This window comes from Sorex fumeus, unplaced genomic scaffold (genome assembly GCF_029834395.1).
Source record: "Sorex fumeus unplaced genomic scaffold, SorFum_2.1 ptg000063l, whole genome shotgun sequence".
NCBI classification, from domain to species: Eukaryota; Metazoa; Chordata; class Mammalia; order Eulipotyphla; family Soricidae; genus Sorex; species Sorex fumeus.
The window spans coordinates 53409359-53480961 of NW_026606120.1; the positions used below are offsets into that span (position 1 = coordinate 53409359).

Sequence of the window (71603 nt, forward strand, 5' to 3'; positions counted from 1 at the left end):
AAGATAGATATCACATAAATGGGTAGAGGGATCATAGAACAAGAATAGGAGACCAACCAGGAGGACAGGAGCAACATGCTTGGGGAAAATACTGAGAAAAACTGATCTAGACAATGTAGTACTTGGCATTAGGCTGTAGGCAATGAGGAAACTGGTCTTTCAGGCTGAAAAATGGACATTCATGTCAGAAAGTGTCAAAACTGTGAGGTGCTATCTGCCAAGTTGTAGCTCTAAGGAGAATGTTTGAAAAATATACATTCATTTGAAAGATATAAGTAATGTGAAAAATGAATATTAAGTTGTTCCTGTCTGCTTTCATTAATATATTACAAGAGAGAAGCTCAGGGAAGAATGGTCTGTGTTTAAGAGTCTTGAGAGATAGTTCAGTGGGTAGAGCACGTGCTAGGAGTATGGTTCAATTTCAGGTACCACGTGGTCATTCCAGCATTCCAGGTGCATTCCTGGAGGCCTCTAGCACTGCTGGGGAGGCCCAGCTAATTTCTAGCACTTCAGGGTCTGAAGAACACCACATTCTCAGCCCCTTGTATTAAACCTCAAGCCTGGTTAGCTAATAATCGGTGATATATTGCCTCCTGAGCACCCATTTGGGGGACCCCTCTCCCTGCACAAAAATAATTTTCTGGGTTTAAGTATAAATGAAACAGAATAAAGTTCACATAAATGAGTACCTTACTTCGTTGGAAAAACCATCTGTTTTCAGGCCTCAAACATTAAAAGGATGTATTTTTAAGTATTTAAAAAAAGTTAAAAGATCTCTACAATGAAAATTCAGGGAGGGTCTCATGAATGGGATGAGAAAACATTAGTTTGAAGTTATAAGCCTGACATTTCAAGTTTCATTAAGAAAAGAGTTGGGGGAGAGATCCTTTTAGAAGTATATGTAGAAAAAAATTGAACTGTGGGTTCACGCAAATGGAATTAACTAGGTGGAGAGATAGGAAGTTGACTAAGTCATCAACAGAACTATGTCATGCTGCCAGCAAAATCATGAATGAGGGCCACTGGGAAAGAAGAAAGGCTATTGACAGTTCACAATTGAAAGTAAACACATTTTGTGCATCAGGCAGTCTTCCAAGATTGCAAAACCCGCAGGCAAAACATGCCTCTTCCACACTCACTTCTGACATGGTCCATCGGGAGAAGGGAGAATGTAAAAGGACCTGACAAGAGCAAAGATCCCAAAACAAAATGATGAAGGTGGAACATTAGTAGTGTCCTGAAGTTGTCTTGCAGGTGGCCAATCTGGTATAGATCCCTGGCACCCATATGGTCTCCTGAGCAAGGCCAAGAGTAATCCCTGAACATAAAGCCAGGAGAAAGTCCTGAGCATCACTGGGTGTATTTCAAATACCAAAACATTAAAAACAAAAACAAGTGCTTTTCCAACAAGCGGATGGCCAAGTTTAGCAACATGAGCCTGTAAGACTTCAGGGGTGCTTCCAACTCACCCAAGGATACCTATATGAATGGGGGTGTTGGTGCCAAGCTGATTCCCTGTCTTTCCAAAGACATTGGCTCATTAAACAAATGACTTTTTCATTTTTAATTCACACATCACTGGGTCAAATAAATCCTTGTCCTCACCTGACAGAGAGGATCACACATATAGGAGTTCTACATATGTAGGATCTACCATGGCTATAGGGGCTTTGGAGTTGTTTTCCTTGGAGATGGGCTAATGCTGTTAACCTACGTTGAAAAAATGATGATGGAAACTACTAGCTTTCACTAAATATCCATTTATCAACCTCCTTTGCAATTAGGGTCATACAAAAGAGTTAAAGTCAAGAGCATTATAGACATGTGAGACATAATTTGTTTCCATACCTGGTTCTTTCAAATATCCTATAAGGTCTTTCAAACTACTCTTCCTCTGCCTCAGTGAACTCTAAGACTATACATTCCAGATGATGACTATAATTTCCAAGCATCTGGCATTTCTGAGTCACTCCTCAAAACAATGAACCTTTGACAAGCTACCCGACCAACATCAGGCTCTACAATAAACACAAATTAAATATCTTCTGCAATTCTTCGCTGAGATATTCATGTTAGTCATTATTATCTAAGCATTTTTAGCTCTACCCGGACCAGCTGGTTTAAGAAATTACTTGTAGTATCCTGTGTCTCAGTTTTTCATCTTTGTGTCAAGGAGTAAAGTTTAGCAATCAAAGACGAGTGTAAGAGATAATGCCACCAGAAGATTTTAAATGAAAGAATTTTGCTTTTTCTCATCTCAGAGAAACTGAGGGGTGGCTTTCGCTTTTATAAATAACAACATGTTTATGAAATGCTAAGGGACAGAAGGGGTCAAGGCACTGCTTTGTATTCTGGCTGATCCCAGTTTAATCTCTGACCCCACATGGTCTCTGGAGCACCACTGGATGCCATTCTTAAGACCCCAAGCACCCCTGAATGTGGTCCTGGAAGCCCCCAAGCACTGCTGAGGTGTTCATGTAAACCTCGATATCACAAAGTCTGAGTAGCACTGCATCCTTAGGTTTTTGAACAGAAAAACTGACCAGCTGTCTGAGAATTACAGCTGGGGCTCTCAGGTCTCCTGAGCATCACTTTGGGGTCACATGCCAAATGTGAAGGAGTTCCTAAATTTTCTTCTAAAATAAACTTAGAATTCCTACATGAAGCTTTGTTGTGAGAATTAAGCAAACTGATGAGTGGATGTGAAATGAAATAAGATAGATGGCCTGGCCTGGTCCATGCTGTTATTGAGAACTTGCTATCTGCCAGACATGCTAGTAGAACGTTTACACTAACTGTATTTCAGGGCAAATATTCTTCTCCTAAATAACAGGAAGCTGCAGATGGTTTCAGTAACATTTAAAAACAAGGCAATTGACCCTCCTAAACTGAACTCAAGGACAACTAAGTGGCAAAGTTTCACAAGCAGGAGGGCAGGGGAGTGGAAGGAGATAAGAGTTCTACAGTCAGCTCAACCTAAACCCATTGCATTGCCTTAATGATTTTGCAATGGTCCCCAAACCATGTGTGCATGCTTTAAAGAGGGCTAGAATGAAAGTAATGTTAATGTCTCTTTGGATTCTAAGTGTAACTTTGCAATATGAGGGAGAATCTGGAGCAGAGTTGAGGAAGGGAACTAAGACTCCTGGTTCCCGGGAGTCTTTCCTACGATCCTCTTTCTACTCTGCATTCAGTATTCCTTGGACAGCACTGAGTAAGCTAAGATTCTGCTTTGACACTGAGGGACTCATTTATGTCCACCACAATGTCATTTCTAACCAAAACCCTACATTTATCCAGCGTCGATCTAGAAGTAAGCAGTACATCTAAATTAGGGATCTGTTCAGTGAGAGCAAGTGAGAGATAATGAGAACGGGACTTGGTCTCTCAACCATCTAGAACTTGTTCTGAGGCCAAATACTGCCCAGCCTACAAATGCTTCAGGGAAACCTAACAGACAATTAATCACAAACTTCCTCCCCACCCAGTAATGCAGGGAAAGATCCTAGCAGTCTTAAACTAACAGTCCACTCCTGAGTTGGCAGTAATAGCAACTCGGTTCTCTTCAGCCATGTGCCCTTAATCTCCACTAAGCACTCCTCACTGTAGTGACAGTGCTCCAGGAGACCATGGTAGATGGTCTCACATAGATCACTGGACCATTCACAGTTCCTAGAGCCAAATGTAACTTTTCCTAAGAACCAACCAGGGAATTCCAGGGTTGACTGATGATTCTGAATCCAATTCAAGAGAACTGAATATGCTTCCTTCTTTATTTCAGCCATGACATGGTGTCCTATGATGCCTTCCTTGCGTTCAGGGAAAAGCTCTGTCTCCTATCTTTCTTTGTTTTTGAAGGACAAATGGAGTAAAAAAAAAGGAGGAGGTAGAATACAAGAGACACACACAGAGGCAGAGAGAGAGACAGAGAGAGAGAGAGAGAGAGAGAGAGAGAAAGGGATGGAGAGATACCACATTCCTGCCTGACTCCTCACCATGTTGCAGTAAAGTAAGTGCCGGCGATAGACATATGCACTGATGAAATTCAGATGATACAGTGAGTTGGGCATTTGCCTTGCATGTAGCTGACCTGTGTTCGATCCCTGGTTTATGTCCCCAGAGCACTGCCAGGAGTAATTCCTGAATGCAGAGCCAGGAGTAACCCCTTGCATCCAGGTGTGGCCCAAAAACCTAAAAAAAAAGTCATCTTCATGGTGAGGAGCTGGAGGCCCTGCAGTCTGACTAAGACAATTGTCAGACTGCACCTGAGACCCACCTGATCTTCATGGCATGAGAGCTTGTTCCTACCCCCCCCCCCCCGCCCCTGAAACTTCAGTGGGCTGTGTCTCGGACTGAGGGGAATACTCTTTGCAAAAAAAAAAAAAAGAAGAAGTAGAAGTCAGTTCTGACCTCTGCCCATATTTATCTGTCTCACAGAAATAAAATTCAGGAGAAGGTAAGTAATTAAGTCAAGAAGTTTTATTAAAGAGGATAGACCATGGATCCAGAGAGGTAGCATAGTGGGGGGGGGCGCATTTGCTTTGCAACTGGACACCCAGATTTGATCCCCAGAATCCCATATGGTCTACTGAGCTCTTCTAGAGTTGATTCCTGAGTGCAGAACCAGCAGTAACCCCTGAGTATCACCAGGTGTGCAAAAAAAAAAAAAAAATGAAAAGGAATGGCTAGAGATAGTACAGCATGCCTTGCATGCACTTGACCCGAGTTCCATCCCTGGCACTTTATATGTTTCCCCAAACTCTGGCAGGAATGATCCTCAGGCACAGAGCCAGGAATAAGTTCTGAACAATTTGGGGTATGCCCCCACCAACAAAAAATTATTGAAGAGAAACTCAGAAAAAAAATAACCAATTCGAGCCTTTTCCAGACTGAGAGTAAATCGTAATAAATTAAATTAGCTTCTAATAAATGTGGGCAGTTATTTTGCATAAACATAATAAAAGCAGATGATTATTCAAATTTAGATTAGGTTGAATGGCTTCTCATGTCACTTTTCTTTCAGTCTTCACTAATCAAGACTGTCTAGACAGGAGTTTGATGTCCTTGTTAGTACACAGGAACCAAATCAGAGTAAGGGGTTCTCTGAATAAGATTATCATAGTTCCCAAACTCCAGATCATCAGCCAGTCTTTTTTTTTATTATTCATTAACCCCCAGAGAGTCCTTCTAGTTTTGGAGGAAAGGAGGAGCCTCGTATTCCCCATCTGGCTAGATTCTGCCTCATTAGAGACCCATCTTCTACCAACTGCTATTTTAACCTTCAGATTCTCCCACACTGTAGCCAAGGCATTATAGCAATCTGGTCCAAATGTATCTAGGCCCAGGGTGGGACTCATGTATGGATATTAAGGTTTAAGACCCAAAACTTAGGGCAACACAGAACTTAAGTTAAGCAATTATGACCAAAGCTCATGGTTGTACAAGAAAACAGTATTTACCATCAGATCTACCTGTAACACTTACATTTGGATGTTGATTACTCTATCCTCAAGGTTCTAAAATATCTAAGAGGTGACTCTGACACCCAACAAGCAGACTGGAAACCCTTTAAACAAGGTTGAATACTATTTATCTTTGTTGAGGTTAATCTTAAATTCAAAAAAGGCATAATCTCTGACTTTTAAGAATAAATATCAGTAATATAACCAGTTCCCAAGGACATGATTACAAAGCATCATCTGTCTTGCTATATTTATGCAAACATATTGCCACAAAGCATTGGAAAAATACTGTCACTGTCACTGTCCTCCCGCTGTTCATCGATTTGCTCGAGCGGACCCAGTAACATTGTGAGACTTGTTGTTACTGCGTTTGGCATATCGAATATGCCACGGGGAGCTTGCCAGGCTCTGCCTTGGGCAAGATACTCTAGGTAGCGTGCCAGGCTCCCGCTACCAGGCTCCCTGAGAGGGGCGGAAGAGTCGAACTCAGGTTGGCCATGTTGGCTGGGTACAAGGCAAATGCCCTACCTGCTGTGCTTTTGCTCCAGCCAGGAAAAATACTAACAGTGTTAATAAGAGAGAAAGGCAGATACTTTCATTCTTACAAAAAGATACAATTCACTGGGTTTCTGTAGACCAGAATTCATCCTCATAGTGTTTTCCATCCCATGTAAAGTCTCAATCTCCTAAATTTTTTTTGTCTATTTTTCCCATGAGGTCTACAATTTTATCTTCAGTCCCAAGACAAATTGTACTTTGGAGTTTATATCAAAGACTTTTCCCTATGGATTTCGCTGAACAAGGCATTCGAAAAACTTTACAAATGAAACACAATTGGCAAGGCAGTTTATTCAACTTTGTCACGTAAAATCTCTGAAAATATCCAGTGTTTATTAGAATCATCAATCTTTAGCGTTTCCAAATAATTTTAGAATACTCACATAATTATTCACATTTATATCATGAAAATTAAATGTTTCTTTTTATGGTTTCCATGAAATCATGTAAAACTAAAACAGCAACAAAAAAGCCCCACACCAGATTTATATTTATTTTTCTTTCCAGGAGAGAAATTATTATGGGAAACCTTGAGATTTTTGACCAAGAAAAAAAATGGTTGTTTTTTTTTTTAATTTTAGAGTTTTTATTTCTGGGAAGTATTTTATCTTAGGTATTAAAAGGTTCAAAACACTGTTAACCATGAAACAATACTCAATTACTCATTAGGAGACAGTAATAAAAAGATTTCAAAAGTGCAATTAAAATTTAGGTATTCTTAAGGATAGTAGATTAACGGGACAGGAAGATTGCTCCATAGCTGGAAGCCTGCCATGGGGAGAAGGCAGTTGGAATAGAGAAGGGATCACTAAGAAAATGATGGATTGAGGAACTGGTCAGGATGGGAGATAATGTGCTGAAAATAGATAATAGAACAAACATGTTAACCTCTCAGTGTCTGAATTGCAAATTATAATGCCCAAAAGTAGAGAGAGACTATGAGGAATATTGTCTGCCATGGAGGCAGGGGGAAGGTGGGAAAGGGTGGATATACCGGGGATATTGGTGGTGGGAAATGTGCACTGGTGGAGGGATGGGTGTTTAATCATTGTGTGATCATAACCCAAACATGACAGCGTGTAACTATCTCATGGTGATTCAATAAAATTTAAAAAAAAAAAAACTTAGGTTTTCTAAAACCCAAAAGTTTACTTAAAGGCTTGATGGTAAACCTGACATGGATAGAATGATAGTATAGTAGGTAGGGTACTCGTCTTGCATGGTTTGATCCATAGAACCCCAATGATTTCTGGTGATCCCTGAATGTTGAGCCAGGAGTAAACCCTGAGCATCACCACGTATGGCCAAAAACAAAACCAAAAAAGTGACATGAAATGATTTTGTTTGAGAGCCACCTGGTGGTCAGGTCTCCATTCTGGCTCTTTGCAGTGCTTAGGGGACCATATGGAGTGCTAGGGACCGAATCCAGGTTGACTGCATGCAATCAATATAGCTCCCTGACTTGTACTAATTTTAATAATAAATTCATTTTATAGGCAGACCAATTCACAGTCCTAAAAAATGTAACAGTCTTTACAATACTTTTTCTCTTTTTAGTAAAGGAAAGTTAAAATGATTTACTTAAATGAACTCCAGATGTTAAAACTTAATTTTAAGAGTGTTTTTACAATTTACCATAACCAAAGCTTCTTTTCCTAAATCACAATTTTAAACCTTTTATACTCTCAGTTACATTCATTCTTTTTATGCTTTTTCTCAATCCATTGCACAATTAGTTTCTTTTTAAATTAATTTTTTCCATTTTACTGTAAGGCAGAATTGCTTCCTTTATGCCAACGAAAATATCTCCACCCATTATCTTTCATACTTAAAGTACACAACATGTTTTTTATAGGTTTAAACTGTAGCACTGTCCTCCCGTTGTTCATTGATTTGCTCGAGTGGGCACCAGTAACGTCTTACAACAATTGTGAGTCTTCTTGTTACTGTTTTTGGCATACTGAATACATCACGGGGAGCTTACCAGGCTTTGCTGTGCAGGCGAGATACTGTCACTAGCTTGCCGGGCTCTCTGAGAGGGGTGGAGAAATCGAACCTGGGTTGGCCATGTCAGCCTCAGGCAAGGCAAATGCCTTACCCGCTGTGCTATCGCACAACACACTGCTAATAAAAAACAAAAACAAAACAAAAACAAAAACAAAAAACCAACAAATTAAGGGCACTCGTGGTCCCAAAAAGCACGAGAATGAAATGGTTCATTTCTCGAAGGAGACACAAAGTGAGTTTTCTAATTGCATGTGCAATCTTAAGGAAATGAGGGGGACCATGAACTGGGGGTCTTGTGGAGTCTCAGTTTCAATCTGGAGGTTCTCAGTGAAACTCCATCACTAAACTCAGTACAAGTTGATTTTCCCAAGGGATGGTAAACTATTTCAGACACACCTTCAACATTGTCATGAATATTCAGAGTATGGCTTCAACTATATCAGGGTGGAGTCTTTATTTTCTATTCACTTTTTAATTTAGATACTGCTGTGAGTTACAGTATATATCATCAAAAATAAAACTTCAGGTTTACAGTATACCAACATCATACCCACCACCAGAATGGCATTGTCCCTCACAGTGGGGCGTTAATTTGGTCAACCTGGAATCATGCTGCCTGAAATAACTATTATTTATTCTAAGTAGCTGTCAAAGTTTGCGTAACCAAAATTCTCACAGACCAAATATACCCAGAGATTTCTATCTTTTGCTTGAATCTTTTACCTTTTAAGCAAATTGACCTGATTTGGAAATTTCACTAATATTAGTACAAGCTAATTGTCTCCATTTGTGTCCATACTAGTCAAAAATATTCCAAGACCTAGTCAATTACTTTCCCTGTTCAGAGAACAGGAGCTAATTCTGATTGATAAACACAAGAAAGGAAAAAAGTTTGCATCTAATTTTATGACTTCAGAGGCCCGCATGTTTCAAACTAAACCACTACATTTCTAACCAATTTATTTTCACCAAAATTATCTTATAACCTACTGTGTTGGGCCAGATAGTCTAATACTTCCATATAGAAGCAAAACAAAAAATAGGGGAGACAACCGTAAATTGAGACACAAAAATATGTCTTTCAATTTTCATTAAGTTTTCAGATACCCGTAAAAGAAGATATTTGAACTTAACTGATGTTTATTTTTAAAAACATGAGAATTTTTATTTAAAGTAATAGCTCTGTACTTCTGCTTCAAATTTTCTTCTAAAAGTTTTTAAAAATTATATCTTCATTTGTAAGACAAAGATACTCTAATTCCTAATTAAACCTGGTTCTTGGCCGTAAGATAAACCCTATAGCCATTCAGTCATATTTGAGATCAGGGTATCAAACCCCTTTCTGGTCAACCAAGAAAAAATCCTTTAATTCAATCTCATGATTTTCTTTTCCTGCAGGTCACAGAAGACAGATATAAGGTACACAGGAGTGAAATATGTCTCTTCTCTTACTGTAACCAGCCCATTTCAATTCTTTTTCATTTAGGCTCAGGGATTTAAACTTAGCACAATTATTAACTCTCAAGAGACTTTCTTGTGGCCACTGAAACCTTGATGTGCAATCTGTTCTCGGGCATTTAAATGTCTCTTGGCTAGACATGGTATACTTACTTATTTCCATATTTTCCCAGTAAAAATAATAGATTAATATCCCCAAGTAAATCAATAAACACGTTTCATGTGGCTGGAGCGATAGCACAGAGGATAGGGCGTTTGCCTTGCACACGGCCGACTTGGGTTCCATTCCTCTGCCCTCTCAGAGAGCCCGGCAAGCTACTGAGAGTATCCCGTTGGCACAGCAGAGCCTTGCAAGCTACCTATGACGTATTTGATATGCCAAAAACAGTAACAACAAGTCTCACAATGGAGATGTTACTGGTGCCCTCTTGAGCAAATTGATGAATGGGAGAACAGTGCTACAGTGACAGTATATGCAGTTTACTTATCAGAATACAGGACAAAAGGAAACAATCAACATATTTATAGTTTTAGCTAAGCCTGAATTTCTTGGAATCTAGAACTACTATGAGATCTGCTTTTGGCTTTTCTTCTTAATGAAAACAAAATACAAAACATAGATACCACAACACATAAAACTAAAAGATAAACATGGAAAGAACTCTCTCTACTGATTCAAAACTGTAGTACATAACATATAACACAAATGAAACTTGAACCTTGAATAAAGTTAATTGGATACTTTTATATGAATAAACTCTGCCTCTCCCGAAGGTATGGAAAAGTAGTTAAAAGAAATTCTTATTGTTTAGCTAGTAGGCATCCCTGTCTCTAAATTTGCTAGTTTTGATATCCATCATGTGTTGTTTATTAACTAGTTAATCCAGATCTGAACATGATAGTTTCACTCCAATCTGGCTTCAACATTTCAGAGTTCTCACAGAGTCATAGAGAACCTTCTAGATCTGAATTTTCCTTCCCCTCATGCTCTTTGCCCTATGAGGTAACAAACATAAGTGGCCACAAAGTCTCTGGGATGAATGAATTCACAGATCTGGATACAAGCCCACGATTATTCTCACTCACAGTGAGCACTCACAAAATTTCCCCAAATCCACAGGAAAATGGGACCCAGAGAGAGAGTGTTTTGGCCATGCACCCCAAGATATCTTTACCCATTTGCACACAGAAAGGGTCATGCACACCCAACTGAAGATTCAGCCCCAGCTGTTTCTTAGACCCATTCTGAGTGTTTTAAAAGTCAGCTGATCAGGGTCTAGAAAAGAGAAAACACTCTCTAGCAGAGAGCCCTGTGTTGGCTGAGGACCTGATTGAACATTTTCTGACCTGAGGTCAGTTCTCTGCATCATGCTCTATTTCTGGCTGTTTGATTATTAACAGGAAGGTTCAGCTCCACTGCCACTACTAAGGGGATCAAACCAAGAAGAGAGCAGCACCAGGTCAAGAAAGAGCTTATTGGCAATACACCAGTAGGCTGGAAGATTATGGATTCTTGTCCTCACAGGAACCATATTGTCTACATGTCAAGAGAAGAAGTTTTAATAGGGAATGATGTGGGGAGAAAGGGTGGACCGCAGCAGCTGCCAGAACTAACAGGAAAATTCCCTGGTGAGTTATCAGAGGTGGGCTCCATCTTATGTACAAGCTTAAACAAAGTAAAGTGAAACTTTAAGAGGAGGGTTACCTGAAGACAAGTTCTCCTTGTCTTGGCTTTGGGAAAGGACAGTTGTCCTTGTCTAATATTAATTTTTGACCCAGTTTCCAAAAGACATTTAGTTAACACACTCAGAGAAGAATGATATGGAAAACTCTAGAATCCAGTCCCTGAGTGGCTTCAGGAAGGTGAATACAGAATATTTTGCCTCAGCGTGATGCACTGTGCAGATGAGAGTCCTTGCCAGGGAGGCATTGTCAAGGCCAAAGAACTATGAGCTCTGGTATTCGCCTTCCTTCCGAGTCTTACAGGGTCTATGTTCCTGTTGAATGGTCTCCTCTGGGGGGTGGGGGGTCTCGTCTTTGAGTTTGGGTTGGAGAAGAAATGACTTCTTTTAGATAATATCTTAGATTTGTGAATTCCCCAAAGTTCATTGTCAAAGGGGTGTGGGGTTTCCTCCCTGTCTGCTTACTACTTCACTTCCACAAGATCCTTCCTTCTGTAAATGTCAGGCAAAAAAAGAGTTTTGGTCTCCTGTTAACTTCACTTCCACAAGATCCTTCCCTCTATAAATGTCAGGGAAAAAAAGAGTTTTGGTCTCCTGTTAATTATTATTTTTTGAGAGCCACAGAACCTGGGTATATGTAACACAAGCCGGCTTTGAGGGTGCTCCCACTCAGAGACAGCTGGAGGGAGCAGCTGCTGAATGTGGATGTGTCCAGATCATCAACTTTTATTTATTTTCACTGAGAATTATCTGATCTGGATTAAACCAAAGCTTAGGGAAGAAAACACAAAGCTGAGAATTCATTGAAAAATACCCAGCAGAGTTATGAAATCCTTTCTACTAATGAAAATAATCACTTGATGACATCAGCCAAACACCTCTGAAGTCAAGAACATTCCATAGCTTATGAGACCCCCCACTTCTCCCAGATGTGCAGAAGTTCATGCATTCCTGGAAACCAGCCCTGGTGCAATTCTTCTTGGCAGAAGGGGGGAAGTTTGGAGAAGTCATCTGCCTAAATTCTGGATCCTTCGTCACAGACCCCTGGTCCACGAAATTGACTACTTTTCACATTTATAATAAATAGGAGCAACTATTTCCTGAGCATCTGCTGGGATCTCATCACTCTTCTATGTATTTTTGTGATAATAATATATTGTATTGATTTTGTAGAAACAAATTTTATATATGGTTTACTGTATAAGAGTTTATACTTTTATTTTATTTGTTTGTTTTGTTTTAGGGTCACACTCAGTGGTGCTCAGGGTTTACTCCTGGCTCTGTTCTCAGGAATCACTCCTGGAAGATTCGAGAGACTGCATGTGGTACTGATGATTGAACCTGGGTTAGCTGTTAGCTGCATGGAAGGCAAGCACCCTACAGGCTATACTATCTTTCTGGTCCCCAGAAGTTTATATATTTTATCCTTAAGAATGTTAGATCATTTAGTGGACACAAACACTCCTTTAAAGTAGGCATGATTATTATCCCCAATTATTGTAAATTCACAAAGTGACTTCATTAGTGCAAGTATGTGAAACCAAAATATTTATATCCAAAAGGCATCTATTTCAAAGAGGGCTAGCCAGGCCATCTTTTTCCATACTCCTCTTATTTGCAAATCCTGGGAGAATTCACTAACTAGTGTATTGAACATAATTCTTTCTTTCCTTTGTTCTTCTTTTCTCTTTTTCTACTCTTTAAATTCCTCTACTTTTATTATTTGAATGCACCTATAAAGAACATGCCCTTAAACCCCTACCCCTACCCCTTGACCTCAGTTAAAGATTTCCTGTTCTCTCTCTTCATCTACTCAAGACCTCTTTATAAAACTTCCAGATCTTGATAGAAGTTACATAGAGAGGTAACTTCTATATCTTATTAGTAATAAATTTGTGTTTTTAAAAATTTCCTGAAGGTTATTGTTAAAGGGCTAGAGTGATAGCACAGCGGTAGGGCGTTCGCCTAGGAGCGGCCAACATGGCCGACCCGAGTTCGATTCCTCTGCCCCTCTCGGAGAGCCCGGCAAGCTACCGAGAGTATCTCGCCCACATGGCAGAGCCTGGCAAGCCACCCGTGATGTATTCGATATGCCAAACACAGTAACAACAAAGTCTCCAATGGAGACGTTACTGGGCCCGCTCGAGCAAATCGACGATCAACGGGAGGGCCTTTACCTTTACCTTTACCTTGGATAGAGAAGGGAGCAGTATGACAATAATAGTTGGAAATGATCACTCACTCTGGACAAGAACTGAGTGTTGAAAGTAGGCAAAGGGGATAACCTTTCAGTACTGTATTGCAAACCACAATGGAGGAAGAGAGAGAGAGAGAGAGAGAGAGAGAGAGAGAGAGAGAGAGAGAGAGAAGAGAAGTGCCTGCCACAGAGGCAGGCTGGGGGGGGGGCAAGGGGTGATGAAACCTTAATATAAGATTAAGATATGGTTGTGCCATCCCTCTAATCAGTAGACTGAAATCAACATACACAAATTAACCCAGAAGAGTGATTAGTGAGATGTCCATGATTTCAAAGCTAACTAGTAGTAGAACCATCATCCAAACTCAGTATCCTAACTTCAGAGGCCACACTATGTTACCTCCCCTAGGTCTGAGTAGAAAAACAAAGAAGTTTCAGTTTTCCTGTTCTCTATGTGACCCTCATATGGGGTTTTGGGTGGTGTTTGGTCCTTATCCAATGCTATTCAGGGGATATTTCAGATTCCGTGACTTCTGGATATTCTCAGGGGGCCATATGTGCTGCTGGGAATTCAAAATAGTATCACCCTGATGCAAGGTGAGCACAATATCCCCTGTACTATCTTTTACCCCCGAATTTTAGTCTGGGAACTAGACTGAAACGATTTTACCCTTGACAGACCAACTTTCAAGTGCAACATCACCTTCTACTGAGCCAAGGTAATTAACCCCAGAATTCCTCAACACACAACCCACACCAAACAATCAGTGTGATATATCCGTGTGCATAAAATGCCCAGGAAATAGACTGTAGAGTTTTCATGTGAGTGCTCATTTTTTTTATTTACCACCAAGATCTAATTAAACGTCTCATTAATGACTTCATAATGATGGCATGCCCTGGCATTTTCTCCAGCTTGTGTTATGCACAAAGAGTATACAGGTCAGTTACTGTCTCTTCTTACTCTTTGACCAATTAGCTACCAGTCTCCTTGTCTGCAGTGGTTGTTGAAGGTATAGTTGAGGGACAATTCCATCGCTGATCTTCCAAATATATGCCTTGAATCCTTGGGGTGGAGAGAGGAGGGTGAACATAAGGACCACCATTTTTCTTCAGAAAGATCCACTTCACTGTATTGTGCTTGATAGGATCAAGTTTGCTACTTGATTCCATAGCTGGAGGGTGTGGTGGGAGGATGAGGGGAGCTTTTGCAGATAATAACATAGTCTAGAAATGCAGGACCACCATACTATTTTCCATAGGGGCTGCACCAATCTACTCTTTCAACAAAAGAGCATTCGAGTGCCTATTTCTCCACATTCTCACTGACACGTGTTCTTTTTCTTTTCTTTATCTTTGTTTAGTTTTGGAAGCCAGACATATCTATACTCTGCACTCAGGGGTCTATCCTTGTAGGGCTCGGAGAATTACATGTGATGTTGGGGACCACACCTGGTTTGGGTGCATGAAAGGTAAGCATCTTGCCTGCTGTACTATCTTTGTGGTTTGCATTTGTATTTCTAAATGGATCTTAATCAAAGGACATAAGCTTTGGTTATAAAAGGTAAAGGCCCTCCCGTTGTTCGTCGATTTGCTCGAGCGGGCCCAGTAACGTCTCCATTGGAGACTTTGTTGTTACTGTGTTTGGCATATCGAATACGTCACGGGGAGCTTGCCAGGCTCTGCCGTGCGGGTGAGATACTCTCGGTAGCTTGCCGGGCTCTCCGAGAGGGGCAGAGGAATCTAACTCGGGTCGGCCATGTTGGCTGCGTGCAAGGCAAACGCCTTACCGCTGTGCTATCGCTCCAGCCCCCAGCTTTGGTTATAAGATGAGTTAATTTGGGAGATTTAAGTAGATCAAGGTGGCTATGGTTGGTAATAATGTAGGCTATAATTTCAATTTTCTAGATCACATCTTTAGTGTTCTCATTCCCACCCCCATCCTCCCTGAAAAAGGTGATGGCCATGTGAGTTAACTTGACTGTGGCAATCATTTTATAATGTATTATGAACATCAAGAACACTGTGTGTACCTTTAGTAAAGGAGTCTGAGGGTCTCTTCCTGGTCTCCAAAGTCCTAAAGATCCATCTTGTGCGCACTGAGGTCAGGGGAGGACTTTAAGATCCTCTCTTCATGCTTCCTTGGTTTCCTTGCTTCTTTCCCAGACTTCAGATGTTTCACAGCTGAGAAAATAGCGTTTTCAATAAAGACTTTCTCAAATTACTCCCCCACCCCCCACCCCCATCCCATCCCAGTACTCAGTCATTTCACAAGCACAACATTCCCTTCCACCCTCACTCGAAGCCTCAGGATGGAAGAAACAGGGGCCAAGTCCCCACCCATGAGACTTAGGATGACATGTTAGCCTGCCAGGAATCATGACTTGATTTTTGACTTCCAACTTCATCATCCTTTGACTGTGATGATAACCCTGCCCAGACTGAGATTTCCTCGGAAGCCCTCCCTCTCTCTGCTATCTTTATAAAGCAGGCAGAGCTGCCAGAACTGCAGAGCACCCAAGACAAACCCAGACCCTCGGACTCTTGGGCTGAAGCTTGTCTTCTCCTCTCTACGATGAAGGTCTCTTCTGTTCTTCTGTGCCTGATGCTCACAGTTGCAGTCCTCAGCACCCAGCTGCTTGCTCAGCCAGGTAAGCCCCCTCTCTTACAAGAAAATCCATCGCCTTCCCAGTCTTCCTTCTGTGCTATCAATGCTGCAAATGTCTGCAGGGGCTTTTTATTATTCCTGCATTTCCAAGGAGGGAAAATTGGTCCTGGAAACGGACAAGAAGGGCTCAATATCACCGTCAGTGGAATGACCAGGACTACTAAAGCCCGGGTCACCTTGGCCAGCCCCAATTTCAATCTTGACATGATTACTGAGAGAGATGCTGTGTGCATCGGTGGGTAGCTCCCTCTGCAGTGTTAGGGGTTGGGGAACACCTGGGAAAGACCTTCTCTGACTATAGGATCCTTGGTAGTTGTAAAAGGAAAAAAATAATCACTAGATTGGAGTCTCAGAATTTTTACTGGATTCCAAAAGATATTAGAGGAAGGGAATGAGGTTCCAGAAGAATGTCTGGAAGTGACATATTTTGCCTCTGATAGCTAATTTGATTGAGTGTATTAGTCCAGATAGTTTAGATAATCTGAAAGTGTTTGGTGCAACAATAAATAATCCCAAATTAGCAGCGGCATCAGACAAGTCAATAGAGGGTGGACTGCTCCTTCATGCTGAATGTCTTTAATGCATAGATTAGGGATCTCCTGCCTTAGGCACTTGGAATTCAGGCAAATTGGGCAGCAATGGGTGGGGAGATGGACAGGAGAAGTTGCTGCTCCCTCTGACAGTGGAAAAGGAAGGTTTTATGAGACATGGACTGGGTATCACAAAGTGGCTCAGATATGTCACTTGTCACTATGTCTTTCCACTTATTGGTCAAAACTAGCTCATGTTATAAGCAAAGATTGTAAGTCTACTATGGGTCCCTCGATGGGTAGAGTAGTAGAGAATGGGGACTATTTGGTGAATGGTACTTTGACTATCACACAACCATATACTACGCCTTTTCTTATACCCTTGCCTGCAGGGATGGGCCCCCTCTTTCTGGGCTTGGCCCTTCCGAATCAAAGACAAGGTCCTCAGCACAGATCAATTCTCTTTCTGCATATTGAATTGCTTCGTCTTGTCCTAAATTTTCTTCCTTCATCTCAATCTCAGGCTTTAAAATTTCTACACATTCTTAGTGGCTCGTCGTTACTATTCATTTCTCCCTGCTATTCAGGGTCTCTTCCAGCCACCTGCTGCTTTAGTATGGTCAATAAGAAGGTCCCTAATCAGCGGCTACAGAGTTATAGAAGAATCACCAACAGCAGATGTCCTCGGAAAGCTGTTATGTAAGTGGACAAAGATCTCTCAATCCGAAGGTTCAATTCTAAGGGGCCGAAGTCAAGAACTGTATTAGTCTCTCAGAACACAGATGCAGAGAGTCTACCTTTCTAATGCAACCCAGGAATTCTCACAACAGAAAACTTTCCTTCCCAGATCCCTACCAGTTTCTTTGCGTCAAGAGCAAGGATCATTTTCCTGGGCCAACAGAACAGCATCTAACTTTAAGCACTGTTCTGCCCTCCTTGCCATCACTGCCCTTTGTTGCATGGCAGATAGTCTTAGAAGGTTTAGGGTTAAAGAGCGTGGTTTTAAAAAGAGGACCCTTCTGATTTCTTGTCTTCTCTCCCACAGCTTCAAGACCAAAATGGACAAGAGTATCTGTGCTGATCCCAAAGACAAGTGGGTCCAAGATGCCATCAGATATCTGGACCAGAAATCTCAGACCCCTAGAAAAGCCTGAGAAGGATTTGGCTCCTTTTTCCTGGTCTCTGTGGATGCATTCTCAAATAAACTTATCATCATTCCAAAAGGGATAGATTAATTTAATTATTTATAACCTTTCCCATTTGTGTTATATACATTTTAGAAGATCTTTCATCAATATGTGTTTGCACAGTGTGAAGTTTCATGTTTTATTTCATGCACTTGGTCACTCTGGTTTATGTACCCCACGCTGCCCATTTGTGCTCCCAAATAACATTCATCTTACCTCTTCTCCCCACTTCTATTCCCTGGCAGCCACCGTATTACTCTCTGTTTTTCTGTGTTTTATTTTTCATTTGATTCCATCATAAGTATTATCGCATAGTGCTCTAAGCAGGTAATGTGACAGGGCTGCAGAAGCAATCATTGTATAATATGTAATGCATCAGAACATGCTGTATATCTTAAATGTATGTGATGTCATATGTCATATGAATAAAAAAGAAGGAGGATCCATAAATAAGTGAAATACAAATATATAGTGGAAAGGTTCTGTCAACCTCCTTTTCCTCTGTGAGTCCAGTTCAATCCCCTGAAAAGTGAATCATGTTCCTCTTCTTCCCCTCCCTTCCTGGAAGCCTGTGAGGGTCTTTCCAGAAGCATTGATATGAAAACGGTTTGTATTTTTATTTATATGCTGTTCTTGCAACTTGTGCTATTAAATGGAATATATTAGTGATATTCATATTGCAATCACATTGTGTTTTTTGGGGTGGGTGGATTTGTTTACAGTGGAGCAGGAAGGACCATGGAGGGGGGATGAGAGGAATGGTCTTGAGGGTGGGAATGTGTTCCTGAGAAATGGGCTTTGCGGGACAGAAGGGATAATACAGCAGGTAGGGTGTTTTTCTTGCACGCAGCCAACCCAGATTTGATCCCTGGCATCCCACATGGTCCGCTTAACACTGCCATGAGTAATTCCTGAGTATAGAGCCAGGAGTAACCCCCGAGAATTATCCAGTGTGACCACAAATCACAAATCATCCTGTTATTTGTTAATTGCCTCAAGCAGGCCCCAGTAACTTCTCCTTCATCCTGGCCTTGAGGTAATATTCAAGGCTCTTTAGGAGAATGAGACCCATCATTGTTACTGGTGTGACCAAAAAAGCCAAAAAAAATTGACTTTGACTCAGCTGGTCTTTGGTGAGATTTGGGGTGAAACTCATAGAACTGTATTCTCCTAATTCTGAAACTTAAGAGTGGTGTCCCAGCTGCCAAGAAATTTACTCATGTTTTTATCTGTGACCTCATCAATATTCCTTTCCTTGCTAATTTTATGTTGTCATGTCAAAGATCTCTCATAGCTTCATATTTTCCCCAAATCCCTTAAGACCTGTTACTCCACACTTGTATATTCTCCCTTGAGATGATCACCCTCTAACCCAGAATATGTAGGTAATGCAGGCATTGGGAAGTGGGCGAAAGACTGACACAAAGCTTATTTAGATTAAGACATCATGGGCTTAGAAAGAGGCTTCAGATGGGAACTTTTTAAAAAAATTTTATTAGTGAAACACCATGAAGTACAGTTGTAGACTTACAAATTTTTGTGCTTGGGTTTTGATTATACAATGATCGAGTACCCATCCCTCCACCCCTAACCATTTTCCACCACCACTGATCCCAGTATCTCTCCCACCCTCCATCCCTCCCATTCCACCCTGCCTCTGTGGCAGGGCATTCCCCTTTGTTCTCTCTCTCCTTTTGGGTGCTGTGGTTTGCACTGAGTGGCAATCATATTTGATCTATAGTCCACTTTCACCATGCATCTCTCATCCTGCGAGGATCCTCCCAACACCTTTATTTGGTGCTCTCCTCTCTATCTGAGCTGCCTTTTCCCCTAGTATGTGAGGCTGACCTCCAAGCCATGGGGTGAACCTCCTGGTACTTATCTCAGCTATTCTTGGGTATTAGTCTCCTATTTTTGTTACTTTATATTCCTTAGATGATCACCGTAGTTCACGGTCCTCCCGTTGTTCATCGATTTGCTAGAGCGGGCCCAGTAACGTCTCCATCATGATACTTGTTGTTACTGTGTTTGGCATATCGAATACATCACGGGTAGCTTGCCAGGCTCTGCTGCGTGGGCAAGATACTCTCGGTAGCTTACCGGGCTCTCTGAGAGGGGTGGAGGAATCAAACTCGGGTCGGCCATGTTGGCTGCTTGTAAGGCAAATGCCCTACCGCTGTGCTATCTCCCCAGCCCATGATGAATGCAATCTTTCTATGTCTATCTCTCTCTTTCTGACTCATGTTGCTTAGCATGATACTTTCCATGTAGTACCACTTGTATGTAAATTTTATGATTTCATCTTTTCTAACAGCTACATAGTACACCATTGTGTAGGTGTACCAAACTTTCTTTAACCAGTATCTGTTCTCGGGCACTCAGTTTTTTCCAGATTCTGGCTATTGTAAACAGTGCTGCAATGAACAAACAAGTGCAGATGTTACTATGGCTATACTTTTTTTTGCCTCTCTGGGATATATTCCCAGGAGTGGTATAGCTGGGTCAAGTGGGAGCTCAATTTCTAATTTTTTGAGAATTGACCATACTGTTTTCCAAAAGGGCTGAACCAGTTGGCATTCTCACCAGCAGTGAAAGAGGGTCCCTTTCTTGCCACATCCGCACCAAGACCAGTTGCTTTTGTTCTTTTGGATGTAGGCCGGTTTCTGTGGTGTGAAATAATATCTCATTGTTGTTTTGATCTAATATCCCTGATGATTAATGATGTAAAGCATTTTTTCATATGCCTTTTAGCCATTCGGATTTCTTCTTTGAGAAAGTTTCTGTTAATTTCATCGCCCCACTTTTTGATGGGGTTGGATGTTTTCTTCTTGTGGAGTTCAGCCAATACTTTTTATATTCTTGTGATATCAACCCCTTGTCGGATGTTTATTGGGTGAATATCCTTTTCATTCTATAGCCTGTCTTTGTATTTTGGTCACTGTCTTTTGAGGTGCAGAAGCTTCTTAGTTTAAGATAGTCCTATTTGTCTATCTCTGTTTTCACTTGCTTGGCTAGTGACATCAGATGGGAACTTAATCTAGGTTTTGATGAATTGACAAGTTCAGGGATTCTTAGAGGTATTTTGGGCTAGGTGTTAAAAAAAGAGACATGGCTGAAGTCTAGATATTCCAATGAGGAGACGTTTAGCACAATAGCTGGAAATCTCTTGGAAAGATCTTTGGATTAAGGGTTTGTGTGAAGTAGAGGGTATATTTAGAAAGGTAGATTGAGATCAGCAGGTTTGTGCCTAATTCAGATTGGTAATGATGATAAATGTGTGATTTTTAGTTCCCATACAAGGATACTTCTGAAGATAGAAGAAGGTACACTTGATAATATGCTGGGAATGCTGATATGAATATTGTCCCCACAAACTGGAACATCAGTAACAGTTATTCCAGTAACAGTAGCTAATGTTTTTATTTTTGTTTGTTTTGTTTTTATTTTGTTTGGAGGGATCACATTCAAAATGTTCAACTATTACTTCTGGCTCTGTGCTCAGGGATCACTCCTGGCAGCACTCAGAGAACCATATAGGGTGCCAGGGAATCAAACCCAGGTTGGCCATGTGCAAGGCAAGCTCCCGACCTGCAGTACTGTTGTTGCTCAGGTCCCAGCAATAGATAGTATTGATTTAGTGAGGGGGAGAACAGATGACCAAGGACTCTGGAAGTTTCACCAGCACTTATGGACTGAATGGAGAGTGATGGGAGGTGTTGACACATTCTCAATATGTAAGATGTGTGGGGAAGTAGAAAGAGGACTCTATTAGGTGGGGCAGGAAGAGGACAGTTGTGCAGAACCCACAGCACCCCACTTCGTGGGATGGAGTGTTGAATGTTAAGGACGGAGAGGCAGGCCTCATGATAAGGAAACACCCTGAACATCACAAAGCAGCACATGCAGGGATACTGCTGGGCTCAGACAGTACATCTCTTTCCAACACTTTTCTGCTCTCGTTTGCCTCAAGAACAAATGAACAAGATCTTCACCTCAGGATCTCGATCCACTGAAGACCCCCAAGATCTCTTACTCTGAGAACATTTTCTTTTGTAGAACATTCACTCTCTCCTTGTGGTGGAGAAGAACAGTTAAGCAAGGGTTCTAGATTCACGCTCCCAAATGAGATGGGAGTTAAGAAGCTTCTTAGCTTCTCTAAGTCAGAGAAACACTGTCTGGAAAGCTTTGCCATGAGAGTCCCCAGAAGCTTGGAGCCATAGTGGACTGGAGTCCCAAAGGATGGGTCCCATTCAGTCCAGTCATAGGACCTTGCTCCTTTAAGCCCTAAATGTTAATTCAGGATGCACCTCCAAACACCAGCATGTCTAGGAGGCAGGCACCAAAAGTGGGGTGGCCACAGGACAGCTCCTGGAGATCCAAACACCCTCTATTGCCAGGCAGCTCCTCTTTTGTGAGGGAAATTTGGCCATACCAGCAATGCTCAGGTCTTACTCCTGGCTCTGTGCTTCTTAGATATCACTTTCCTCTTTGGCCTGGACCCTGGCTTTCATCCTGGAAAAGGAAGAGGTAAGAGACAGGAGTCCTCAGGTCCTGTTCAGTTCTTTAGCAGAGCCATCTCACAGATGATCTCAGTTCAGAGTATCAAACTGCTGGGGTTCCTAGGAACCAACATCTGTTCCTGACCTCAGCCCCTCTCTGGAATTCCTCAAGCATTCCCAGAGAACCTCTTCCTCTGCAAAAGGCCTGCAGCTCTGTTTGAAGGCCTGAGTCACTTCCAGTCCTTTCCATTGCACCTGGATTCCTTGCTCCTTTGATCCCTTCCCAGGGTCATTGGTCACATTTCCAATGCTTCTAAAACTAGCCACAGCTAAGCTCTGAGCCCTTGCTCTGCGCCCTCCATCCTATTAAAAACACCTTCACTTGGAGACATTCCACTGCATGAATGCTGTTTCCAAGTCTGGGTCCCCATTCCTCACCTTTTACTATATCCAGGGCACTGAGCATAAAGCTACTCTTAAAAGTCATTATTCATGGGACTCAAGCAATAGCACAGCGGGTAGAGCATTTGTCTTGCACATAGCTGACCCGGGTTCGATTCCTGGCATCCCATACGGTCCCCTGAGCACCGCCAGGAGTGATTCCTGAGTGCAAAGCCAGGAGTAACCACTGAGCATCGCCAGGTGTGATCCAAAAAGAAAAAAAAAAGTCATCATTTATGTACATATGTATAGAAGAGCTGCAGGGGCCCGGGACCAGTCCATCTCTGTGTCCAGTTCTGTGTTCTGAGGCTACTGGGACATCCTGGTGGTTCCCCAGGGGCCATGTGGTCCCAGGGGTTGAACTTAGGCCTCGTACATGCTAAGCAATTGAGCTATTTCCCTGTCAAACAGAATAAGGCTTCTATCTAGTAGAAACAATCAGGGTTTGTCCTCTGTCTCAGGATGCAGTACTCTGGCCTTGACATTGAGGAAGTTTCTAGAAGGTAGGGGCTGTGTCAGCCAAAAAGCTCCAGAACTCAACTGCCTCCATGCTCACAGCCACTCTCCACAGCCTCGAGTTAACCTATTCCTGAACATCTCATACCTCACACCACTAACATTCCAAGAGTAGCACACCACATTTGATGGGGTTTAAAGTAGGAGGCAACCAATCTTAGAGGAAAATATATTTTTACAGATATATATGTATATATATATATGTATATATATATATGTTCATATATATATATATATATGAACACACAAGGCTCAACCTTTAACACCATGTTATCAATCTCTTATAGAAGGGCTTAATGGCTCCTGGGTGAAATACAAAAATCTTCACACACTTTTCTCTAAGGACACTTTTTGGGATCATTTTCAGTGGTTTATTCATAACAACATCACAAAATAAATTATTTTGGTTCTGCTTTGGAGCAGGGGGTGGTGTTCAGGATGAAAACATCCTAAATATCGTGGTGAAACGTGCAATGGTGGTGGAATTGGCGTTCTAATATTAAATGCAATCAAATATTGTGAACTACTTTATATTAAAAAAAAAGAAGAAGAAAGAAGAAGGCAGGGGCTGCATCAGCGGCTATCCACACCCTCAACCTGGCATCCACGGGGTTTCAGGCCCCTCTGTTCTTCCTCCACACCCATGTGTCACTCACAGATCTTCAAAGAGGATATCACCTCTTGAGGGAGCCGAGAGAAAACACCCTCCATGGGGTAAAAAAGAAGATTCGGGGGCAGGAGAAACAGAACAGGAGATAAGGTGCTCACCTTACATGTGGCTGACCTAGGTTTAATTCCTAGAATCACACAGGGTCCTCTAAGCCCTGGCATGAGTGATCTCTGAGCACAGAGGGGTGGGGACCAAAACAAAAAGAAGAAAAGGCTTAGTGTTGGCCTGGCAGGTTTACTGACAAACACACGGGTCGGGATGTCCAACTGGGATGGCAGATGGCAGATGTCTAGAGGTAAAGTGCCAGCAGGCTGGGTCAGGGGCTATGTGGAAGACGCAGGAAGTCCAGTCAGTCCCAGACCACTTTAGAACCTGGAAGAGAGAAGAAAACAAGACAAGGCGCTGCTGGTGAGGTTCAGCAGGAGCAAGACAGGAGCTGGATCAGCACAAAGCGACAGGCAGTTTGGGCAAGTGCTCTGGAAACGCTTCTGAGTCAGGGGTGGGTGCCAGGGTACTGCCTGTGGAATTTTCCCCTGCACCTATTGGCCACCAGAGGGAGCCAGTGACAAGCAAGTCACTGTCACTGTCACTGTCACTGTCCTCACGTTGTTCATTAATTTGCTCGAGCGGGCACCAGTAACGTCTCACAACAAATTTGTGAGACTTGTTGTTACTGTTTTTGGCATATTGAATACATCACGGGTAGCTTGCCAGGCTTTGCCGTGCAGGCGAGATACTCTCGGTAGCTTGCCGGGCTCTCCGAGAGGGGCGGACGAATCAAACCCCAGTCAGCCGCGTGAAAGGCAGATGCCCTACCCAATGTGCTATCTCTCCAGCCCGTCAAGCAAGTAGCAACCAAATAGGCTTATGGTTGTCACCTGTTTCTGCTCCAGTTTCATCTAGTGTCATCCTGCTGGTCCCCAGGGCTCCAGCCTCTGCACTTGCCAGGGTGGAGAGTGTGGGATTCTCCCAATCATGGACTTGAGGAAAGACTTTTAGCGCCAATCCAGGTTTATTGTGTGGTTGGCTGGTTTGGGGGATTACACTCAGCTATGCTCAGGGCTTACTCCTGGCTCTGTGCTCAGGAATCACTCCTGGTAGAATTCGAATGACCCCATGCCAGGGATCAAACCAAGGTCAGCCACATGCAAGGCAAGTACCCTGGGCTTGGAACTATCTTCCCAAGACCTAAGACCCAGGTTTGAAAATCACAGCACTTCAAGACCATTATCTACCACAAGCTTTTTGGGGGGAGGGGGCTCTCACCCAGCGATGCTCAGGGGTTACTCCTGGCTCTGCACTCAGGAATGACTCCTGGCAGTGCTTGGGGGGCCAGATGGGATGCTGGGTATTGAATCCTGGTTGTCTGCATGCAAGGCAAACACCATACCCACTGTATTATCGCTCTGGCCCCAATCTATCACAACCTTTAATAGTCTCTGATGCTAAGAAACAGCATCCTTGAGTTCTTTGTCCAGTCAAAGGCTTCATTTCATGGCCTGGTGGGTTCTAACAAAGTGAGCTGGTATAAGCACGCAAAGGGTTTTTAGGTCTGCTTGGGGTTCCTTCTACATCCTCAGCCCTGCTTGAACACTGCCAGGAGTCAAAACAGAACATGGACCTAGTTCCACTCCTCTCACCAGTTTCCTTTCTCCTCCCATTTCTACAGAAAAGGCTTTTCATGCAGGGGAAGAAGAATTGCAGAGAGACCCAAGAGCATTTCCTCTGCACGCCCTCATTGTACCTCCCTTCCGAATTCACTCCCTTAGTCTCAGAGATGGGTGGAAAATATGTCCAGTTTCAATGCCTAGTTCCCTTTTTTTCACTTCCTGGAAATCTCCTCTTGCTGACACTATAGATTCCAGATCTTTTATCGTCACCCCCTGACCTTGACCTGCCCCGGGGAACAATTTCCCTGGCACCCTCCAAATTGTTCCACCACCACAAACCAGGAGCTCACACTGCTCCAGAGGTGAGACAGAGCAGCCCATAGGGGAGAGGAGCTAAGACACACCCAGAGACCTGTCATTTTAGGAAGTGCAGGCCAGGCTGCCCGATGACTCGGGGGCTGGCAGAAAGCCTGAGACACAAGGAGGAATGGGAAGAGGGGGCAATGGGAAGGTGGGTTTGTGCGTGGCACTGCCTTACTAAAGCCACGGCACTTCCCTTCCAAGTGGTTCCCAGCCCCTCGGTGTCACTCCCGTCCATAAACACGTCAATGCAGAGCGTGGGAATTGTTGGGGCCTCTGCCCCAGAGTTTCTGCCAGGAATCAGAGACCAAACACATATGCAGCACACGAAAGTGAGCATTGCAGCTGAAATGAAAAGCAGAAACTCAAAATTAACAACCAGCAAGATCTCCAGAGCAGGGCCTGCCCTTAGATAATGTGCTGGTGGGAACACTTCATCTGGAACTTAGTTTAGATCTGCAGACTTAGTGGAGTGCACCTCAGAAGACCTGTCTACCAGGGGATGCACTGGTCACTCTGGCACCCGACAGCCTTTCTAAAGAGGTGTGTCCCTCTTCTTTCCCTATAAAAACTTGCAAGGTGGCTGCTTTCAGAACGTGAGTTCATGTCTTCCAGGCTGGTGATTATTGCCAATATGACTCTTCTTCACTCTAAGTTGATTGAATCTTGTGTGGCAGTGGAGTTAGACCTTCAAGACTGTGAAATTGGGCCTGTTCCTTTAAGCTCTCTCCACATTCTTCATGCCCTGTATATTTGCAAAAGGTGCAAGTCACATTCCTTCCAGGAGGCCCAGCACAGCCTTCCACTGAGAGGATTTTGCACCAGACTATTGACTGCCAAACTGGCTAGGCATCAAAATCATCTGAACTGCTTTCTAAACACACACATGTCCGGCTTCCTCCCAAGATCTGGGGCCAGGAAAGTGTCCCTTTGGGACTTTTAATCAGTTGCCTGGGGACCTGAACCCCCCCCCCCCCCATGTCCTCTCAGGTCCTTTGTATGCGGGTGCCTAGGATTTGCACGGGATTTGCACAGGACACTTCCTGCTGACCTGATCAACTCTTAATTAGTGACTGCTCTCTGGGTCCTGCTCCCCAGAAACTAGTCTTGAGATTGACTAGAAAACACAACTTCACATGTTTCTTTTGCCACCGTTTATAGACTTTTAGGATCCCATAATGAATCTGGGGGAAAGCTGGAGAATGCAACCAGAGCTCATGAGCTCTGCCCCTGCACACCCTGTCTGATGTTCTTGGAAATTCCTGAATTCCTGAGAAAATGAACATTACTCTCACGGGGGTAGCCAGAAACACATTTTTCACCCCCCAGGCGTGCTTCTCTGTTACTGCTAAACAAAGGCAGAACTTGGGTAGTCTCAAGTTTCATTACAGCTTTTCACAGAAGATTTCCCAAACCCAGATTACAACCAAAACCAAAGAAAGGAGGGAAATTGCAAAATCAAAGGAGCTGCTGCATCCACAGCTTTTGAATGCCCCGAAGCACTTGGGCATGGTGCCTCCTGGTGTCTGTAAGAGCAAGGGAGCCAGGATCTACCTCTTTCCTTCTAGGGCTCCAAACATTCTGCACTTTCTATTTCTCCATTTGCCTCCCTGTCTGTCCAGCCTGAAGGTGCCTTGACTGAGAAGACAGCTCAGAGAACACATGGACCAGTCGTCCATATCCTGGGTTCCTTTCCAGCACTTTCAGGTCACAGCACTCCCTCTCATTATACATATTCATAGTAGTTAGTTTATAGAACATCCGCCCATATGCCGGCATCCACCCATGTGCTGACATCATCCACCCATATGCCAACATAGCCAATGCCTTTTTCCTACATCAACCCATTTAATTCACAACTCATTTTACTGGAAGAAAAATGGACACTTGAGATAAACATGGCAGCATCTAAAGCTAAACAATCTGGCTCCAGCGCTCATCTCTGCTGTCCTGTTTGTAAAGTCAGGAGCCAAGGACGCTTTCCCATCCACCCATAAGCCCTCATGAGGAGAGTCATGAGGAATAAAATAAAGGGGAGTGAAGATACTGGTGAAGATACCACAGCCTGCATACCTTGTCATTTGCCTCATCCCTGATGCTCCACCCATGGAGAACAGGTGCAAAAGGAGAAAAGCATCATTATTTCTCAGAGCCCAAGAAAGCTCCCAAACTCTCCAAGAAACCTCTTGGTAGGCACTTGTTCTGGGCATTCCTTGACATCCAGCATCCCCACCCTTTGTAGATGAGGTTGGTGGGCCTGACCCAGCTCAATGTAAATTTCTTAGATTTCTACAAACTCATGTATCATCCTCTTTGTGCAATTTTACTAGTTTCTATTTCTTGTTTCCAGAAGCACCCCAGGGCAAGTCAATTAACTGGCTTATTCAAAGGGACAGTGGATTATGTTGATCGATTTCTGAATGTTAAACCATCCTTGCATCCCCGGGATGAAACCCACTTAGTCATGATGTATAATCTTTTTGATGAGTTGTTGAATTCTATTTGCTAGTATTTTGTTGAGAATCTTTGCATCCATGTTCATCAGTGATATCGGCCTGTAGGCCTGTAGTTTTCTTTTCTTTTTTTTTTTTTTTATATAATTTATTTATTTATTGAATCACTGTGGGAAAAGTTACAGAGCTTTCGGGTTTAGGTCTCAGTCATGTAGATACCGAACACATTTCCCTTTACCAATACTCATTTTTAACCCCGAACCCCAATAGACCCCCACCTCCCACCCCTCCCAATTCTTGTGAGGCAGATGAGTTCTAGTTAATACTCTATCTACTTTGACTAGATAGATTATTTCGATAGAAGATGCACAACTATTGTTTAGAGCTTACGACCCCCCCCCCCCAATCAGACATGCTGAAACAGCGTTGTGAAATGATTTGCTTTCTACAACTTGGTTTAAGAATAAAATGAGGTCGTGCGGCCGCAATAGCGGCCGCGCAGTTTTGAATTTCTGCTATTTTACTTATTGACCCTGGAAGAATTTCTATTAAAAGTTAGCTAGTTAAGAGATTGGTTTCTGTGCCCTGGAGTCGTGGCCGTGCCGGAGAGCCGCTCGTGGGGGGCAGCTGGCGACCTTGGTGGGGCATGGGGGACGGCCCACAAAGCCCCCCTTCCCATGAGGTCCCCGCCGCTCCCCCGAGCCCGGCTCAAACCCGCTTTCCACAAGGCTCCCGTGCGGCCGCCATCTTTCTTTCCAGAGAGGAGCGGGCGGGCTGGTCAACGCCCTTCCCCCTCCGGGCAGGCTTGGTAGCGCGGATCAACACAAGTCCATTTGCTTTTCTGCTCCAAGCGGCTGGTTCTCTGTGCTAAGTCCTTGTGCCTCCGGGGCCGTGGCCGTGCGGGAGAGCCGCTCGTGGGGGGCAGCTGGCGACCTTGGTGGGGCGTGGGGGACGGCCCACAAAGCCCCCCTTCCCATGAGGTCCCCGCCGCTCCCCCGAGCCCGGCTCAAACCCGCTTTCCACAAGGCTCCCGTGCGGCCGCCATCTTTCTTTCCAGAGAGGAGCGGGCGTAGTTTTCTTTTCTTGTGGTGTCTTTGTTTCCTTATTTGTATTAGAGAGATATGAGCTTCATAGAAACTGTTTGGGAGAGTTTCTGCTTCTTCAATTTCCTGAAAAACTTGAGAAGAGCTGGAAATAGGTCCTCTTTAAATGTTTGGAAAAATTTGCTAGTGAATCCATCTGGACCTGGGCTTTTGTTTTTGGGGAAGACTTTTGATTACAGTTTCAATTTTCTTGATATTAATAGGACTATTCAGGTATTCTAGATCTTCTTGATTCAGCCTTGGGAGATTATAGGAATCCAGGAATTTACCCATTTCTTCTAGGTTCTCTTGTTTTGTGGCATACAGACTTTCAAAGTAGTCTCTGATGATCTTTTGAATTTCTTTGGTTTCTGTTGTAATATCCCCCTTCTCATTTCTGATTTGGTTTATTAGGGTTCTCTCTCTCTTCCTTTGTGAGTCTTGCTAGTGACTTATCTATCTTGTTTATTTTCTCGAAGAACCAGCTCTTGGTTTCATTGATATTGTTTTTTGGGTTTCCATGTCATTGATTTCTGCTCTAAGTTTTTTTTTATCTCTTTCCTTCTGCCTGGTCTGGGCTCCTTTTGTTGGTCCTTTTCTGTGAAGTCAAGTTGTTTATGTGGGCCCTTTCTTCCTTCCTGAGAAATGCTTGCAGAGCTATACATTTTCCCCTTAACACGGCTTTAGCTGCATCCCATAGGTTCTGGTAGCTTGTGTCTTCATTCTCATTTGTTTCCAGGTATCTTTTGATTTCTTCTATGATTTCTTTTCTGACCCACTCGTTGTTCAACATTGAGTTGTTTAATTTCCAGGTGTTTGATTTGGTTTTCTGCATCTGTACATGATTAACTTCTAGCTTCAGTGCATTGTGGTCTGAGAAGATAGTTGATACAATGTCTATCTCTTGATTCTATTGAGGTATGCTTTGTGGCCCAGCGCATGATCTATTCTGGAAAATGTTCCATGTACACTGAAAAAGAATGTGTATTCTTTTGGGGGGGGATATAAAGTCCTGTATAAATCTATTAGCCCTCTGTCTTCTATTTCTTCCTTCAGATCCATTATTTCCTTACTGAGTTTTAATCTTCTTGATCTTCCCAGGGATGATAAGGCGGTGTTGAAGTCTCTAACTACTATTGTGTTGCTTGTAATGTCCTTCTTAAGGTCTGTTAGCAGTTATTGTAGGTATTTGACTGGTCCCTCATTGAGTGCGTATACTTTAGGAGTGTGATTTCTTCCTGCTGTACATATCCCTTGATTAATAAAAAAAAATGGCCTTCACTGTCCCTTCTAATCTTTTTCAACCTGAAATCTATGTTGTCTGATACTAGTAAGTCCACTCCAGCTTTTTTGAGGGGGTTGTTTGCTTGCAGGGTTGTTTTCCATCCTTTGACTTTGAACCTGTGTTTGTTCTGATTGTTCAGATGTGTTTCTTGTTGGCAGCAGAATGTTGGGTTCTATCTCTGAATCCATTTTGCCACTCTGTCTCTTAATTGATGAATTTAGACCATTGACGTTGAGAGAGATTATTGTTATGGGGCTTTGTGTTATCTTTCTGTAAGTGTTTGTTGTGCTTGTAAGGAGTTGTCTTGTCTTACAGTAGCCCCTTTAGCCCTTCTTTTAGGTTTGGTTTTGAGTCTATGAAGTTCCTGAGCTGTTGTTTATCCAGAAAATAGTGCACCGTTCCTTTGAGTTTGAGTGAGAGTTTAGCCGGATAAAGTATTCTTGGTGAAGCACTCATTTCAGTGAGTTTTTTTTTTTACTGTATCCCACTATTTCCATCGGGCTTGGAGGGTTTCCTCTGACAGGTCTGCTGTGAATCTAAGGGGTGCTCCTTTGTGTGTGATTTCCTTCTCTGCCCTTGCTGCTTGCAGTATTGTGTCTCTATCGGTGGCATCCATCATTCTAACTATGATATGTCTTGGAGTGTTTTTGTTAAAGTCTCTTTTAGCTGGCACCATTTAGGCTCCTTGAATCTGGATGCCTGCATTGTCCAGCTCTGGGAACTTTTCAGCAATGATTTGTTTAACCGTGGCTTTTTCATTGGAACTGTTTCCATGACCTTCTGGCACTCTGATGGTTCTAATTTAGTTCCTCTTGGCCCTAAGACTCTGATTCGCTCTAGAGCTATTTTGAGGTCTCTTGCCATTGTTTGTTATTGCCTGTAGGCTTCGTGCAGCTCATCTTCCAGCTCACTGATTCTGTCTTCAGCTGTATCCATTCTACTGTTGAGGGGACACATTGAGTTTTTTTATTCATCTACTGAATCTTTTATTCGTGACATTTCTGTGCGTAGCTTTCCTATTTCTGCTCTCATTTCTTCCTGTATTTTCTCGATTATTTCTTTCATGTCCTCCTTTAATTTACTGGATATCTGTCTAACTGTTTCATTGAGTTCATTGAACATCTTCATGACTTCACATTTGAATTCTTTATCAGAGAACTCTCTTAAGTGAGTAACACCTATTGAGGCTTCTGAACTCTTTTCATCGTCCAAATGGCAAAAAGGCACATGAGAAAATGCTCTACATCACTAATCATCAGGGAGATGCAGTTCGAAATAGCAATGAGATATCATCTCACACCACAGAGACTGGCCCACATACAAAAGAACAAAAGCAACCAGTGTTGGCAAGGATGTGGTGAGAAAGGGACCATCCTTCACTGCTGGTGGGAATGCCAACTGGTTCAGCCCTTTTGGAAAATAGTATGGTCGATTCTCAAAAAGTTAGAAATTGAGCTCCCATTTAACCCAGCAATACCAATCTCCTGGGAATATATCCCAGAGAGGCAAAAAAGTACAGTCGAAATGACATCTGCACTTCTATGTTCATTGCTGCACTATTCACAATAGCCAAAATTTGGGAAAAAAAAACCCGAGTGCCCAAGAACAGATGACTGGTTAAAGAAACTTTGGTTACATCTACACAATGGAATACTATGCAGCTGTTAGAAAAGATGAAGTCATGAAATTTACATACAAGTGGTTCTACATAAAAAGTATCATGCTAAGTGAAATGAGCCAGAAGGAGAGGGACAGACATAGGAAGACTTCACTCATCTGGGGAATATAAAGTAACAGAATGGGAGTCGAACACCCAAGAACAGTTGAGATAAGTACCAGGTGGTCTGCTCCAGGGCTTGGAATCTGGCTCACATGCTGGGAGAAAAGACAGTTCAGGTAGAGAAGGAACCACCAGGTAAAGAATGTTTGGAGGACTCGCTTGGGATGCGAGATGCGAGATGCATGCTGAAAGTAAACTATAGACCGAACACGATGGCCACTCAATACCTCTATTGCAAACCACAACACCCAAAAGGAGAGAGAGAACAGAGGGGAATGCCCTGCCACAGAGGCAGGGTCGGGTGGGGGGTGATGGGGGTAGGAGGGATACTGGGATCCGTGGTGGTGGGAAATGGGCACTGGTGGAGGGATGGGTACTCGATCATTGTATAACTGAAACCCAAGCACCAAAATTTGTAAGTCTACAAATGTACCTCATGGTGTTTCACTAATAAAAAATTAAATTGTTTCATCTCCCGTACCTGCCTTTTTAAAAGGCAGTATCTGCATAAGAAGGTCCACCCACATTTCTCCACTGGATGTAAGAACCTTCATATGAAACCAACAAAATAACAAATAACCCAGAAGGCTTAATGGTCCATAATACAATGAAAGTAAGAATAAGATGAATCACACACAGCTGGTGTGAAGTGGTCCTGAGAAAGGAACTTGGCTAATGCTGTTCTCATTGCCTGCTGCCTAAAAAATAAAAAACAAACACACACCCCTCTCCTCCCCTTTAATCAACTGTCTTGTGTACCAGAGAGGTCTCCACTTTTTGTGAGATTAGGTCGGACCTGCCTGGGTAAACCAGGATATGCACCTTTCTCAAGATTGAACTGGGTTTGGCTGCATATTAAGCAAGTATTTACCAGCTGTACTATCTCTGTAGTTCATGAATTTTTTTTTCTGAAAGGGGGAGGAGGCCAAGTAAGCCTTGAGAATCTCAGACACATGTTCACAGAATCTAGAATAAGGGAGTGGACATTTGGGGGTGAATTCATTATTATGTTTACCACAAAGAATAAATGGTGTCCGGGTGAGGAACTTTCTAGAGAACAATATAGCAATGTGCCTTGAAAGTCTCAGTATCTCATGCATTGCCATGTAATAATTCCACAGTCATGTTTATTTTATTTTTGTTTATGGGCCACACCCAGATGTGCTCAGGGCTTACTCCTGGTTCTGTGCTCAAGGTCAAATCAGGCAAGGCTCAAGAGAACATGTAGGGTGCTGGGAAATCAAACTAGGTTGGCCATTTTCAAGGCAAGTGCCTACCCTTGCACTATCTCTCCATGCCCTCCATGGTCAAAATTTTTAAGCTGTTTTGTTATACACGATTATAGTGAAAAGCTTTGTCTTATTTTATATAATCTATAATCTATATTATACTTATTAGACCCCCCCCCCAGTCCTCCCGTTGTTCATCAATTTGCTCAAGTGAGCCCAGTAATGTCTCCATCATGAGACTTGTTGTTACTGTGTTAGGCATAACAAGTATGTCACGGGTAGCTTGCCAGGCTCTGCCCTGCAGGTAAGATACTCTCAGTAACTTGCCGGGCTCTCCGAGAGGGGCAGAGGAATCAAACTCGAGTCGGCCATGTTTGCTGCATGCAAGGCAAACGCCCTACCTCTGTGCCATCGCTCCAGTCCATTATACTTATATATAATAAATATTAATAATAATATATACATACTTACAAAATGAATAAGTGGGAAGGCTTTACCATTCAAGTCATTGGAAATGAAAAATAATTTGAAATAAAAAAGGAAGTTTAAGCAACTGATTTTGAAGAGTGTATGACTAAAGTCAAATGAAAAAGAAACTGAATATCATACACTGTGCACATTATGTGTATCTATGTCATTTATGTACATAATCATGTGCACTGTGCATATATGTACACATGTTTCTTCATGTATTTAAAACACTGATACAGAAAAGTGCCTACCATAGAGGCAGGCTATGATGGGGGAAGGGATAATGGTGGGGAGACTGGGGACACTGGTGCTGGGAAATATACACTGGTGGAGGGATGGGTATTGGAACACTGTATGACAGAAACCTAATCATGAACAGCTTTGTAAGAATCTATCTCATAGTGATTCAATAATAAATAAATAATAAAAAATAAACAAAACACTAATACAATGACCAATCATTCTAATTTGCCTAAGACTGAGATGTTTCTGGGGATGCTAGACTTTTTGTGCCCAAATCGAGAAATTCTGGGCCTGAGCAGGGACACATGAACCATTTTTTTTTCTTTTTTCATTAGTGAAAAACCATGAGGCACAGTTATAGGCCCACAAATTTTGTGCTTGGGTTTCAGTTATACAACGATCAAGTGCCCATCCCTCCACCAGTGCCCGTCATCCATCCCCACGGGTCCCAGCACTCCCCCCTCATCCCCCCCCCCGTCCCATCCTGCCTCTGTGGCAGGGTATTCCCCCTTGTTCTCTCTCTCTTCTTTTGGGTACTGTGTTTTGCAAGAGAGGCATTGAGTGGCAATCATGTTTGGTCTATAGACTACTTTCAGCGTGATTCTCCCACCCTGGGAGGGTCCTCACAACACCCTTTATTTGGTGCTCTCTTCTCTATCTGAGCTTCCTTTTCACCTAGAGCCTGTGACTGGCCTTCCATTCATGGAGCAAAATTCCTGGTACTAATCTCAGCCATTCCTGGGTGTTACTCTCCCTTTTTGTTGCTTTATGTTCCCCAGATGAATGCAATCTTTCTGTGTCTATCCCGCTCTTTCTGACTCATTTCACTTAACATGATACTTTCCATGTAGTACCACTTGTATGTAAATTTCATAACTTCATCTTTTCTAACAGCTACATAGTACTCCATTGTGTAAATGTACCAAAGTTTCTTTAACCAGTCATCTGTTCTTGGGCACTCAGGTTTTTTCCAGATTCTGGCTATTGTAAAGAGTGCTGCAATGAACAAACAATTGCAGATGTCACTTCGACTATACCTTTTTGCCTCTCTGGGATATATTCCCAGGAGTGCTATAGCTGGGACATGAACCATTTTGAGTGAAGCATATTATTCCCCGCTTTAGGCTTGTCTGTGAATGTTCTGTTTTCTCCAAATGGCATACACATATTAAAGATCTAGCCATCTCATTCCCTGCTGAGGAAGATGTTGAACTCTGCATCTCTGAAATGTCTCCAAAGCCTTTGAAAGTTCACCACATTTCCCAGAAGGAAAGGTCAGCACACCCTGACCTGAAGGGGCTGTCCAGAGAGGCCCAAGTAACCAAGCAGATGTTTTCTCTGAAACCTCAGTGGCTAGCATGGGAAAAGCATCCAGATGAAAATCCACACAGCTGAAGTGGATACTTAGGAGCTAGCACCGACTTCTTGCTGAAGCTGCCTCGTGTGGGAGCAGCAGGCACTGCTGCACATGGGGTGGGTGTGTTTGGGGGGCCCGTGGGCAGGGTCCCTCCAATTTGCTCATGGGATGAAGACATTGTCAGAGGTTCTACCAACATGATGCTCCTACCTTTTGACCACTGTTGAATAGTCTTGTGCTTTTATTGTAAAGTCCTATTTTTATTTTTGACAAAGATCTTAAAACATAATTGGCTTAGAATATTATGTATCTAATGCATCGTATTAAGTCAGATGATTTAGTTTGTAGTTTCTTTTTGGTTGTGGTGGTGTGGCCATGCCTGGCAGTGCTCAGGGATTATTCCTGGCTCTGTGCCGAGGGATCATTCCTGGAGGTGCTTGGAGGACTGCATGTGGTACTGAGGATTAAACTAGGGATGGCTACACTTATGTTGAGCAATTTAACCCCTGTACTATCTCACATAATAAATGTATTTTTAACTGTCTGAGCGTGAACCTAGATCTCATGCAGCAGTGTACACACTTTACAACTGAGCCATATCCTTGGCCCAATATTACAAAACTGTTCAGATTCACTACTCTGTCCCAATTTAACATCTTTTAAAAATATCTTTGGATTATTTTGAATGTGAAGTCTTAGGAATGTCACATTACAGACCCTTCTTCCCAGTGCTTATGAGTTGCTGAACTGGTGTGGAAGAGAGGGACTATGTAATGTAGACTATCCACTAATGTTTCCAGTTCTTGTGCACACAATAGGATTATAGAATATCTTTTAATGCAGTGTAAGATGGATTTTTCTCAATAAAAACATAAATTTTTTCCCTTTATTTTATTTTATTATTTTTTTAAGTTGTAGATTTACAATTTTTTTGTGCTTTGGTTTCAATTATACAATGATCAGATACCCATCCCTCCACCAGTGCCCATTTTCCACCACCATGGATAATATCCCTCCCACCCCCATCCCCCCATCCCCCCTGTCTCTGTGGCAGGGCAATCCCCTGTGTTCTCTCTCTCCTTTTGGGTGTTGTGGTCTGCAAAAGAGGCATTGAGTGGCAAACATGTTCAGTCCATAGTCTACTTTCGACATGCATCTCCCCTCCTGGGAGGATCCTCCAAACATCCTTTATTTGGTGCTCCCTTCTCTATCTGAGCTGCCCTTTCCCCTAGAATGCCCGGCTGGTCTCTAAGCTATGGAGTAATCCTTCTGGTGCTGATCTCAGCTATTCTTGGGTATTAATCTCATACTTTGTTACTTTATAGCCCCCAGATGAATGCAATCTTTTTATGTCTATCCCTCTCTTTCTGACTCATTTCGCTTAGCATGATACTTTCCATGTTGTACCACTTGTATGTAAATTTCATGACTTCATCTTTTCTAACAGCTACATAGTACTCCATTGTGTAGATGTACCAAAGTTTCTTTAACCAGTCATCTATTCTTGGGCATTCAGGTTTCTTCCAGTTTCTGGCTATTGTAAAGAGTGCTGCAATGAACAAACAAGTGCAGATGTCACTTCGACTATACATTTTTGCCTCTCTGGGATATATTCCCAGGAATGGTATTGCTGGGTCAAATGGGAGCTCAATTTCTAATTTTTTGAGAATCATCCATACTGTTTTCCAGAAGGGCTGAACCAGTGGACATTCCCACCAACAGTGAAGGAGTGTCCCTTTCTCGCCACATCCACGCCAGCATCGGTTGCTTTTGTTCTTTTGAATGTGGGCCAGTCTCTGAGGTGTGAGATGGTATCTCATTGTGGTTTTGATCTGCATCTCCCTGATGATTAATGATGTAGAGCATTTTCTCATGTGCTTTTTTGCCATTCGGATTTCTTCTTTGAGAAAGTTTCTGTTCATTTCATTGCCCCATTTTTGGATGGGGTTGGATGTTTTCTTCTTGTGGAGTTTAACCAGTATTTTGTATATCCTGGATATCAACCCCTTGTCAGATGTGTATTCGGTGAATATCCTTTCCCATTCTGTAGACTGTCTTTGTATTTTGGTCACTGTTTCTTTGGAGGTGCAGAAGCTTCTTAGTTTAAGATAGTCCCATTTATCTATGTCTGTTTTCACTTGCTCGGCCAGTGGCGTGGCATCTTTGAAGATACCATTAGCTTCAATGTCATGGAGGGTTTTGCCAACTTTATCTTCAATGTACCTTATGGTTTCTGGTCTGATGTTGAGGTCTTTAATCCATTTTGATCTTACTCTTGTACATGGTGTTAGGCAGAGTTCTGAGCCTATTTTTTTGCATGTAGCCGTCCAGTGATGCCAACACAATTTATTAAGGAGGCTTTCGTTACTCCACTTCACATTACTTGCACCTTTATCAAAGATTAGATGAGCATATGATTGAGGGGAGATGTCAGTGTATTCAACCCTGTTCCATTGGTCTGCAGTTCTGCCTTTGTTCCAGTACCATGCTGTTTTAATTATTACTGCTTTGTAGTACAGTTTGAAGTAAAAACATAAATTTTTAAGGACTTATTGATCTGTTTTATTCCAGGCCAGGACTTTCCAGATAAAAGGCTAAGACTCCCTTCAGCCTGTGCTTAGATCTCTTAAGAGGTCTTATACTTGCCACAGTGACCATGCTCAAGACCCCATCAGCTCACACAAAGGGAGTATAGAGCAGATCAAGAATCTTCCAGCTGGATAGCTCTGTATAGCACTGTCCTCCAGTTGTTCATTAATTTGCTCAAATAGGCCCAGTAACGTCTCTATTGTGAGACTTGTTGTTACTGTGTTTGGCATATCAAATACATCATGGGTACTTGCCAGGCTTTGCAGTGTGGGCGAGATACTCTCGGTAGCTTGCCGGGCTCTCCGAGAGAGGTGGAGGAATCAAACTCTGGTCGACCTGGTGAGCCACATGCAAGGCAAACGGTCTACTCACTGTGCTATCACTCCAGCTGGATATCAGTAAGGAAAGTTTCAGAAGCTGGATAAGAGCAATCCATTTATGCTACTCCAAGATGAACCACTCTGCTCTATGTATTATCCTTGAAGTCAGGGGCATTTGAAGGCATGGGGACTGATGGGAACTGAGTGGTTGGAGACCAGCTTTGTTCTGTGACGCTTAGGACATACCAGTAAACCCAATTTCTTGTCTGTTCCACTAACAATGCTGAGAACATAACCAATGCATTCAGAAACTAAGGAGATCCAACAGGCCAACTCCATTTTATGTCTTGTTCTATCTCTTGGGTCAAATCTCCTAGACTGCTGACGAAGACAGACAAGAGTGACAAAGTGCCAGGACCGCACCCTCCTTCCACCCCCTCACTATATAACCCAGTAGAGCAGGCTAGAAGACTTCTATTCCTAACACAATGACACTCCCAAAGCCCCAGGGGCAACTAAACAGTTGATTGCTACCAGGAAGACAATGACCTAGTTCCATGAACAGCTGGGACTTGTCCCCACACTAAGTCAAATCACCCTGACTATACTTGACCTATTGCATTGTCCTCAGCCCCAAACACAATTTAAGTATCTATACTAAAATTCCAACTGCATACATGGAGGTGTAAAGGGGATAAATAAAGATGGCTAGATAACTTGTTTGGTCTCAGAAGTTCTTTCAGAGAGGTGAGAGATAATAGCAGGGCTTGGTAGTATAAGTTTCCAGTTCCCAAGTCAAAATAGAATCTGCTCATGTTCCTTTTGTCAGGATATAGCCAATAATTATCCTTGAAATCATGTACATTTCAACTGAGCTCACGATTGCTTATCCTTCAATATGAATGTAGAGACACATTGGAGATTCTGGGGCTGTTATTGGAATAGAGATTTTGCCAGGTACTAAGGACCACACAAAGAGGTCAAGTACATAACTGGGCATTGGGACTACATTTATAACTTCTGGTTTGGATTCTGTTCCATTGTCCAAGTTTCTTTGGTCAAATTATTTCCTCCTCAGCTTCCTTTTACATATCTATAAATGAGGTATTTGAGTTAGAATAATATCTTCCAAATTTCTCTGATTAAAAATTACCTGGGGTGCTTATAAAACAGAACATTTGTCCATCTCCAAAGACTCTGAGCCAGTGTACTGGGTAGGTAAAGGCAAGCATTCCATAATCTTACAGGGCATCCAATATGCAGAAGATCTGGAGACCAGAGCATTGGATAAATCCCGGGGCTCCTGGGTACTTCAATATAGTGTTCTGCTTGGTTTTTCTTTTAAATTGGAACTTCAGGATAGCTTTTAATCTGATGCTCTCACTCACTACACCTGGCCTTCATCTCTTGTTTCCTTTCATTTATAAATGAAACGGGTGTATCTATTAAATGTGACGATTCCCCCTAGGAACATCATAATCATATGCCCACTGAAACGTGTGGGGCAGAGCTGAAAAAAATGAAAGCAGAAATCCTGATTCCCAGGACACTCTCTAAGCACACTTGGAAGAACCAGGAGAATCAGGTCTATTTCCACAGCAGGACACCCATTTCCTGTCCTCAGTTGATGGGAGAATTGTTTCTGATCTCAGGTTCCCTTCACCAGGCACTGAGCCCTGGGCAAGCAGTCCAAATACACTAGAAAAAAATACTAAGGAGAAAATACAGAAGGTAGGATGACCACTTCCTCCTGCTAGACAGAACCATTGATAAAGTTGCATGGCCTGAAGTTTCATTTTAACTTTTTACATTGGGACTTCCCGAATTCAGTCTGAAACACACACACACACACACACACACACACACACACACACACACACACACCAAAAGAGAGATGAAAATGATGAACCTACTGGAGTCTCTAAATTCTCTCTGAACCTTCCCTCCACATTTCTTGCTTCTGCTTCTGGGTTCTGGCAGGAGCCTGTATCTCACTTCTCTCCTTTCGGGAGTCACACAGGCACTTCCCGAGGTCCATCCCTACTGCTAAGCTAGCTCAGGGAGAACTTATACAAGACACCAAAGTCACCCTCTGGATCCCTTACTTTCTGGCATTTTCTCCATGTGTCCACTAGATTTGTTGTAAGTTCTTCGGTGCATTTTTCATTGCTGCATAAATAACTGAGCACATGGCAATTTTGTTATAAAAAACAAAATAACTGGTGGACAGTTTGGTTTCAGTTCATGCAGAATTTCCATTCTTACGTTAATCTTTTTTTTGGGGGGTGGAGGGTGGGGAGCACTAAACCCAACAATCACTAGCTGCCCTACTGCCAAAAAAATTCTGCTTCTGAAATCTCTTGATGTCCATTCCACACATAGAGCAAGCAAACTGCCCTCCATGTGCCGTTCACGGCAGAAGCCCCTTTTTCCCCTTATGTCAGTTTTCACCCTCATAATGTGTCTGCAGTGACGTGGAGATTAAAAGTTGATGGCAATAACTACCAACATAGACTTGACAGAAAATGTGCCATAAAAATTGCTGGAAGCTTAAAAGGCAGCATAATTCTGATTGTATAGGAAAGGATAACTTATAACTTACCTACTTGCACTTTTTCAGGCAGCACAGACAATACTGTGATCATTGAAAACCCAAAAGTTCCCCTTGCTATGGCAAATGTGAAATATGTGCCTAGGAATTTAAGTCAGCTTCTGAGAGTACTGAAGGCCAATTCTTTAGCGAATCTGGATACATTTTTTTTGTCTGCAGCTGCCTTTATCAAATTTAGCATACAATATTAGAAAATGAAATAATCAAACCCCTCTTATCCCTCCCAAAGGTAATTATCATTGTGATTCTGAAGAAGTATAAGTTTCCAAATATAAAGATACATTTTTCTTGTTTTTTTATATTATTTTGTTTTAATCAGGGGCTCGCCCACACGGCGGAGCCCGGCAAGCTCCCCGTGATGTATTCGATATGCCAGACACAGTAACAACAAAGTCTCCAATGGAGACGTTACTGGGCCTGCTCCAGCAAATCAATGATCAACAGGAGGGCCTTTACTTACTTACTTACTTAATCAGGGGCTATAACGAAATCAAAAGTATTTAGAGATTTCTAGGATGGTACTTGGGAGGGTGTTTGGGTGTGATGCTTGGGGAACCATTGGGTACTTGGGATTAAACCTGGGCCTCTGGAATGCAAAGCCTGTGTTTCTCCCATTCAACTATCTCTCCAGATAGTACAGTGGGAAGGGCACTTATCCTGCATGCAGTAGACCCAGGTTGGCTCTCTAGAATCCTTTATAGTCCCCTGAGCCCACTAGGAGTGATTCCTGAGTAGAATCAGAAGTAAGCCTAGAAACCCACCAGATGTGGCCCTCAAACTAAAACAAATAAACAAACAAAGCATTTAACTATCTCTCGGGCCCCTATTGTATGTATTCATAACTGAGCGTTATACCTTGAAAGACTTTTACTCTGTTGTTTGTGCTTAACACCTTGCCACATGTCTGCTGACAGACATCTCAAAATTCTCTGACAGAAGAAGGGTTAACTCTTCAAGGCCCGTGGACTCTTTTTCCTCCATACAATGTATTTTAAAATAGAAAGTAATGTTTGGGCCAAATCATTAACACACAGTTAACAAGGGTCTAATACCAAACTACACAAGGAACTGAAACAATGCCAAACAAAGAAAACAACAATCTATCTTTAAAACAGGCTCAGGGCCTACATAGACATCTCATTCATTCCCTAAGAATACACACAAAAGGGCAACAATATAAAGTTCTCAGGACAACACAATGCAAATCTAAACCACAATATATTGCATTTTTCACATGCAAAAGAATCTTCTTCAGACTTCAAAATGGAGTAAATGAATTGTGACAACATGGATCAACTTAGAAGTCATAAGATAAGAGAAATCAGGCAAACTGGTAATAGAAATACACGGTGCAAGAGACTAGAGAAGGGGGATGAGTAGAAAGAGGTTGGTGGAAGTGTATAAACTCCCATCTTGAAAGTGAATAAGCTCTGAGGCTCATAGTACATGCGATGACTTCAGTATATAATTTAAATTTGCTAAGAGAGTAGAACTTTAATGTTCTTACGCCTACATTTCAAAGGTAATTGATTGTGTGAGGTGATGGATATATTACCCAATGGACAGAGTGCTTTCATATGCATTGTTAAAAATACACATATATCAAAATATATCAAATGATATGATATACACCTTACCATTTTATTTTTCTCTTGTACCTCAATAAAGCTGAAAAAAGAAATAAAGAACGAAATAGTCTCATCACCAAGGAGATATGGATGGATGGCAAATGAGCATTGTTGAATTTCAGTTTCTTCTCTGACATGCAAAAAATGCTTGAAAGCCATCACCATCCCTAAAAATAGAATTTAAAAAAAAAGCTGAAAATCAGCAACTCTTCTTAGAGTCTTCAGAAATTTGAGGGTCGCAGGGCTATCTGTTTCTCCACAGACTCGAGAGAGAAATGAATACCACAAACCACAGTGTACCAAAAGCAGAAATTGCTAGAACCAGAAACTGTCAAGAAAACATAAACCTAACTCTCTCAGCTTATAATTGGTAAAATGAAAGAAGATAAGCATGAACTGGAGAGTTAAGCCCCCGCTGGGAGCCCAGTCTTAGAGGAACATTACATTTTCATGAGTTTTACCTCCAAGATCTCTAACAGGTTCCTCCCAGGAAAATGTATTACTGCTTCTAGCTTCCATCATGGGGGAGGGGAATGACCAGACTGAAATACTTACAGAGGAAAAGTAGCTATCCTGAGAATTATATTTTCAGTGTTTATCTGAAAATGCTTACCAGCATCTAACTAACATAGGGTAAGGTAAGACAACCAATTCTACCTTCTCTAGCATTACTGGCAGTGAAAACAGGAGCGGGGGGAGAGTGGTGTGAAATATATTTGTGAAGGAAGATCTCAGCCCCGGAGCATAGGATATATAAAGACCAAAACTAATCATAAAATTATAGAATAAATACATATCCCCAGACCTTATCACCACATGAACAGACTTCTGTTAATGACAGCTGAAAAAACTGTAAATCCAGGTTTTCTTTAAGTTGTTTCTAGGGAAAACCAAAGACCACAAGGAATATAAAAGCAAGATAACATAATCTATAGGAAACCAATGCCGAGAGTTATAGCAAATAGTAAACACAGTCAACTCTTAAACATAAACCCTCACACTAAGAAAAATACTTATCCTAATTCCTATTGTCCAATAGATCATGTTCTGGCTTTCAATAAAAACTTGCAATGCAAAGCAGGCTAAAAGATAAGAAAGAAAAAAAAAGAAAGAAAAGAAAGACATTTTAGAGGGTAAAAGCAAGGAACAAGATCAGATGAAGCTGTAACATTTGGATTCATTCGGACATTTTGATTTCATCATACTAAGAATTTATCATAACTATGATTAACTTTCTACAAGCGCTAATGGAAAATCTGGACAACATGCAAGAACAAAATGTATAATGTAAGCAGAGAGACAAAAATTCTAATAATGAATCAAGTGAATTGCTAGAGATAAAAAAAAGAACACTGTAACAGGTATAATCAATGCCTTTGATGGGGTTGCCAGAAAAATGGACACCATCAGGGAAAGAATCAATAAACTGAAAAGTTATGCCTTTAGAAACTTCCCAACCTGAGATGCTTAACAAAAACTGAGGGAAAAAATGGAACAGAATATTCAAATCTGTGTGACAATATTTTTGAAAAATTATATTATATCTGTTTAATAGGAACACCAAAAAATAAAGGGAATATAGCTAAAGCGGCAATGGTTAAGAATTTTTCAAAACTTGAAAATATCACTATTTTGTTACTATTCGAGATATTGTAAAATTTTCTTCTATATTTAGGCACCGTTATAAAATAAATACTTGTTACTAGTAATGTTTCAGACATTCAGTGTTCCAACACCACACCCACCACTGGAGAGTCAGTGTCCTTCCACCAATGTCTCTAGGTACCCACAGGCCAGCTCTCAGGGTCTGTTGCCACCAATGTTACTCTGAGAATTGAAGATTCCAACACACCCTTAACAGTACTTCATAAAACCAACAAGAAAGTCATTATAAAGACAAACATTATAAATACAAATTGAACACCCACCACTAATTAACACCTACACGAAAGGCTACGTGACTAAACCAAACCAAAATATAGAGTAACTGACAGGTGAAACAGGTTTGTGTAATAGTGTCTGGATTGGGGTGTGTCTAAAGTGCCCTTTCAATGAGGCATGCCTATGACTTTATAGATAAAAATAAAATCTAATACGCCAGTGTCCTATGAGATTCACTCTCATAAGAAATACAATCCAATAACCTAAAGTAATTAACAAGAAATTTTATTTTGGGGGGGAGAAGGGTTTGGGGTCATACCCAGTGGTACTCAGAGCTCACTCTTGGCTCTGAACTCAGAGATCATTTCTAGCAGAGCTCAGAGGACCATAAAGGGTGCAAGGGGGTGGGGAGGGGCAGCTGGAGAGTGGGTAAGTGCCTTACCAATTGTACTATCTCTTTCGTTCCAAGCAATTTCAATCTTTAGACATACTTCTCAAAGGACTTTGAGAGATTCATATACTAATTAAAATCTTCACCTCTTTTTTCTCATTCCCAAAGGTACTCTGTGCCTCCGATTTTAACCTCCACTACACACACACACACACACACACACACACACACACACACACATCCCACTTTATTCTCAAGATTATGCAGAACTTTAACCATGGTTAGACAGATACTACATTAGGAAATAGCTGAAAATATTTAAAAGAATAGAATTGTACAGTCTTCTTTCAAACCACAGAAGAATTAAACTAGAAATCAACAACAGGAATATTCCTGAAAGAATTCCTAAATATTTTTAGATTTAATACTTCGCTCTCACTGTCACTGTCCTCTCATTCATCAATTTGCTCAAGCGGGCCCAATAACGTCTCCATTTTGAGAATTGTTGTTACTGTGTTTGGCATATCGAATACGTCACGGGTAACTTACCAGGCTTTGCCATGTGGGCAAGATACTCTCGGTAGTTTGCCGGGCTCTCCGAGAGGGATGGAGAAATTGAACCCGGGTCAGAGAAAGTGTCTCAAGTAAATTTAAAAATATGTTGAACTTAATGAAAAGTAGAAGTATAATGTATAAAATGTAGGGCTGCAGAAAAATCAGTACTTAGAGGAATATTCACTATAGTTTACTTATTGCTTAAGTAAACTATAGTGAATATTCTTTTCTTTAAGAAAAGAAAGATCTAAAATGGATAATCTCAGCCCTCACCTTAATTAACTAGAACAACAACTAGGACATGGAATCAACTCAGGTGTCCAACAGCAGATAATTAAGTGGATAATTAATTATGAATGAAATATGGTGTGGAATATTATGGTATGAAATACATGGTATTAATACTGTGGTATGAAATACACAACAAAATACTATAAAGCTGCAAGGGGGTGGCAAGGAGGGGTGGGGGATGAAATAATGCACTTCACCACAGCTTGGGTGGATTGGAGGATATCAAGTTGATTGAATTAAGTGAGAAGAAAGATACCAGATAAACTCATATGCCTGTGATAGGCAGATAACAGGACAAGGACAAGCAAGGCATCACAGGGAGGTAATCTAGATTACCCTAGAACCTGGATTATAGAGCTAAGGATGGTAAAGGAAAGAAGAGCAGATGGAGGATACCAGGGGCCTTGGGGAGGGATCCTAGACACACTAGTGGCATAGAGCTTGTTATATAACCATATATACATGAATCCTACAACCAACAGAACTGAAAGCATAAGATTCAAGCTACAACAACCAAACTTAAAAATGTGCCTGTTGGTGCTGGAAAGACAAAACAGTGTGGCACTTGCCTTGTACGCAGCTAACCTGAGATGCTTTCTGGTGTCCCACGTGGTCCCTGAGTACTGCCAGGAGTAATTCCTGAGAACAGAGCCAGGAGTGAAGACTGAGCTGGGTGTGACCCAAAAGAGTCAAGGGGACACGCTGGACAGTGGGAGAGGAAAGGGGGGCATGGGTGAAAGGAAGTTGACACTGGTGATAAGATTGGTGTTGTAAAATTATACCTGACACTCAACTATGAATAATTTTGTAAGTCATGATGTCTCAATAGAAAAAAAAGGATTAAAAAGAATCTAGGAGTTAAATATAAACCTAATGCAAGCAGAAGAAGAGAAATAATAAAAATTAAAGTAAAAATCAATGATATTGAGAAATAGGAAGACAAGAGAAAAAAATAGGTGAAGCCAAAAGCTATTTCTTTGAAATTTAAATTAAACAATAAAATAACTAAGATTCCAGCAAGGAAAACCTATAAGCTGGGGGTGAGGGGAATAATCTTCCAAAACTCAAGTGAGAAGTAGATGGCATGAATATGAATTTATCCACTAAATAAATTGAGCAATTAACAATTTTCCCAAACAGAAGGCACTGAACTTGGATAGCTTCACTTGGGAATTGTACCAAACACTTAAAGGGGCAACTGTCTACAATTTGTCCCAAAAGACAGAAGTAGAGATAACCCTTTCTAATTCATCTCAATTCATGCTGTAAGAACATCATGACCCTGATATAAAAACCTGATAACAACAACACAAAAGAAAACAAGAAACTCTTAGAAAACTACAGATAAAATTTACCAAGAAAGATGTAGAAACTCTCAAAAAATAGCAAGTAGACATAATATATAAAAAGTGTATATTGCGCTGTGAGTTTCAAAGACAGATTTGAAGTGTAAAGCCATCCATAGTGTTAAACAATGATAAATCAAAGATTATTTAAAAAATAATTGGACAACGACAGCTAATGAGAGCCATCCCAGGTATGCAAGATCTTTTAATGTTCAAAAAACAATTAATTCATGGGATTTGAAGCCAGTACAATGGTTAATGCAGATGTCTGCCATGCACTGGACCTGGATTTGTTTCTAGGCCCACATAGTACCAGGCATTGCCAGGTGTGGCCTGAAGGTCCCCAGTATTGCTGTAATTAACTTCAATATCCCTGGCACTATAGCTCCTAAGGAACATCACATACTTAGTTTCTTGTATTGGACCCATGGCTCAGTTGGTCAAGAATTGCCAGTAGGGAGGCCCAAATCTCCTGAGCAATGCTTGAGAACATCCTCAATCAATTTATAAAAGATACCATATCAACTTACTAGATGGGGTAAATATTATGGCCATATTAATAAAAAGTTTTAAAAACTTAACAATTGTTCATAATAAAAGTAGAACTAGAGTTCTTTCTTAATAAAGAACATCCACAAAGATCTATAGCTCATGCCAGGCTTGCTCGAGCGGGCCCAGTAACGTCTCCATTGGAGACTTTGTTGTTACTGTGTTTGGCATATCGAATACATCATGGGGAGCTTGCCAGGCTCTGCCGTGCGGGCGAGATACTCTCGGTAGCTTGCCGGGCTCTCCGAGAGGGGCGGAGGAATCGAACTCAGGTCGGCCATGTTGGCTGCAAGCAAGGCAAACGCCCTACCGCTGTGCTATCGTAATTATGAGAAAAGATACTGATCTCTTAAGGTTAGGAGTGAATTAAAGAAGTCTCTTCTCACCATCCCTCTTCAACACTATGTTGGAGGAGTTAGATAGTGCAGGAATACAAAATAAAGAACTAAACAGAGACATAGACTTAGGAGAAAGAAGCATTACTATCCTTGTTCATGGAAGACTTCTTTGTCTATGCCCAAAATCACAAAGAATTGATCAAACAAACAAATGAAAATAAACGAATAAAAATTCCTCTAATAAAAGGGCTAGAGAAATAGTCAGCAGTAAGGTGACAGCCTTATACATGGTCAACCCTGGTTCAATTCCTGGCACCATATAAGGTTCCCCAAGCTCATCTAGGAGTGTTCTCTGAGCACAGATCCAGGAGTAAGCCCTAAGCAAAACTGGATGTGGCCGTAAAACAAACAAACACCAAAAGTTCAGCAATAACAAACCTGCAACTAATGATCAAGTACAGCAAAGTTTCAGGAGGCAAGATGAATATTTAAAGTTCAATTTACTCTATACCAGAAAGGAAATTTTGAAATTAATAATGTATCATTTACATGAACATCTAAAGTACTTAAGCACCAATTAGTTAAAACGGACTTATCTTCAGGAGGAAGATGTCTAAACTTGATGAAAGATTATAGAGGATTTCAGAACATGCCTATGTTACAGCTCTAGACTATGCCCCATCCTTCTAGATGAGATCAATCTCTGACTAACAACATGAGCCTGATTTGAGGAGAAGGTAGAATCCTCCCTTCCAGCTAGCTAACAACCTACACCACCTACACCATATTAACGAGACCATGCCACAGCTCTACTCAATAAATCTCACATTGCTCACAGTTATACTTCCTGTCATTGGGTGAAGCTGGGCAGAAAAAGATTACAGCAATCCCCAGCCTAATCCCCCAAACTCTTCCAGGGGGTCTAACTACAAGACTCACTTCTCAACACAGCAATACTGGGACGACAATGGGAAAAGCACATAGAAGTCCACCAAGTTCAATAAGCAAAAACAATAACTTGCAAAGCACAAATAATACCAACCAGTTCTGTAAATACTCAGGAAATGACCTTAGTGACACCATGGCAAGGATGTTTTAATGACCATCCCACCCCTGACCCAAATTGATGGTCAGCAAATCACAAGAAACTATGAGAGCGAAATGAAAAAACTACATGCAGAAATGATGATTATGGTAGGTGATACACTAAAGTCATTAGAATCTCTGAGAGAAAAGATTAAGAAGTGCCAAGATGAATCAAGAAAGCTTCTATAACACAACAGAAGATGGAAAAAGTCGATGTGTGTTGTCAGTTCTTATGCTTCACTGAACACCAAGAAATCAAGGCTGACAAGTCGCAGATTCCTGGACTCTACCATTGTTCCAAGGCATCCTGGGGTGGGGGTTCCAGAAGGAGCCTGGCTGGTGTCAGATGGCAGAGACCCCAGCCTGATAAGTACAGAGCAGAGCCTAGGATTCTATTCCAGGCCTCCTGAGCTCTGGGGAAAGATCAGGTCCTTGATTTTCTTCTCCTTTCTATCATCGCCTCATCTTCCATTTCCCCCTTTCGGACATATCATTTTACATTTCAAAAATATCAAACCGTTTCATTTTCCCATGAGGTCTCTTCCCACACTGCGCTGAGCATGTCCTTCCACCCCTGCTGCATGGAGAATTTGAGCCACAGAAACTCTATTGCTTCCTTCTCTCCATATTTGGAAATCACCCTCCAGATCTGATATACCTACTCAGCACATTCAGGCTCTTATTTCATCTTCCTTGACCACGACCCTCCGGTTGTGCTCTGATCCTATAAAAACAGGCAGAACCTAAGCAGAACTCAGACTTGCAAAGAGGCAGAGGCAAACTCAGAACCTCCAGCTCTCTTACTGAAGCACGAGCCCTCCCATCCACCATGAAGGTCTCTGATGCCTGTCTGGGCCTGTTGCTCATAGCTGCCATCCTCAGCACTCAGCTGCCCGCTCAGCCAGGTAAGCCCTGTCTCTCTTCCTAAGGGTCAATGCAAGCGCTGATATCCCTAGATGAGCCATCCCACACATGCTTCATAGACAAAGGCAGAGAAATGAGGGAAACAAAGGGAAAAGAGAGTTCACATCACTGCCAGAGGAAAGCCAGACCAGATGCTCAGGCCTGTGAAGCAGGTACCCAGGATCTCATCTGGCACCTGTTAGCAGGAGACACTGCACACAACCAGCAATGCCACCACCCACCACCCTCACATTGCTGGGGTTGCTGACCTGTAAGGAAGAACTTTCTTGCCATGGGTCTGGTTTATATGGTGAGCAAGAATTGGAGGAGCAAACTAGTGATTGAGATTTCAATTTTTGGATGAGAGTCTAGTGTTGCTTCCAGAACAATATCTGGGTCCAGATTCAGATCCAGAAGTAATTTAGCATGTGACTTGGGTTGGCTAAGAACCCATGGGAACAAATGGCTTTGGAACAGTCTTCAAACTTCCCTTCCCAGTGTGAGAAATTTATGATCCATAGAATCTCCTAATGACAGCATAAGGATTAGTTTTGTGCCTCAAGATTTCTCCATTCACAGTAAATAGTGAGGAGCCCCAACTTCAGCAGAGTAAATTAACTTGTGGATTTTTTTTTAGTTTTTAAGTCATATCCAGCAGTGTTCAGGGCTTACTCCTGGCTCTGCATTCAGTGATCACTCCTGGCAGGTTCAGGGGACCACATCGGGTGCCAGGATCAAACCCAGGTTGGCCACATGGAAGGCAAGCGCCCTGTCTGCTATACTACCTCTTGAGCCTCAGTGACAAATATTTTATCTGCTTGATATGAACTGATTAGTGATAGTCATATTAAGGGAGTGTTTTCATTTGTTTGTTTTTGCTTTCTTTTCCTTTCCCTTCCAAATGCTTGCCCTGAACACATCCTAACGCCTTATTCATTGTGAAGTGTTCTCAGTTTCAGTCTCCATCCCTGTCACCTGCTGCTTTGATATGGTACAAAAGAAGATTCCCACGAAGAAGCTGCAGAACTATACAATGGTCAACAATGGTCATTGTCCTCAGGAGGCTGTAATGTACGTAGACTGTGCCCCAACACTCGCAGCCAAAACTTCTAGGCAAGGGAAAGAAGTCAGGGATAGGTGCAAATGAATAAAGCAATATACCTTCTCATCCAAAGGCCCCTTTGTCCATAAGAGAAACTCAACTGATGAGAGGGAATCCATACTTCTACTAGTTCCCCTTCTAAGAGCTTGGTCCAATCATCCAAGTCCTTCAGCCTGGATCCTAGAAGCTTCCTTTTTAAGGCATCTTCCTTTATCCTCCCATCTTTCTACTGTCTGGATCCAAGCTCCTGGCTCACATGCAGGGACCAAGAGCAGATGGAACTTAGGGACCAGTAGACCATGCCCTTGGGCAACATCCTTATAACGCTCTGTATGACTGTGCCCTTCCCTCTCACAGCTTCAAGACCAAGCTGGGCAAGGAAATCTGTGCAGACCCCAAGAAGAAGTGGGTCCAGGCTGTTATGAAGCGCCTGAATCAAAAATCCAAAAAGCCAAAAATCCGAAGCCAAAAGTCTCCACGCCTGGACTGAGAGATCGCGCCAAGGAAGTAAGGCCCTCCCATTGATCATCGATTTGCTCGAGCGGGCCCAGTAACGTCTCCATTGGAGACTTTGTTGTTACTGTGTTTGGCATATCGAATACTCTCGGTAGCTTGCCGGGCTCTCTGAGAGGGGCGGAGGAATCGAACTCGGGTCTGCCATATTGGCCGCTTGTAAGGCAAACGCCCTACCCGCTGTGCTATTGCTCCAGCCAGGGTGACAGTGTGACAGTGCGCCAAGGAAGATGCTATTTATTTTCCCCTATCTTCTTCTCATGCAAAGTAATTTTATTTTATTTTATTTTATTATAGTCTCCCCCCCCAAAATTTAATAATTTAAAGTGCAATTTTCTCAAACCATATTTATTTAAGTTATTGATGAGTGGACTTCATCTGCCAGTTCTCTCTTGTGAATGTAAATACCAGAAACCAGTGTTGTTCCTTTCCTGTGAGCAGTTATGTTGTGCTGAGATGTCAAACTCTTCCTACCACCTGCCTGCCCTGCTGTGTGACCAGTGGTGTCTCAGCATGAAATACTTCTTGTTCTTAGGAGATCGGTGTTCCAGTGGATCCCTGGAGCTTTGGCGTTGCAGTTAATGTTATTTTTGTGATAATGTTATTGAATGACCATGTGTTTTTTAATGAAATACATACATATATATACTTCTAAACTACTTAGTCTTATTTCTCATGAAGTAACACTCAGAATAGAGAAATGGGAACAATGGGTGGCAACTTAGGATCTGGACATTCCCCTCCAAGAAATCTTTCAAGGCCAGAGAGATAGTACCACAGGTATATTTATATCCTTGTGCATACTCTGACGTGGGTTTTGTTTCCTGGAACTATGTATTCCTGGCACCCTGAGCCCCGCGGGAGTGATCAGTGAGAACAGAACCAGCAGTAGTCCCTAAGGACCACTGAATGGGACTCCCCAAAACAAACAAAACCTTTATTTTAGAACTCAATCAAAGTTTAGGGAGAATCTGGCAGGACCAGACCAGATGTTGGATATCTACCCTAAGTGTTTTAGGTTTCACCATTGAATTGTGCCTTTCTTCCTCCCAGAGAAGCTTAACATGCTCTTGCTAGCGTCCCTAATTTAGTTAAAGTTTATCTTTAACCTTCTCCTTGTATTTTACCTCTCATTGTCACAGTTCCCCAAGTCAGTCTTGATTACTTATAAGCCAAAACTTTCTGGCAATTCTGAACTTTGTATTTGTACTGCTTTGTATTTGAATGCTGTATATTTGTACCTGTTTTTCTATTTCCCCTATTGTCTTTTATATTTTACTATACAACAATGTTCATTGGTTAAACACAAAAAGACCATTAATGCTATGCTCCTAATATTTGGGAGTTGATTGACTCTGAAATATATCTGCTCCTGGGCATAATTACTTGGTCATAATTACTTGACTCAGGCTTCAGTTGCTGTAGTTCCTAACACCTCAAAAGGGAGGTCCTGCTTTGGGACTGGAATGGACCCGGGGCGAGTGGCAAAGCTACCCAGCGTCGAAATGGGACATTCTAGAAAGCATAAATGCATGGTCTTGATGCAAGCTGTTACAACTTAAGAAACAGGACCCCCATGGGGAAGGACAAGACGAACTGTCCTAAGGACTTAGTCTGGGATTTACGGTAAAGACCTTGCCTGCTCTCAGCTCAGAGAACTAAGGGTTGGAATCTTTGTCTCTTACTGTGTTTATCCAAACAACTGCAAGTATTGATAACTTTTACAACTAGAGGGAAAGATAAAAGCAATGTAGATGTTCCTGGGAGACAATGTCTTCTTGAGTTGATTTCCTCTGCCAAATGTTTATCTATGATCAATCACACCTATGTCCTTACCTCAAGCCCCCTTCAGATGTTCTATAAGTATCCTAGCAGCTTTGCATTAAATAGGCCATTTTCACCATCAGGCTGTGCGCAAAGCAGGGGCAGAGGGGTGGGGTGGGAAGGCTGCTCTGGGCCCCCTAACACACACACTTGCAGGAGCAGCCCTACCCCCACCCGCAACCCCCCACCTCCCTCGTTCTACTTTGTGAATTCACACCAGGGATCTCCAACCCCCTGACTCTTAGGGGTCTCCATTCCCATTTCTTTTCTCATTTCATCTGTCTTTGACCGGTTCTCTTGATCTCCTAGAACAACCTTCAAACTTTTCTCCATGAGTCCAGGATTTCTTCATGTAGACCAGTAGTGGGGAAGTTGTTCCTGCCAGAGCCCATGTGGGTATTATTAGCGCTATTCCCAAGCCCCTCAATATAGGTGACAGGCCACAGGCAGCCAGAGTCTGACCTACCATGTCCCAGGGCCAGACCACAGGATTTTCCTGATATTATATGAACTATATACCAGACATCCTGCACCCTTGAAACTCAGATCAGTAAGCCAGGCTGACATTAGATATAAGAGGAAATCAGATGGTTCTAACTAGGGCTCCCTTGTAGGCATCTCACTAAAGGTGAGTCTCCACAGAACAGGTCTTGAGGAACAGTCTGTAAGAGAGCACAGAGAGGACAGGAGCAGGAGGAGCAGATAGCTAAAAGGAAAGCACCCATCATTTTCGTCTTCTGACTTAAGAAAGACAAAAGAGCATGGAGAATTAGAAATGAAGGTTGATGGGCCCAAGCAATAATATAGCGAGGAGGACGTTTGCCTTGCACGTGGCCAACCCAGCTTTGATCCCCATTATCCCATATGGTTCCCTGAGCAGTGACAGGAGTAATTCCTGAGTGCAGAACCAGAAGTAACCCCTGAGCATTGCTGGGTATGACTCCTCCCACCTCCATAAAAGAAGTGAAGTTTGGAGTCAGAGTGTTGGAACTCTTAATCCCAGACTTGAAAGTCAGAAGGTGGTAGGGAGACAGTGACCACGTGGAATTAGGGGACAAGGCAAGCATACCGTTTGGTGTGCATGGGGGGGAAACACAACCTGGTATCTGAATTCAGGGTGAAATGTGGGAGGCAGGGAGTGAGAATGGGTTGCTGCAATGGAACAGGAGAATCAAGGGGAGTGGCAGAGCCTGGTGGTGGACTGGGCGTGAATTCAGAAAGATTGAATCAGCCTGTGGAATGGGTTATATCAGGAGGAGAGAATTTACCCCAGGACCCAGACTATTCTATTACCACCTCACAAAGTCAGCCTTTAGAGGGCTGGCACCCTTGAGACACAAAATGAATTTATCTCTATCACTGTCCTCCTAACTTGAAGGTTCAAGGCCTCCTTTCCTCAACAGTCCTTTGAGTCCCTTGGGACCATGAGCCTATCTGAGTCCCATTCCAGGCAGGAGAGCTTCCAAACCGAGGCACAAAGTTCCCTCATAAGGAAAAGGATTCTTGTCTTGCTGACCCAGCATCACAAGGACTGTCATTGGTGATGAGGTAGAGAGCAAGGCCACCATACCGATACACTTGGAGGATTGCAAGGAGGAACAAGTTCTGATTACTAGCACACTCTGTGTCGTGTGGCCTGTGTGATTAAATCTCTGTATGAAGTGTCCTGTGCAAATTTGGAGGTGATACAATGTCACAGGCAGAAATTAGGGACCCAGCACATGACTTCATAAGTCCTCTCTTTCTCTAACAACCATGGTTCTTGGGAACTTGACTGTGTCTGTTGGCTGAGGAAGGTTAGTAAAGTGAATTATAGTCAAATCCATCCAGAAGCCATATTGATTGGAAAATACCTGTAAGTCAGATAGAACACGTGTCTGGAGACAGTTTTCCATGTAAATCCAAGAGAGAACTCCCCAAAGCCCAGAGGCAACGAGGTATGTGGAAGAGTCACACAAGACTCCATCCCAACTCCAGCTTCTCTTGTCCAGAGTCAAGGCCAAGTTAGCTATGAAAGTCTGGGCTCCAAGACTTCCCAAATCCCAAATTCCAGGTGAAGACTCATTCTTTTTTACTTTTTTTTTATTTTATAAGGTAGTTATAAGTTATAAGTTATAAGGTCTCAGAACTTTTTTATGACATCTTATTGTCTCATTCCTACTTTGGACAAACTTGCAGGCTATCGAATGTAGCCTGCCCACAGGGCAGAGTCTGGAAAACTCCCCGTGGCATACCAAATATGCCAAATACCAGTAACAATGATGGGTCTCATTCTCCTAAATAGCCTTGAATATAATCTCAGGGCTAGGATGAAAGAGACGTTACTGGGGCCTGCTCGAGGCAATCGACGAATAACAGGATGATGAATGAATTTTTTTTGAAGGTAGTTCACAAAATTTGATTACATTTAATATTCAAACACCAATACCACCTCCATTACACCATCTCATGGCCATATTTGCGATGTTTCCATCCCAAGCCCCAATCCCTGTCCCAAAGCACAACCGAAATAATATATTTTTTATTATCTGTTATGAAAAGCCACTGAAAGTGCTACAAAAAAGTATACATAGAGGAAACAGTGTGGAGATTGTTCTATTTTGGCAGGAGCCATTAAGACATTCTTTAGAATTTCACTGGCCTGTTGTTAGAGGTTGAGTGATGTGAACTTTCATATATATATCTGAAAATATGTATACATGCATATATATTTTTTTTTCCTCTATGATTGGTTGCCTACTATTTGCACCCAATCAAATGTGGTGTGGTACTCTTGGAGAATGGGTAGGGAGTGTCATATGATGTGTCATGCGGCCGCATTCCAGGAATAGGTTCACTTGTGCTTGAGCCTCCACCCAAGTGTGTGGGGAATGGCCTTGAGCATGACAGCAGTTGGGTTCTGGAGGTTCTCGGCTGTTGGGGCTGGGTCCCTTGGGGTGGGGAGGGCTCTCACCCACCCCCCTCTGGGTGAAACAGCCTGGTGTGGGTCCAGTGGCATGGTTATGGTAGGCGTCATGTTGCTCCCTTCCGGGAGAAGAAGCCGTGCAATCTGGGTGGTGGCCGATGACGAGATTATCTGACATCACAGGAGGTGGTGAAGACTCATTCTAAACTGGCCCTCAGACCCAGCACCATGTTCAACCTTTTTGACCTCCCAAGTTTCCCTAGCATCCTGGGATTCTGTCCAACTCATAATGAACTTTGTTCAATTAAACAAGAATGCCATGGATCATCACTTTAAGTCATTGGTGTTTTAGTTTCCCTGGCTGGAGAATTGACATCATCATATTTACAGTGTCCTCTCAGTGAACCTCTGAATAACTCCCTTGTCAATAGGTAGGGGTCAGAAAACAGAGGTCGCTTGTAGCGGACTTGCTCCCTCCTCTGGGCTTCCTGCTGTTTTCTCTCTAGGTGCTGGCCTGGGTAAGCTGGGGGCCCCATGACTCACCAACCCTTCATGCTGTCACTCTGTCAACATTGCCCTGGGTGACTCCACTCCTTGCTTTCTGCTCCCGGACTTGACTACTATCTTGTGTACCATCTTGAATGGTAATGAAGAGTGAGTCTCCCTTTCCTCTGCCCATTTTCCTGGCTAGGTTTCATTGGGGGTTATCCTGTGGGCTCCTGGGGAGCTCTGGAAGATCATTTCTCTTTACTCACTATGCTGGCTTTTCAGTGACTCTCCTTCTGCACCTCAGTCCACTGCTTCTTTAGTCCTGAATCTTGGAGGGTTTTCCCAATGAAAACTATGCACATGTCCTGGTCTCAGGTTCTGTCTTACTGATTCTTTGTTCTATGTTGTCAGTAATTGTTCTGCTTATTGCTTCAGTATTTGGATGGATCTCCATGGGCAAGTTTTCAGTTAGGACCAGACACTCAGCTATGCATATTATCCAGCTCTGGATATGACCACAGGATCAGCTCCAGGGCCAACACTAAGGGCTAAGATCAGGAATATCACCCGCATGATGACTGGTCAGACATAGAAAAGTAGTCCACAAGGCAGGACCAGTAGGTGTGAGGCTAACTAAACACAAAACTAGGATAATGGTGAATTGAAGGTCTTTTTATTTACTAAATAACTGTGTTAAAGACAATGAAAGCCTTTCAATTAATGCTGGGACTGTTTCCCAGGAAAATGAGAAATGCTGGAAGGCTAGAATAAAAATCTGGGATTCTGGTTTGCAATTGGAGGTACAGATGTGAACTCAAGTTTTTATGGTGAGAGAGAGAGAGAGAGAGGAAGAAAGGAAGGAAGGTAGGAAGGAGGGAGGGAGGGAAGAAAGGAGGGAAGGAAGGGAGAAAGAGAAAGAAAGGAAGGAAGGAAGGAAGGAAGGAAGGAAGGAAGGAAGGAAGGAAGGAGGGAGGGAGGGAGGGAGGGAGGGAGGGAGGGAGGAAGGAAGGAAGGAAGGAAGGAAGGAAGGAAGGAGGGAAGGAGGGAGGAAGGGAAGGGAAAGAAGAAAGAAAGAAAGAAAGAAAGAAAGAAAGAAAGAAAGAAAGAAAGAAAGAAAGAAAGAAAGAGACAACCTATAAACACTCTTCAACATAGTCAATTACCATAGAAAAAGACATACAACACAAATGGTCATTGAAATACAACTGACAATAAAATAAATAATAAGACTGAAAACCCACCAACAGGGAAAAAATGGACAATTCTAAGCTTTGGTGGGAATGAGAAAAGCAAACACTCCTAAAACAAAAGGTCTTAGATGCTTCTTCTGGTAAGAGTTTGGAAACAAACAGCTTGGAAGTCTCAATAAAAGTAAGCATATACTTCTATTAAAACTTAAAAATCCCACTTTTAGCTAAAAGCTTAGAACAAATACATCTATATGAATACAGAAAGAGTTGAACAAGAGTTTATTGCAACTCCATTCATAAAAGCCACAAAATTAGAAGTACCTCCAGTGTCCTTGAAAGGAAAATGGATAAAATACACATTTTTAGACAATGGAGTGTTACTTAACAATGAAAGGAACAAACTTCTGATTTTTCTTTTAAACAAACCCTTCAGCTAGGATCCAGGGGTGTGGCTCATTATTCAAGCATTTTCCTGGCACGGTGAGGCTCTCAGTTCGATTCTACGCACTGCCAAAATAAGCAAATTAAAATCCAGGCAAAGAAGATTCTTACAAAAACAACTTCACTGTAGCACTCCCGTTGTTCACGATTTGCTCAAACGAGCACCAGTCACGTCTCCATTGTGAGACTTGTTGTTACTGTTTTTGGCATATCAAATATGCCACGGGGAGCTTGCCAGGCTCTGCTGTGTGGGTGGGATACTCTCGGAAGCTTGCCAGGCTCTCTGTGAGGGACGGAGGAACCGAACCCGGGTCAGCCACGTGCAAGGCAAATGCCCTTCCTGCTGTACTATTGCTCCAGCCACTTGATATATGCAACACATAATTCAGTAATATTCCTGCCAAAAATACAATGGGCGGTGTGTTTGCCTTGCACGCAGCCAACATGGCCGACCCGAGTTGGATTCCTCCGCCCTCACAGAGAGCTCGGCAAGCTACTGACAGTATCTTGCCCACAGGGCAAAGCCTGGCAAGCTACCTGTGACGTATTCGATATGCCAATACAGTAACAACAAGTCTCACAATGTTACTGGGTCCACTCAAGCAAATCGATGAACAATGGGAGGACAGTGACAGTGATAGAGGAACATATAGTGAGTTTTGATATAAATTAACCAATTAATTATTACATTATTAATTTATTAATTAATACATCTAATGAATTACTAAATGAGTTAATAAGTCTAATACTAATTAATATCTAGTGAAATTCCTGGAGTTCACATGGTGTGAAGAAGAAAAATCAGAAATGTTTTGAAGTTATATGTTAATGTGAAGTGTGCAAATAAACTTGGTAACATTTTTATTTATTTATTTTTTTATAATTTTATTTATTGAATCACCCTGAGAGCAGTTACAAAGCTTTTGGGTCTAAGTCTCGGTCATACAATGAAACACCCGTACCTTCACCAGTGCCCATTCTCCACCACCAAAAACCCCAATATACCCCCATCCCACACCCTCCCCCTACCTGTGGGGCAGATGATTTCTACATTACTCTCTCTCTCTCTCTCTACTTTGATCACATTCAATATTTCGACACCAGACCCACCGTTATTATTTGAGATTTTACCCCAACACTCAGATCTGCTGAAAAGGCAACAATAGACAATTTGTGTTCTATTGCTGGTTATGAATAACATATGATGCCGCGTGGCTGCAGTAGGGCCATGTGGTTTTGAAATTCCAAAATTTTAACACTTAAATCTGGAGGGATTTCTGCCAACAGCCACCGGGTTTCGAGATGTGCTCCTGAATCTCTGGGATCATGGCCGTTGAGCAGCTTGATGAGCCAGAGAGGCCGTTCGTGGGCGATGACTTGGGGTCTCGTTGGGGTGGGGAAGACAGGCCCGGCTCCACCCCATCCCATGAGGCCCAACAAGTTTCGTCACTGCGGGCCCAAGCCTGACTGTCCAGTGGCCTCTGGAGGATGACAGCCACCGAGCTGCCAGAAGGAAACAGGCGGAGGGACAGCACCCTTTCCCCCCTGGGGTGGCCCAGTGACAGTAACCTACTGCGGGGTCCAGACACATTTCTTCCAAAAGCCACTGGGTTTCGAGATTTGTTTCTGAGTCTCTGGGATCAAGGCCGTTGAGCAGCTTGATGAGGAGCCAGAGAGGCCATTCGTGGGCAATGACTTGGGGTCTCGTTGGGGTGGGGAGGATAAGCCTGGCTACACCCCCATCCCTTGAGGCACTGTGTGTCTCGTCACTGGGGGCCCAAATGTGACTATCCAGTGGCCTCAGAAGGATGGCGGCCACTGGGCCGCCAGGGGGAACAGACCAAGGCACGAAACCATTCCCACCTGGGTTGGCCCAGCACCAGTAACCTACTGCAGGGACTGGACACATTTCTACCTAAAGCCGCTGGTTTCCAAGATTCGTTTCTGAGTGTCTGGGATCATGGCCATTAAGCAGTTCAATCAGGAACCAGAGAGGCCTTGCCTCCAATTATATAGCTGAGCCGGAGGTGGTTTGTGGGTGTGTTTCCCACATACCTAACTTTTGGCCATTTACTTTCTTGGTAAACTTTGCCCCAAGTTTTTGGGGCCTGGCCAAAGGCACAGCAGCAATTTTGGGGTATCTGGAAGTCTGAAGGCGCCATGAGGCTGCTGATGCACTCACCTCACAGGTACAGATTGACCTGCTGGTGGCACCATACCCCCGTTGGTAATATTTTTAGACTTCTAAAGATTTCCAAAAATTATTAGTCAACTGGTGTCTCTTTTTTTTGTAATTATAAAATTTTCTTAGAAAATTGCTGCCCTATTGGAAAAGCTTCCTTTTCTCCATTCACTCTCAGTTTCAGTGTGTGTCAAGTAAGTTTTTCCTATCTACAATTCTACTTAGTCAGGGGGAAGGACAGTCTCCATAAAGAAGGGAGTTCCCCCACAAGAAGGGAGTTCCCCAAAAAGAAGGGACCACTGTCCAGAAACTCTAAGTATCTAGACTGACAATGCAACTGGGAAGATGCTAAGATGCCAGTGAGTTAAGGAGATTATTTGTGTGCAGGTTATCAACTGTGCATGGATGATCCCATTTACCCTTCTCTGGAATGGAAGGCAAAATGATTGGACGATCCTTTCACAGGGGAAGGCCACTGACCCCTATGACCTTTTTTTTCCAACTGGCTGTTTTATGAGTTACTTCCAGTCTGGTGCTCAAAGGTGCTCAAGGGATTATATAGTGTCAGGCATCAAACCTGGGGTTCCAGCATGTGCTCCAGCCCTCTGAGCCATCTCTCTGGCTGCGCTGTGGCTTTCAGGTCCTTTATTCACCAGTAATTATTTCTCACCATGCACTAATTCAGAAAATAAATTCCCCCCAAAGCTGACATGGTTTTCTGGAGCAGAAGGTGTAGGACTTTTCCTGGGAGGTTACCACGATCCACTTCAGAGTAAGATGGGGTGTCCTGAGAAGTTGGTGCAGGCTGGAAAAACTTTGTGGATGAGACATGATTTTTCCTGGGCCTTGAGAGACTCTTGTTTGGGCCCAAGAGAATTAAGAGTGTTTGGGCAGGCGAGAGGGAAGTGGTATGAAGGAGGATGAAGGCAAGTAAGCTGTCTTGCGATGCTTGCAGGGATAGTACACATTGTGATGGTGCTTTCTTTCCTACTTCCTTGCTATCCTTGGGGTAGAGGGCCAGCCAGAGAATGCCTCTTAGTGCCTGCCCCCTTTCCCTGGCCACTCCAGCATTCAGGGAGATTTCCATGAAGGGGAAAGGTGGTCTCTCACCATCCCACAGAGCACACTAGAGATGAACAAGAGAAAATGTGGGTTCAGAGTGCCCATCTCTACCTCCTGAGAAAGTTTATACCAAAAAAAGGCTCCTTGCAACTAGATTTTAGGTCAACACACACTCCAAAGCCACTGCCTTGCTGGATGAAGCAAAACTCTACTATGCTCTCATCTGACACTTAGCCTGGATCACTCAAGACTCCTTCCAGCAGAAGGCAAGAGCACAGAATGTTTCTCAAGCCATAAGATTTCGTGGTTCTAGAAGATTCTGCTGACTGAAGATGTTTGGGTTGAAAAAGAGAATATGGAACTGCTCTGGCCATAACTGCATCACAGGTATGGAAACACCCTTTCCTCCAGATTTCCACTCTGATTGGTGGCTGCCTAGAGCAAGCTGTTCATTTAGAATCATTATAGAACAAATCTCAGGGTGCCCCAGTATTCTGTCCCCAGGCACACAGCTGCAGGTCCCCTGACAAAGGTTTGGGTACAAACTTACCATGTAGACCTCCAGCTTTCCAGCTTCAGCAAAAACATCACCAAGGACACATTTATACTACAAACTTACTCCTTGCTTGTCTGAAATTCTGACTACTCTAAGTGTCAAGTATTTCACCTGGCAAGCTGGGACTAACAAGCCCTTCCTGCAAGGAACCTGTGCCCATTCTCCTCCTTGTACTAGTGACTTAAGAACTGGTTTAGCATCTAACCCCAACAAAAAATGGGGTGATAAAATGAACAGAAACTTCCCCAAAGAAGAAATTCCAATGGCTAAAAGGCACATGAGAAAATGCTCTACATCACTAATCATCAGGGAGATGCAGATCAAAACCACAATGAGTTATCATTTCACCCCACATCCAAAAGAACAAAAGCAACGGTGTTGGTGCGGATGTGGCGAGAAAGGGACTCTCCTTCACTGCTGGTGGGAATATCACTGGTTCAGCCCTTTTAGAAAACAGTATGGACAATTCTCAAAAAATTAGAAATTGAGCTCCCATTTGACCCAACAATACCACTCCTGGGAATATATCCCAGAGAGGCAAAAAAGTACAGTCGAAATGACATCTGCACTTCTATGTACATTGCTGCACTACTCACAATAGCCAAAATCTGGAAAAAACCCGAGTGCCCAAGAACAGATGACTGGTTAAAGGAACTTTGGTACATCTACACAATGGAATACGATGCAGCTGTTAGAAAATACGAAGTCAGGAAATTTACATACAAGTGGTACTACGTGGAAAGTATCATGCTAAGTGAAATGAGTCAGAAAGAGAGGGACAGACATAGAAAGATTGCGTTCATATGGGAAATATAAAGTAACAAAATGGGAGACTAAAACCCAAGAATAGCCAAGATAAGTACCAGGAGAGTCACTCCATGGCTTGGAGGCCAGCCGCACATGCTGGGGGAGAAGGCAACTCAGATAGAGAGGGGACCACCAAGTAAAGGGTGTTGGGGGGATCCTCCCAGGATGAGAGATGCATGCTGAAAGTAGACTATAGACCGAATATGATTGCCACTCAATGCCTCTTTGGCACCCAAAAAGAGAGAGAGAACAAAAGGGAACGCCCTACTACAGGGGTGGGGTGGGATGGGGGGTGGGGGGGTGAGAGGGAAGCGGGGAGCATTGGAGGTGGGGAATGGGCACTGGTGGAGGGATGGGTACTCAATAATTGTGTAACTGAAACCCAAGCACAAAAATTTGTAAGTCTACAACTGTACCTCATGGTGTTTCACTAATAAAAAAGGAAAATAAATAAATAAATAAATAGATAAATAAATAAAAAAGAACTGGTTTAGTTTAACTGGGTAAGAACCCTGCATGTTTTCCACAGAGACTTGGATTGTGCCTCAACACCAGCAAATGAGGTTTCTGTCTCCAGCAAACAGCATCTTAGGGCTATTCTTTTCTTCTCTAGGGATCCTACAATCATTGAGACCTTGGTTAGTGGCCAAACTACAATTGCCAGTTCAGCCCAGAGCTTCTAAGTTGAATTGTACCCACCTGGCCCCTTGCTGTTACTAATCACAATGGTCAGCCTCTGATGACTTAGGGGTGACTCCCACCCCCAAGCCCCACTCCCACTGAGGCCCAAAGGCAGCCCAGTTCCATTCCTGCAGCCCCAGATCAACATGGTGCCCAGACCAGCAACACGGCACTCCCTGCAGATGTGTAAGAAGTGGGGTTTGTATACTGTGCCCAGTTCTTCCCAGGCATGGTCTTAGGGGGATCTCACAGTTTCACACAGAAGTAATAATTCACTGTATCACTGTGTCACTGTTGTCCCATTGTTCATCGATTTGCTTGAGCGGGAGCCAGTAATGTCACCATTTGTCCCTGTCGTGTTCAGGGTCAGGGGAATGAGGCCTATTATTGTTACTGTTTTTGACATATTGAATATGCCATGGGTAGCTTGCCAGGTTCTGCCGTGCCAGATTCTGCATCACTCTCTTCCAGAAGCTTTGTTTTATAGTCTCTGGATTTTGGCCATTGATGAGATTACATGGCGCCAGGGGGCAGTTTGTGGGTGTGACTGCCAAGCTACTAGAAAACTGGGGAACTGGGGGGAGGAGGCCCAGTCCCGATCTGAGCAGGCTTGGAGATCTCAGCCACAGGTCCCACATACCTGGGTTCCTCTGCCGGTTCCTTCATGGGTGAGGCTCGTCTTAGAGTGTGGAAAGTGACCTTGAACATGACTGCGGCTGGGTTCTGGAGGCTTTCAGTTGCCGGAGCTTTGCTTGGGGAGGGAGGGAGACTCAACCTGCCCCTCTCCAAGGGGGCCCCAGTGAAGACAGCCTGGAGAGGGGGCAGGAGAAGTAATAACTAGCAACCTCAAATCAGTGTGCAGTTTTCTCCAAATAACATAAACAATGACAGTTGGATATGGGGCTTGAATCCATGAGTGACTGAATCCAGGACCCAGCTTCTAAACATTATCCAATAAAAAAATTAGGTACTAAAGCATAGGGAGGTGTCCTTACCATTGGGAGGGTTTGAGTCCCATTAGATGTTTTTCTTTTTAATCAAAATCAACAGACACTTTGACTTCTCCTTGTACATGAATTTGAGGGTTCTTTTCTTATTTTAGTGCCTGGATCAACACCCTTTAACTTTCTTATAAGTTTTCATCTTTTCTTATATTTATTCCTAAACAGTTACATGCATGCAATTTTGAACAGTATTGTTTCTTACTCACTGCGTATATCTAGGAATGCAGTACCTGCATTTTGATTTGGTAACTTGCCTTCAAAAGTGTATTCATTTATTATTTCTAACAGATTCTTAGTGGCGTCTCCCGGGCGCTCTATTATATCATCTCATCTGCAAATAATTACAGTTTCATTTTTTTTCTTTCCCAATCTGCGTTCTTTTTATTATTGTGAAAATCGAGTGTTTCTGGCGCACTGCTCCCTTGGGAGGAACGTTGGTGGGAGCTCAACCAGAACACAATCCATCAGCTTCAACTGGCGTGTATGTCCTTGCACAAATAGCTGAGAGCAACGTGAAAGAGCACACACTTATGTTTCTTGTCCTTCAAAAAAGATTGTGTGGGCTGGGAACAACCCATCCTTAGGATGCTCAAATAAATGAGCTTTCAATGCCTGGAGCTGACTTTGTGGGGAGATTTTTCAAAGACCTACACGGTTTCCTGAAGAGTTGTAGACTTAAGTTTCATCCATGTTCCTTGCCATCTGGTAAGCTACATTTTTTTAAAAGGAATGTCTCCAATCAGTGTAAATATATTATTGACATCAAGTTCTTATATTCTGCTGACTGTGGCCATGGGCATGTCTCCAGCTGGCCGGGCTGTCACTCTCCTCCTTGTCATCATCAGTCTCGGGAGAGTTGTAACTTCATGACAGGGTTGTTAAAGAATTCACGTTGAACTTCATCAAGCCTTTCTCATCTGTCGTTTTTTGTTTTTGTTTTTGTTTTTTTTTTTACTACTCTGAGCTCTTTAGTTCCTGTCTTGCCTCTCCCTGGGCTTGTTTGGCTGTAGTGGGAAGACTTGGGACTGGCAGGAAGGAAAGGGAGGATCTTCCTGACAAACATGGAAGCCAGTCAAGCCCTGGAGGCAGGTAGGGCTGAGTGAGCAGGGGCACACAGAAGTAGAACCCTGACTGGGAAAATCCCCACTTTGGGCACCAACTCACTGTTCCCCACCATGCCCACTCCCTCCTATTGCCAAACACAGGCACACCACTGCAGGATGGAGCCAGGCCCGGGAGCAAAGAGCTCCCCTTCTCTGCTCTGCAATTCCTCCCCTCCCATGAGCGGGTCTATGCATGCAAGAGTCCTTCTGAAAGCAAAGGGTCTGGACACAGCAGTGGTTTTCAGTGCATTTCTATTTGGGCCTGAGGGCCCAAACAGTAACCTTTCTGCAGTGTGAGCAGCTCCTGAACTCAAACCAACAGCCTCCATATGGGACTGGTGCAGAAAACTGGGCTTGGAACAATAAGGTTCCTGCCACAAAACGAAAGTGTGAATTTGTGCCGGAGCGATAGTACAGTGAGTAGGACATTTGCCTTACATGCGGCCGACCGGGGTTTAATCCCCAGCATCCTATATGGTCCCCTGAGCACCGCCAGTCATTCCTGAGTGCAAAGCCAGGAGTAACCCATGAGCATTGCCAAGTGTGACCCAAAAAGATAAAAAAAAAATAAGTGTGAGTCACCTCGGTGATTTTCTATAATAGATTAACTTTTCCTCTGACACCAGCACTCAAGTCCCATGGGACTTGTGATTACTTAGTGCCTTTCTAGGGCCCAAACATGTTCCCTGTCAATGCACATGGTGGCAACTCCTGGTCAGGATGTTGCATATGATGACCCAAGCCCTCTACAGGAGAAAGGAACTGCTCCCAGACCCTTTGTCCATCTGCTGCAGCCTCAGCTTCCTCCTTGCTTTTCCTGGAAATCGTGGCAACCCCCTCTCCAACTCAGCAGATCCTGAATCCCTCTCCACTTCCCCAAGGCTTGACCATGATCCTGTCTAGGCACAGAACTGCCTGAGAGCACCCCACCCCATCCTCATGGCTCCTATAAAGACAGGCCAAGCCCCAGACTGGCAGAGAGGTCAGAGAGCCCAGCAACGCACCCCAGTGTGTCCTCCTGCACCATGAAGGTCTCCGCTGTCCTTCTGTGCCTGCTTCTCACAGCTGCCACCCTCAGCACTCAGCTGCTCGCTCGGCCAGGTGAGCCCCCTCACTGTCCCTCCCTGCTCATCTTTGTACCCTTTCCTGAAAGGAAGCCTGAATCCCCATTCAGGACCCATCAGAGCAGCAGGGGTCCTCCCAGCTCCATGGAAAACATTTGGTTTATTTCGTTATGTTTTGCTTGGGGGCCACACCTGGCAGTGCTCGGGGCTTACTCCTGGCTGGTGTTCAGGAATCACTCCTGATTGGGCTTGGGGGCCATATAGGATGCTGGGAATTAAACCCTGGTTGGCCATAGGGAAGGCAAACACCGTACCCACTGTACTATCTCTCCAGTTCCTGAAAACTCATGGTTTGAAAGCAGAAAGCTGAGGGCCACACTCCCATCCTCGACCCTCGTCCCTCTCCTCCACCTCACAACCCAGGATCTTCTCTTGGTTCCCAGTTGAGTTTCCCTAACTCTGTATACTGGGGAGTCCAGCCAAGACCTTCCTTTGGCACCTCATAGTCCACAGCCCCTAGTCTTGCGGCTGAGAACATCCACTGCCACATTTGGCCCCAGGCCTGAGGTCCCACCCCACCCACCAGGGGATGGGGGTGGGGAGGGAGAGGCTGAGAGCAGAAAGCTCTGCAGATGGGGTACATAAGCCTCGCTCCTCCCTTCCTGCTTCACCTTGCCTCCCCTGCAGTTGCCTCCTACTGTGTACCAGCCAAGCAACGCCTCCGCACCTCCTAATAGGTTCCTTCTCTCTGCGCCTTTATTCCTAGATGCTCTGGGCCTCCCCTCCATTTGCTGTTACACCTTTAGCCATAAGAGGATCCCCTTGCAGAGACTGCTGAGCTATCAGAACACCAGCAGCCGGTGCTCCCAAGAAGCCATCATGTGGGTAGAATCACCCCTCTCACCCTCCTCCTACTCACCCTCCTCATCGCCCACCCACCCCACCACGCCCAGTTCTGCCTGAGACAAGATGCCCCATTAAGTCAGACTGGCAGGGGACCCTACAGTCAGAGGATGCGCTGTCATTCCACTCTCCGGCTGTCACACACAATGGGCTTGGGCCAAGTAACCCCACTGAGGAGCTGGCTGCCCACACCGCCACTGTGTGAAGGTGGCCCCACCATCTCTGTCTCACTGGGCCATCCTCTTTCTTTCACAGCTTCAGAACCAAGTGGGCCAAGGAGATCTGTGCCGATCCCAAGAACAAGTGGGTTCAGAATTACATAAAACACCTAAGCAGGAAATCGCAACACTCAGAAGTTGTCAATGCTTCCAAACCCATGCAAACCACTACCCCGGAGTCCTGGAAGTCTTCCACCCACACGCTGGCCAAGCTGGAGTACGAGGAATGACTGGGGATACTTCATCGGGATGGGCACCCTGGACTAACTCCACTGTAATCTTCAAATGGGTGCTTTTAGTTTTGTCCTGCAAAACACGCTTTGTCTTAAATATTATTTAATAGTATTTCCACACTTGCTGGAATATTTTTTTTGACTGTTGATGATTTTTTTAATGCTACTTGAGCGGTGGGTTTCGATGTGTTGGAGCCTTGCTCCTTCCCTGTGAGCTGGGTTTATGATCTCTCTCCAGCCCTTCTCCCCAGGGGCTGCACATATGTGTAAAATTCAGAAAATTAAGGACTACTACGGTCCAGTTCAAAGATGATTTGGGAACGTGGCTGTCCATTATGTTTTCAGAGAGAGATGGACGTCACCATCGAACTGCTGACTTTTTGCAGAAAAGACAGCTTTTAAATTAGACTTCGGTTATTTCTTTAGGGGTAATTTCCAACAGCAAGTAGAGGGCTCTCCAAACCGCTGGTAGATGACAGAGAATAAAAGGGGTTCAGGTGGAAGGAAGCCATGTCCATCCATGGGCTAGCCGGAGGATCTGGCTCAGCAATCAGAATATTCTAGAAAGTAGTTGCCTTTCCCAGGACTGGTTTCAAATTGATTTCCCTTTCCCCTGCCTTCCTGCCCCACATGGTCCTCCCCACTGGGCCATGAAACATAACTGGCCCCCGAAAAATAGGCAAATGCGGCTGAGAAGCACTAGGCTTGGACAGAGAAGTTGGGAAGTGGAAGATGGGTTAGAGGGGGATCAAGCTGCTTCTGCCAGAGCAGAGCAGGAATCTGCCTGCAGGGATCAGCTCTGTGGGTCTTGTGCTTTCCAGCACCATGTCGTTGGAGATGTGCAAAAGGAAGGTGGAGGGAAGATGGGAGAGGAATGTGCAATACCCAGGGGGATGCTGGGAGTCAGGACGAACATGGGAGGGAGGAACCCAAGGCGTTGGCATGGGAGGGAAGGGAGTGCCAGGAAGAGTTGCTGGTGATGGGGAGCAAGTCAGATTTGGCAAGAGGAGAGCGAGATCAACCTACTGGCATGGTCCAGGCAAGAGGGCACTCAGTGAAATGAGTCAGAAGAAGCACAGATCCTGGGCGATCTCACTTCTCTGTGGTCTGTAGAGTAACAGGAGGAGGAAATGCATCTTGTCAAATCAGGGATGACAGTTAACTCTAGATTATAGAAATGAGGAGAGGGAAGGAAAGAAATAAAGGAGAGAAGGAAGAAGAGGCAGCAGGAAGTAGCGGGGTAGGAGCCCCGGGCACATTGTTGTGATAGAGGTGGAGTAAATAGATATATCTAGACCACAGAATCAACCGTACTGGAAGCCAGCTTTAAAATGCACTTGTTAAGGAGACAGGTTGGGGGTGGGACGTGAACACTGGTGATGGAATGGCTGCTGGAACACTGTATGCCTGAAACTCTATTATGAACAATTTTGTAAATCATGGTACCCTCATATTTTTAAAAAATAGCACTGTAGCACTGTCCTCTGGTTGTTCATCAATTTGCTCGAGCAGGCCCAGTAACGTCTCCATTGTGAGACTTGTTGTAACTGTGTTTGGCATATTGAATACATCACAGGAAGCTTCAACCAGGCTTTTCCATGTGGGTGAGATACTCTTGGTAGCTTGCCGGGCTCTCTGAAAGGGGCCGAGGAATCGAACTCGGGTCGGCCAAGTCAGCCACGTGCAAGGCAAATGCCCTACCTGCTGTGCTATCGCTCATAATAATAATTTAAATGAATAAATCAAGAGGGAACTTGTGGAGGCAGAAAGGAGGAAGCAGTTAAGAGTTGGATGAGCTAAGCATGTGAGCAGTGAAATGTGGGGACACGCGGGTGTGGCCTGGTCTGAGACACAGGGTATGAGCTGCCCCTCAGCCCCCACTCTGGTCTTTCGAGAGAGCCACCCCTGAGGTCCAGAAACCCTTCCCTTTCTTGTCCTTCCAAGATTCCCACAAGACTCACTGGGACTTCTGAGCGGCACTTTTAAGGCACAGAGTTTCTCTTCCACCAAAGGACAACTCTAGGGGAAGTGCCTGCTCTTCCTGCGGTGTGGTGTGGCCCCTCCATCAGACTTCTGACCTCCCATGCCCACAGAGAAGGACCTGCAAGCCCTCCAGAGGCTCTGTCCAGGGCAGGGAGGGGGCTGGCAGTCCAGGGCACTGTGAAAAGGGTTCTGGTCCAAGAGGTAGGAGCCAGGCTCCAAGGCCAGCTCTGACTCCACTTTGCTCTCTCTCTCTCTCTCTCTCTCTCTCTCTCTCTCTCTCTCTCTCTCTCTCTCTTTTCACGGCCCTGTCACTCTCCATACCAGTCACCTCATCCGTTAACTGGTCCTAGCAGCACTGCAGGTACAGATAACCCTCACAAGAAGCCTCTGACCAGCGCAGTGCAGAGGCTGGAGAACCTCAATCCTGGACAGGGCCAGAGGGAAAGGGTCCTGTACCCGGAAGTGGACCCTGGCTCCCAGTCAGCGGCTTGCCCGACTGCCAGCGTAGAAAACAGAGACTCAGCCCCACCTCCCAGCCCCAAGAAAAAGCTGCTGTCTCCACTCATTACTCACTGTCCCCGACCCACCACTTCCTCTGGTACCTGCCCCAACTAGTTTCCCTCCTCCTGCCCCACCCCCCTGTGTCCCTGGCCCTCCAGCCTCGGTTCCAATGAAGTCTGCACGCCCCAAATCGCTGTGGGATCCAAAAGACACGGGAAGACTGGAGATGAAGGTTTTATTATTCAAAAGTTCATAAAATGCAACATAATTTATCAGCGCCCAGCAGATGCTCTGTGACCCAGCAGAGCTGACTAGGACGGCGTGAGGGCTAGGTACTGGGGTTTGGGTGAAGTTGCACGGTCTGCGGCGTCCAGGGTAGAAAGGGATCTACCCATTTCCCTTACAGGCAGGCCTTCACCTGGCTTAGGTAACTCATAACCCATTTCTGTGTCTTGGAAACACAGCTCTCTCTGCCGGCCTTCAGCCTGAATCTGGGGAAGGAGAACATAAAAGAGGTGTGAGTCAGGGGTGGGGGGTGGGGGTGCACATACCATCCCATCTCCCTCCTGCTGCAGGGTGCTTCGCCCAGCTGCTCTCTCTGGTGCTGGG

General features: G+C 43.4%; 3 protein-coding genes and 1 non-coding gene across 4 annotated transcripts; 3 read left to right on the top strand and 1 right to left on the bottom strand.

Moving 5' to 3' along the window:
• Positions 1-15907: 15907 nt before the first annotated feature.
• Positions 15908-17734, top strand: LOC130035418 (eotaxin-like). Its single transcript, XM_056127122.1, has 3 exons — positions 15908-16015; positions 17150-17261; positions 17608-17734. Exons 1-3 carry the CDS (start codon positions 15940-15942, stop codon positions 17714-17716), a joined length of 297 nt encoding a protein of 98 aa, XP_055983097.1. The 5' UTR covers positions 15908-15939; the 3' UTR covers positions 17717-17734.
• A 23215-nt stretch (positions 17735-40949) lies between these two features.
• Positions 40950-41084, bottom strand: LOC130036356 (U11 spliceosomal RNA). The gene has a single exon (XR_008794390.1). It is a non-coding gene; the product is annotated as a U11 spliceosomal RNA (small nuclear RNA).
• A 9075-nt stretch (positions 41085-50159) lies between these two features.
• LOC130035031 (C-C motif chemokine 8-like) lies at positions 50160-51825 on the top strand. The gene is made up of 3 exons (XM_056126517.1): positions 50160-50235; positions 51193-51304; positions 51693-51825. Exons 1-3 carry the CDS (start codon positions 50160-50162, stop codon positions 51823-51825), a joined length of 321 nt encoding a protein of 106 aa, XP_055982492.1.
• A 15292-nt stretch (positions 51826-67117) lies between these two features.
• On the top strand, positions 67118-68507 carry LOC130035032 (C-C motif chemokine 13-like). The gene is made up of 3 exons (XM_056126518.1): positions 67118-67193; positions 67923-68037; positions 68315-68507. The coding sequence occupies exons 1-3, from the start codon at positions 67118-67120 to the stop codon at positions 68505-68507; spliced, it is 384 nt and encodes a 127-aa protein (XP_055982493.1).
• Positions 68508-71603: the final 3096 nt, after the last annotated feature.

Coding starts and splice junctions, on each gene's coding strand:
- LOC130035031 (XM_056126517.1), top strand. CDS start 50,160: ATGAAGGTCTCTGATGCCTGTCTGGGCCTGTTGCTCATAGCTGCCATC. Junction 50,236..51,192: donor TCAGCTGCCCGCTCAGCCAG/GTAAGCCCTGTC, acceptor TCTCAGTTTCAG/TCTCCATCCCTGTCACCTGC. Junction 51,305..51,692: donor TGTCCTCAGGAGGCTGTAAT/GTACGTAGACTG, acceptor TCCCTCTCACAG/CTTCAAGACCAAGCTGGGCA.
- LOC130035032 (XM_056126518.1), top strand. CDS start 67,118: ATGAAGGTCTCCGCTGTCCTTCTGTGCCTGCTTCTCACAGCTGCCACC. Junction 67,194..67,922: donor TCAGCTGCTCGCTCGGCCAG/GTGAGCCCCCTC, acceptor CTTTATTCCTAG/ATGCTCTGGGCCTCCCCTCC. Junction 68,038..68,314: donor TGCTCCCAAGAAGCCATCAT/GTGGGTAGAATC, acceptor TTTCTTTCACAG/CTTCAGAACCAAGTGGGCCA.
- LOC130035418 (XM_056127122.1), top strand. CDS start 15,940: ATGAAGGTCTCTTCTGTTCTTCTGTGCCTGATGCTCACAGTTGCAGTC. Junction 16,016..17,149: donor CCAGCTGCTTGCTCAGCCAG/GTAAGCCCCCTC, acceptor CCTGCTATTCAG/GGTCTCTTCCAGCCACCTGC. Junction 17,262..17,607: donor TGTCCTCGGAAAGCTGTTAT/GTAAGTGGACAA, acceptor TCTCTCCCACAG/CTTCAAGACCAAAATGGACA.